The sequence below is a fragment of the Cryptomeria japonica genome, chromosome 3 (genome assembly GCF_030272615.1).
Source record: "Cryptomeria japonica chromosome 3, Sugi_1.0, whole genome shotgun sequence".
Lineage (NCBI taxonomy): Eukaryota > Viridiplantae > Streptophyta > Pinopsida > Cupressales > Cupressaceae > Cryptomeria > Cryptomeria japonica.
The window spans coordinates 250085377-250157465 of record NC_081407.1 but is presented as its reverse complement, the minus strand read 5'-3'; the positions used below and the strand labels follow the sequence as shown (position 1 = coordinate 250157465).

Here is a 72089-nt window from a genome sequence, read left to right as displayed (position 1 = left end):
GTGAATTCAACAAATATTGTGAAGAGAATGGCATCAAGAGGCAATTGTTTGCCCCCCGGACTCCATAGCAGAATGGCATAGCAGAGAGGAACAACCGGACTATGATTGAAGCAACTAGAACTATGTTGATCCGAGGGAAGGTTGCCCACACCTTTTGGAGTGAAGCAGTGAGCACTGCAGTCTACACAATGAACCGAGTACTCATCAAAAAGGGTAAGGATAAAACACCTTATGAGTATTGGATCGGTAAGACACCAGTGGTAAGCTACTTTAGAGTGTTTGGTAGCAAATGTTATATCAAGAGGAGTGAACATCAGAGCAAGTTTGATGCTAAATGTGATGAGGGAATATTCCTAGGATATTCCACAAAGAGAAAAGCTCTCAAATGTTTCAACAATAGGACTCAGAGAATTGTTGAAAGCATCAATGTTAGAGTTGATGAAACCTCTAAGAAATCTGAGGAAACAGGCAGTGAGCAAGTAGGAGATGAACTGGTTGTAACCTTCTGGGAACCGGTTGCAAGACAGCCTAGCACTAGTAACAGTGTTCCTACATCGGTAGATGTTGATGCTGATGAAGATGAGGATGAAGAAGAAAAGCAAGAGGAAACAACTAAGATCATTCCTAGGTATGTAAAGATGAATCATGATCCAAAGCAGATCATAGGAGACAAGGATGCAAGAATTCTTACAAGAAGAAAGATCAGAGAAAACTCTTGCATGATCTCTGAATTTGAGCCTAAAACATTCAAAGAGGTGCATAAAGATGAAGACTAGATCAAGGCAATGGAAGAGTAACTTGACCAGATAGAAAAGAATGGTACATGGTATTTGGTACCCAGACTGGAGCATAAAAATGTCATTGGCACCAAATGGGTTTTCAAAAATAAGCTGAATGAAGATGGCTCAGTGGTTAGAAACAAAGCCAGACTGGTGTGTAAAGGATATGCCCAAGAAGAAGGAGAAGACTATGGAGAAACCTTTGCTCCTATAGCCAGATTGGAAGGAGTTCGTATGCTTCTTGCATATGCAGCATTCAAGGGATTCAAAGTATATCAAATGGATGTAAAATCTGCATTCCTGAATGGAATGCTAGAAGAGGAGGTGTATATAGAGCAACCATATGGGTTTGCCCTATCAGAAGGCAGTGACATGGTGTGTAGGCTACATAAGGCCTTGTATGGACTAAAGCAGGCACCTAGAGCATGGTATGAGCGCTTGCACTCCCATCTTGTGAAGATTGGATTTGAGAGAACAAGTGGAGATAGCAATATCTATCTGAAGTCAAAAGGAGATTAGATTCTAATCTATGAGGTATTTGTTGATGACATAATCTTTGGAGGAGATGACAAGATGAGTCATGATTTTGCAGATGAGATGAAAAAGGAGTTTGAGATGTCACTTATAGGGGAGATTAAGTTCTTCATTGGACTACAGATTCAACAAATGAAAGATGGAATCTTTATCACTCAGTCCAAGTATGTCAAAGAAGTATTGAAGACTTTTGGCATGGAAGACAGCAAACAGGTTGGTACACTGATGGTGACCGGTTGTAAACTATCAAAGGAGGATGACTCAGTGTTGGTAAATGAGAAAGAATACCGATCAATGATTGGTAAATTGCACTATGTAGTACATAGCAAGCTGGACATTGCACATGCAGTGGGCATTACTGCACGGGTTCCAGAAAAGCCCAAGAGAATCCCACTTGGTAGCAGTCAAGCGGATTCTGAGATATCTGAAGGGAACTATTGACTATGGATTATGGTATCCATACAGTAATGATTTCAACCTGAAAGTGTTCATAGATGTTGACTGGGCTAGTAATGTGGACGACCGGAAGCGCACAACCGGTGGTGCATTCTTTCTTGGTGGCAGACTAGTCTCATGGATGAGTAAGAAGCAGAGTTGTATCTCTCAGTCTACAGCAGAAGCGGAGTATGTTGCAGTATTTATGAACTCCACCCAGATAATCTGGATGAAGCATGTATTAAATGGCTTCAAAGTTCCTATATCTGAACCGGTAAGTATATTTTGTGACAACACAAGTGCGATTAACATCTCCAAGAATCTGGTTTTACATTCTAGAACTAAGCACTTTGAGCTTAAGTATCATTTCTTGAGGGAAAAGGTTCATACAAAGAGATTGTATTGGAACATGTTTCCAATAAGGAGCAGTTAGAAGACATATTCACCAAGCCTCTACCGAAGGCTACCTTTACCTATTTGAGAGGTGAATTAGGGGTGTTTCCCCTTCAAGATGTGAACTAAAGGTGTGTGCTCTACATCAGTCAGGCTTACATTGATATATCTTTTTCAGGATTGGTGTGTTGAAGGATGCTACTCCTTAGGGGGAGCAGCATAGTGGGACATAGTTGTTTGTGCCTCCACTTTGGCATTATTGTCAAAGGGGGAGAAGATATTTGCAGTATTGGGGAGAAGATGTGAAGCTGAAGCAGAAAGATATCTTTGTATATTGTCATCAATGCCAAAGGGGGAGATTGTTGGCATATGTGCAGAGCATGATGACATGATGATATTGTATGTTGTCATTAATGTCAATATGCTGACAAGTGAACTGGTATATTAAGTAAGCAACTTGCAAAAGAATCGGTATGATGTAGTGAATTGGTATATGTGAAAAAGTGAAGCGGTATGTCTATCCAAGTGAACCGGTATGTTGGAATGTGAACCGGTATACGGAATTTTTTGTATCAAGGTCTCATATGGTATGACTACCGATCGGTAGTCTTAGCTTCAGGGTTTCTGGTTGAAGTGTTCCAAGCCTATGTGATTCAACTGATGACATCATGTGATGAGTTAGCATTGTAATGAAAAATAGATTGTGTTGCCACATCAGCCTTGTGCGCGTGAAGGATCTTGCATGAAGGAGATTGATCCTATCTACCTCGGGAATGTGTGTAGTCTCTGTAAACGATGGAAAACGTGTGATGGGTTATCAGCCTCCAAGAAGCGGTGAAGAACGAACGATGGAGAATGTCTTGAGATCTATTCAATACTGTTGTAATCAATGCAACATGTTCAACGGTTAGGATTGAACTGACTAAATTGCTTAACCTAAATGTTTAGGGTTTAGTGTTTATGCTACCGACCTATCTGTTCCCTATAAGGTCGATGTAGTTTTTCATGTTGAGGTTGTTGGCAAATGTTGTGGTATCTAAGTGCAGAGATACGTGATTCTTGCCAAACCAGATAAGAGAAGAGATACATGCAGAGTGTGATTGCAGAAGGAAGGAACTAAAGCGGATCTGCATTGGCATTGAAGTGTTGTTACCAGATCATTGTAATACCTGTTGACCTCTGACCACTTCAACAGTTGGAAAATCCCTTAATAGGGTAGCTTTAACCGGCTTGTTGTAAATCCTTTAACAGGGTGACTCAAAATCTTTGAGTTCTTGAAATCCTCTAACAAGGTAACCTTTAACAGGGTTTAACCCTTAACCAGGTATTTTAGCCATCCCTTAACCGGGTGATCCCTAGCAAGATCGGTTCCTAACAGAACCTATTGTAAAAGTCTCTAACCAGACTAGGCTCCTAACAGAGCAGACTTCAAAAGGGTTCAAAGAACAGCTTGTGGGTATTCATTCCCACCGTGGTTTTTCCCAGTTGGGTTTTCACATGAAAAAATATGTGTGTTATGTGTGATGCTTTGTTATTTTCTGTCAAGCGGTAAAGCATGTTGAACCAATAAGTCTTTACATTTCTGTCGATGTATCACTAGTGTATGCATATGGGTGAAGTGGAAATAAGATGTTAGATTGTGTGGAAAGTTAAGAGCTACCGGTCTATGTCTTTCACATTCTTACTGTGTTTAACCAGGAGTAATTTGGTTTAGACTGGTGTTATTGCTTGCCAGTCAAGTGCAGAGTTTTCCGTCAAATCGGTTTAAGGAAAAGTGATTTTTGCCTGTACTGATTCACGCCCCCCCCCCCCCTTCTCAATATCGGTTTGGCACTAACTGTTCATCATTTATTCATCAACAATGTCTTCAAACAGGAATGTAATCTTAGGCCTCTTGGGCATAGAACCAAATTGAAATAAGCTTATTCCAGAACCTAATTTCACTGCAACAACTCTTTTCTATACACAGTTGCTCCTACTTTGTACCTATGAAAAAGTAATAAGCCTATCAAATCTACTTGAATTTGTGCTTTAACTCAACCTCAATCCATCTATAGTATCTATAAGAACATTTAAATCATTAAATAGACTCATACAACCCATCAACACTCTCAAAATCATTACAAAATAATATAAAGAGGGATTTGAATAATTTTGGGCATTACTAGTTATTTTAGAACATGTTATGAAACTATTGCTTTATATAATGATGAAACCATTGCTTTTGTATCAAACTACATCAACAATTTCACACTTGCAGTGGTGATTTCAAAACAGTTCCCCAATAAAATTGGTAGTCACAAAGGCTTGGAATATTTCATTTTTTCCCAAATTAGGATCATCCAGGTTATGATTGTAAGCATTCAGCATGAAGCATTGACCACCTTTTGATTAAGAGGTGCTTTGTGGCCCCTCAATAGTAAATAAGTTTTGTCTCATATATGTGGGCTACCAAACATAATTATAGATACATCTAAAATCACCTAATAAAGAAATTATAGTTTATATATATATATATATATATATATATATATATATATATATATATATATATATATATATATATATATATATATATATATATATATATATTCTAGATTTATTTTGAATGGTCAAATCAATATCTAGAATACAATCAATTTGTTTACCTATGTTAAAGACTATATGCACGGTAATTTTTCATACCCTTTTTGCATGGTACTTGGATTCCTAGACTATAATTGGAGAAATAATTTATGATTTACATTCTCCTAAAATATTGATATTAGTTATGATATGCATTCATGATGGAGATGGAGCACTACGATGGCGGTTATATTTGACTTCAAATTCATTTAAGACATATTCCCAATTCTATATTCTAGAAGAATGAGAGGAGAATCTTGTCATAATAGATGGGACCCACATGAGTTAGTGTACTCCAAAATGGTGTATACTTGAGGATATGAGAAATTGAAGTTATGAGTAAAATATGCCTTTGTAATTATATTTTCTATTTGAGGATCTATTGGTTGAGCCCATGTGATGTCAATGTGAAGTCATTGATCATGTTAGCAATTCTTGGAAGATAATTTCTAATATATGAGTGTGGGCGTTTTGCATGGTTCCATGTTCATATTATCTATTATTTTGGTTAAACTATTTGTGTTTACCTCTCTCTTTTCATATATATTGGAGGTGTGAGATAGCAATTTGACATCATATTTTATAGGTACATATACATGTTAACAAATTGTAGAGTGAAACACGTTGATATTGTATCTTGTTTATTGAAGATTAATACATGTCATTTTTCTCTAGTGGATTTTTCTCTTGAAAGGTTCTTTCCATATAAATTTGGTGTTACATATTGGTACTTCATAGTTTTTAATTTTATTTATTTGTTGATTTATGCTTCCATACATATTTTTTTATGGTAATCATGTTTTAAAGAATTAAATATCATATTTTCATGCACTTTGGAAAGTCTTTATTGGTTTCTCAAATAGCTTCTAGTCATGTTTATTTGTATGACTATTACAATTGCAATGGGCATAATGTTTTATAGGCCTTTTTTGTAGCAATTACCTTCCTTATCTTGTTCATAGAGCTCACATTTTATCCTTAGAAAGGATGGAAGGCGCTACTTCAAGGTAGTGAGCATGTGTGGACACTTCATCTATTTCAACTAGCTTAGAGAGTAATAAGGGTTTCCAAAGATGGCTATGAAGGTCTCTAATGTATTTCATCAACACATTCTCTTCTTGCATGTGTTTCTCCATTTGGCAGTTATTCTTTGAATGTTATGTCATATTTTAAATTAACTTAATTTTGAGGACAAAATGCATACTTGTGGGCTAAGAAAAAATTGCTAAAGAAATAAAATTTGATTAAAAATTGATTATTTAAACCCAAATTAATTATTGTTTCTCATTATTAATAAAAGGGGCCAACTAATCAATGAAATATTATATTTATGTATTTTTCCCATAGAGGTTGTAAGAATTCATAGAAATGGAATAATATAACTCCTAAATTGTTTGGTCAAAATCTTCTTCTATGATAGTTTCTTCAGCAGGGTTATGAAAAAATGTATGATAGCTCATAAATGAGGAGTTACAATTGGCAATTTTGGAAAGAAAGGAAAATTTCAATGAGCTATAAATTTGTGAGGAATTACATAAATTTAATCTGAGAAGATAAAGTAGTTCTAGAATCGAGCTAAAATAATTCTTGAATCACCCTTCCCATAGAATTGTAGGGCAACAGTAGATTTGAGAAAATAGTTCTAGAATCAAGATAGAGTAACAATTATATTTGGGGAACATACACACTACTGCCTGAGATGTTTGCTCTGTTGATCGAGATGTCTATCTTGTCACCCGAGACTCCCACCCAGTAGAATTTGAATGTTCCCCTTCCCGTTGCGCCCTCCTTTGTTGCGTCGGTGGATGGTGTCTCCCCCCCCCCTCCCCTCGCGCTTCATTTTGTTGTGGGGGTCGATGATGGTGCCCTACTTGTGGGTGTTGGTGTTGTGGCTGCTTCGTTCGATGACACTGTCGTTGCATCTGTTGATGATGGTAGTCCTATTAGGGCTTATGCGAGTGCTAAGGTCCCTCCTAGACCTTCTTTTTTTGTTGGTGGGCAAAGCTTCGCTCACATGGCCAAATCCGTTGCTCATCCTCCCAAGGGGAATCGTCTTATTCCTTATGCCAAGACCTCCCCTGTGGTGGTTTGTAGCCAAGATGTGGTGGAAAATGTTGTGGGTTGGTGTGCAGATTTGTTGGGTTCTGGCAATGGCAATCTCTCCCTAACCTCCATCGTGGGTGAGTGATTCTTGGAAGCCTTTGGTTGTTGGTAGCATTGAGCTTTACCCTTGTGCTAAAGTTTTTTTCATTGCTTCTTTTGTGTGTTCTCATGATTGTGACTTGGTGTTGGGCAAATTGTGAGCTAGAGGAGTTAACTCTCTCTCAGTCAAACATAGATAGCTTCTTTTAACCCTCTTACCAAACCACTCAATGTGCATCCGGTATGGGTTCACATTCCTAATCTTCCCCTTCATTTCAGGGAGCATTCTTATTACAAGGCCACTGGTAACTCTATAGCCAATTCTTGAAGGTTGATGATTCAACATTTGTCATGGTTCATTCTACCTTTGCTTCCATTTTAATTGATATTGACATCTCTATGCCTCTCCCTAGGGATGCGATTCTTATGGTTGGTGATAGGCCATGGACTCAATTGTTGGATTATGAGGGCATCCCCTTTTGCTATCAAAGACACTTCTCAATGGGCCACTTAGCTTCGGATTGTTCTCTCTCACGCCACTGAGATGTTGCTACTTGGTGGAAAGACACTACTGTTGATAATTTAACTATCAAAGCTTCTAATTCTAATGATTTTGATGACTCCTCCTCCTAGGATAAGGTTGTGTCTCTTACTGTTGTTGAGGCCTTTGTTAGCCCTGTCGTTGCTACTGGTGTGGCCGCTTTTGGCCCTGAGGCTTCTACACCTATTGCTCGTGTCTTGCAGCATCGATCTGCTCTTGGTGAGTCTACTCCTGATGTTGTTCTATAGAAACAATATGCTCCTGTTGCGGACATAAAATATGTGGGGATCCCCCCACTTGATCCTTCTTATGACATTCCTAATAAAATTATTGCCTAGATTGTTGTTTGTCACGGGTGGAAAGATTTAAGTCTTACCCCTCCCCAAACTCCTCTGAGTCAAGTTTTAGGTGTTTCTCCCCACTCCCGAGTCGGGTCTTTGGGTTGTTATTCGTTTGGCATGCCTTTAATAGTGGTCTTCTGACTTGTTGTTAAAGGCCTGTCTGACCTAAGTTTGTTATGGGTTAGCACCCTTGTTTTGTTGCCTTTTATTTTGTCGCCTACAAGTTGTTTGTATATAGGGCCAGCACCCTTGTTTTGTTGATTATTTTAAACAAAGACAATTATATTTGGGGACGACTAGGCCCCTACTATTCTATGGCGATCAAGGCTAGATGAACCCCTTACGAAGTTATGGCACTTTTGTGGGTTGAAAACTAGTCGTTCTGGTTTTTATAGTTATTGTTGGGTGGGCCCATACATCCCTTATAATAGTAGGGCAATTCAACTAGAATTCTCAGAACTAAGATCCTCACAAGACAATTAAATATCCAACCCCCTATGCATGGTGCAAATTCTAGTGGATGGGAACTATAGAGTTGTTGGGCCCCTACCATTCTAAGGTAGTCAGTAGATAAACTCTTATTCTAGCAGGTTATTCTAGTGGGTTGATTAATTAGTGTGTAGTTGGGATTCGTCGTTTCTTCGTGGTCATAACAATTAGGGAGTAGTTTTTCAGTCAATTGATTGGTAGGTGTGTGGTTCTAAATAAAGACATATCATGTGCAATCGGATTGTATGATAGTTGTAGCATGTTGAGACCCTCACCATTTTTCGGGGGCAAGCAATCCACCATACCCCATAGAGTTGTAGGGGGGGCCTCTACTCAATAGTTACTAGCCCTCCATTATGACATATTCTATAACATTTTTTTATGATAATTATAAGTGAGTGTAAGGGCAGGTCCACATGCGGTTGCTTAGCTTATTTTTGCTAGCAGCCACTATTCAATATTTGTAGGAGAAATTTATGTAGCTAGTGGCCCCGTGGATATTTAATTTTGTTGCTTATCTTTTAAGCAATTATCTTAAATTTAAGGTTTAGATGAAATCATTAATAATAATTTCTACTGTAAATTTAAGAGAAAAGATTGGAGGCAAATAAAATGGAGGGAAAGAAATTTATGGAGCCACATATCATTTTTTTCGATAATCAGTTGTTGCTTATTGCTAGCCCCCCTTTTTTTCAAAGCTTATTTTTAATTTCTAAGCAGTAGCTACTCCACTAAAATAGGGAGAGATTCCAATTTATCCTTTTTCCATAAATAAAAATTTTCGAGGAAACACACCAACTGCTTAAATTTAAGCACATAATGCACTTAAGCAACTGAATGGGAACATGGAGTAAGAAAAGAATCTTTGAATAGCTAAATATAGTCAAGTGTAAGAGGAGGTTATGGGCCTATTTTAAGAAAGTATATTTTGAAATATTTCAAATTTATTTATTTTTTATCGGTAATGTCTTTTTTTATACTGAAGTTTCTAACCAGTGAGGGTCACAATTGGGGGACCCCCTCCCCGTGGTTACAATATTATATGAGGTATTAACACCTCCTAACTATTATTTTTTCCTGCAACCACCTAAGCACCTCCTTATCCCTTCATGGCCCTTATCTCTTCATCTTGCTCCTTATACCTCCCACTCCTTATCTCTCCACACGATCACCAAACCTCCTTTGTTGTGAGCAACCTTATCGCTCCACCAACCACGGCCCCTTATCTCTCCATCTGTGCAACTTGGAACAATGACCCCTTATCAATCTATCTTCGCAGCCTTCGTACACCATTCAACTGCATGATCAACGTTGGATAGCAAGGTAAGCGCCAACATGGGTCCCTTCATTTAACCTCGCACTGGGAGGAGAAACCTGTAGAGAGTTGAACACATGACCCCGCATCAACATGGTTCGCAACATTGTCATTGCGTTGTGGGATTAGCGCCTAAATAATATTTATTTTGACCTAATGGGTCATTGAGATTAGTTCCCATAACTTCTTTATAAGTTAGAAACCTTATCTATTGATATTTTTTTGTCAATCTATGAATTTTTTTTCATCAACTTGTATTTAACTAAAAATTTTAAGGATGAAAGTCATTGGAAAGTGCATGCAAAACCTAGTTGCAAAGTAGCACACAAAACTTAGTTCTAACAAAAACATCACAAAAATACTTGAAAATACACAAAACCTACTTGTAACATTAGATGATTACTTGAAAATACTTTGGAAATACTAGTCTTAATAGAAGATATTTAAAGAAAAAAGTATAAAAATTAGAACCAGAGCCACAAGTTACTAAGGATCAAAATCAATGAGCTTGAATAGAGAAAGTTGGCCTATAAATGGATGAAAGAATTAAACAAAATTTATGACAAGCTATAGATGGTTAAGGTAAAAATATTATTATTGAAAGAATATTTAAGTGATTTATAAAGAATCCTCACATCAAGGAAGGGTTTGTCTTAGTGAATTTATTGAGAAAATAGAATTATGTGTTAAATATAATGATTCTATTAGATCTCAAAGTAACAAGTCCACAATATTATAGCTATCTCACCTTCAAGGTTGGGGGATTATCTTCAATAAGGTTAAAGGGATTTCATTAACAAATTAAGAATGTTTAAAGGCCTACAACAAGAGTGGTTGATATCTCCTACTCTTTGGGCTCAACCTAAACCTAAGGCAGTGTTTCCGAAGGTCTCCTTGATAGGTTTGTAAATAATTTATATATTCCAAGAGAGTAATAAGTAGTAGTTATACCTAACTATACACTTGACCCCAATTTCTTTTTCTAGATCTCATGTAACTAGTTGTATGTGACCTATATATAGATGATAACACACCTTGCACATGCACCTAAAAAAATCTTTAGTTTAATCCCTAAAAGTAGTTTTAGTTATCATATTACATAATAGCAAGGTACACACATGCATGTTTAATATCTCTGATGATTTCATTGTTTAAGCTTTGCTTAAAATTTATCCCTGGTTTAAAAAATTGAATATTGAATCAACATGCAAAAACCTAATCTAAACTTATATCTAATTAGAATGGACGTGATAAATGATGTATTGATTTATACATTATCAATTAGGACTGGTGCCTACTTGATTGAGCAATAGAGTCATGAACAACAAAAAGAAAGGAGATAAAACTTGTAAAATATTAACAGAAATTGGATTGCATTCATATATTGTCATAGATTTATATTGCATGTAACAAATTATATATTTAATTATCCATAATTATAATTACAAATACACAAATAAAATTAAGGAATGATAAATAATAATATTTTTAATGTATTAGATGTTGTCACACATACATTAAACCCTAGCTCATTCATACAAACAAAGGTGGCAAGAGTAAATGCATAATTATGTTTACAATATTTCTTTGAATCTTGGAAAATAGTCATGAGAGAGACATAAATTATAAGAATGTGCATTGCAAAACCCTTCCTACACTATTTCAAATCATTTCTTAATTTACAATTCAAATGTTCAAAGTTTTGTGCCCTAGAATACAAAATTTATCGTACCCAGAAATTGGTTTGATGACCAACCCTTTGTATGAATAGCCAAATGGTTTATATTGATGTATTTTTTGTGCTTAAATTACACAAGGAAGATTTAGATTGATAAAATATTTGATGGCGTGTGAAAACCCATCATTATTTGGTTGCAATTGTTAATTACATGGCATTATATTCTAAAATATTGATAACAAGGTGAAATAAAAACTGCAATAACAACTTATGAATGTGTTTGCCAATATGAAAATTAGATTATCAAATGAGATTATGTGTGAACCAACAAACAACTAGGCACCAAATTTATGTGGAGAAACCCTTAAGAGAAAAAAACTCTACACAAAAAAGAGGGAAAGTATGTTATAACTAGATTCAATCAGGAGATATTCAATAACACACTTCATTGCTATTCTCTAATCAATCCAAAATTATTCTATTACCTACAAAATACTCATCATAAAACTACTTTCTCATTCCTCCAATTTATAGAAAATTATGAGAAGAAAACCCACAATGGTATAACCCAAAACAAGGACAAAAAAAACACTTGCAAAAACCCATGCCTAAGATAATGGATAGCCAACAAATGAAGTATCAAAATAATAATATTTGCAAGGCTCCAACATGGGTGCCTATCCCATAGCTAATCAATTATTTAGCTTCTTGGATGCTTTGTAAGTCCTTGATGACTCTTATAATCATGATACAATAACCTTTCATCTTCCAACCTGGGGCACCAACTCATGGTTGTTCTTTCATATTCCCAAATTGGGTACCTAATAATAACCTTATCCCATTGTGCTTTGTAACAACCACTAGCATGTGTTCACCTCTTTTAGATGCAATTACAATTCATATAAAAAATACACATTAAATGTCTTTACTCTTATGTCCCTTGGAAAATTTTCCAGGAAATGTGGAGGCACATGAGAATGGCATAGGAATGCAAAGATAATGTAACCTATCCTAGCACAAAACACATTAAAATAATTGATAAAAGTGTTAAAATATACATCACTGTCACGAAGTAACTTCACTCAAACCTATAAATGTCTACTACATTAATGATGCCTCTAGATTTGTAGTGAAAATTAAACATCGGCTTGATTTTTACTTGCTAGTTCTATAATTGGGACAACAATGTTGTTCAGTTGTAGCTGCTTTTAATATTTGTTTGGATGTATACTCTCTTGATTTTATAATTGCTCATGTTCTACACCCTTGAAGTTGATCACTGTATTTCTTTATTTCCCCTTTCCTCAGTTCCTTTTTTTGAACTATTTTTATTTTCTCTCTGTTGTAATTAAAGTTTTTTTAATATAAAAAGCAAACTTAAAACTAGGTACTTAAAAAATACAAAAAATGGCTTTTTGTAATACTTAAACAAGGAGACAATTAATTCTTTATTGAAGAATGACTAGAGTTGTATTATTTATAAACATGTGTTCAAGTTTTCTTTCATCTTAATGAAAATAAATTTTAAGACAAAATTTTCAATACAAATTGAAAGTTGAAATGTTTCACTTTAAGAAAAAACTTATGTCAAGTTTGATTTTGTATTTTTTATTTTTTTATTTATATCATAATGTTTGGGCTTTTTATTCTATGTCCAAGTATAAGTGCTTTTCAAATTATAACTTCTAATTTATTTCATATTAGTATAGTTATGTCTTTTTAGCATTGTTTTTAATAATTAAAGCAACAAAACTAGGGTTGTGACCCTTTACAACAGCCTACGGGTCGTAAGAAAGACTAAGGGAACAAGTCCCAAACAACAACGTCAGACAGGCAAATAGAGGAGCCTGCGAAACCAAAAACAAAACAAACCTGTATCAAGAAATAGAAACACCCAAGCCTTGATTAGGAGAGGTTTGGGAAAGGGGGGATGACTTCCCCTTCCGCCTGCGGCAAACCACCATCCAAGCAATACAATCATTAAGATCATCAAGCGGGAGTTCATACAAAAGGGGGTCCACGAAAATATAAGCAGTAGAAACAATAACAAGCTGCTAAGGAGCCACTGAGGGTTGGACAGGTACCACGTCAAGGGCATCTCTGGTAGCTTTTGAAGGTTGTTGTGAAACTGCAACAAGTTGTGAAGGAGTCACAAAACAAGGTTGCAAAGTTTCCCAAGCAAAAGGAGCGACAACAATAGCATTAGGATCAGCAATAATAGACACTGCATCTCGGGACTCCTCACCTGAGCCATCTGAAATCTCCTCAGAAGCATAGATAGTCAAATGATCTAATGTAGCGTCCTTCCACCAGGTCGCAACACCCTTGCATCACGAAATAGAGAAATTTGAAGCCAAATGTCCTGTAGAGAAGCACTTTTGGCAATGAAAATGGCAAAGCAATTGCGTCCAGGGCCTATCCCCAACCATAAGAACCACATCACCCAGGAGAGATGAAGCAACATCAATGTCTACCAAGATGCGGGCGAAGTTGGAGTGGCCCATAGAGGAAGTATACTCATCCACCATCAAGAAGCGACCAATAGAGTTGTCAATTGCCTCATAGCAAGACTGTTCCCAAAAATGAAGGGGTAGATTCTAGAGATGGATCCACATAGGATACACATTAAGAGGTTCAGTAAGAAGGTTGAAGGCAGTAGTCTAGGGCTTAATAGAGAGAGGGTGGACACCCTAAGCCCACAACATACGCAAAATCAAGTCTCGATCAGTCGAAGAGGTGAAGGATGCAATAAAAAAGTCTTTAGCACAAGGAAATAACTCAATATTGTAACCAAAGGCTTCCTGGAGTCACTCACCCAACGATGGAGGTCCGATAAGGAGGGCCAAAGCCCAGAAAATCTGCACACTAGGGCACAACATTGGTTACCAATGTTGTCCACAACATCGGTTACCAATGTTGTCCACAACATCGGTTACCAATGTTGTCCACAACATCGGTTACCAATGTTGTCCACAACATCGGTTACCAATGTTGTCCACAACATCCTGCCCACAAACAACCACAGGGAATGACTTGGCACAGGGGAGAGGACGAACTCCCTTGGAGGATTGTGTAACAGATCTTGCCACACGAGCAAAGCTACGTTTACCAACAGATGGGGGCTTGGACAGGGCAGCATCCAAAGTAATCTTGCCAGATAGGACAACCACACCATGGGCCAAAGAAGAAGTCGTAGAACCCATGGGAGGAAGGCAATTGGAGAGAGTAATAGCTGAAGCAGCACCAGGAGAGGCAACCAAGGGGGTCTCTCCAACCGAGAGAGAAGAACCCACCACTGCCCCCAAAGCAGAGGTTGTTGAAGTAGGGGGAACCATAGAAGTGTCCAGCGGGATAGGAGCCAAGCCACCCAAGTGGACAGAAGTTGAAGGAGGCGAGCTAGACCTGGAGGAAGAGAGGGTATTCAAACCAGAAGAAGTGGGAGAGCCTTTGGAGAGCATCATCAACTCTTAACAATATTTTTAGCATTGTTATTGTTAATTTTATTTATGGTTTAAAATTGTATGAAAATGAAAAGTTGAATTTGGTTGTTACTACATTATGACAAAGAGTTGAGATCTAAGCTCTTAAACTAAATTAATTATCAAAGAATCAATTAAATAGAATCTAAACTTTCAAGAGCCTCAAACATTATAGCACCCATAATTTAGTCCCCCTAATGTGATTCACCTTAGTGGCATAATTTTGTCCACTATAATATTTGCCTAGTCTACATTTATGTCAAGTAAATAGCTTGGCACTAAAGAGCACCATTGAGAGTATATTATGTATAAAGGGGAAAATGAATCTTCACTGTCAATAGTTAGGCCCCTAAATTTGTTGACAATAGTGGAAAATAGATAAAAGGGGCCAATGATGTTTTGAATAGTTGATGTTCGATGCTAGCTAATTCCAATACAAATTGAATATAGTGCTAACAATTATTGAGATATAGACATGTTCAAAATTATTGAATTATTGTGTTTAATGGCAACTAAAATTGATAAGTTGAACCTAATGTTAATTAAGACCTGCAAAATAACTCCTATGAGAAGTGCTCTTGAGCAATTATTTAATCCTAAAAACATCCTAAAATGATGTCATACACAACCCTAGACACAATTTCAAACTTTTTGAAAACCATGTTAATGAGAAATGATAGTGTCTTAAGATTTTTAACCTCAAAAAATGAGAAAAAAAAAATGAATATAAGGGCAAGTTTGCACCCATAATCCCATCCAAAGATTAGAAACATTGTTATCTAGTCCAAATGGTCAAAACTCTAAAAATTATATTGTTATTGGTCGGAGCTAAATGATTTTGCATAACATAATAAAGCTTGTGTTTCAGTGTGGGTTAAGGGTCAATGTGTGTTTTAAAAGAGCCAAAATATGTGTTAGAATCATACTTTAGACACAACCAGTTAAAGTGGCTTAAAATATAGAAGTGAAAAAGTGAATTGTGTATTTTATCCTCTACCTTTTCCCTCCTCTTTTATGTGCATACAAAAAGAAGTCAACAAGCATACCAAAGTAGAAATAGAATAAATAACTATAAAAATGATATTTTTAAATCCTAAAATATAATCAATTGAAATAGGTGTTTTGAACTACACAAAATAAAAATAGAATTAGTAGATAAGATGACCCCACTTGAATTGAGTGCACTACAAGGGACTACTCACAAGTCGGATATTTAAAAATGAAAATTGTGATTGAAACTCTATATATGTTTATTATTGACATTAAGGGATAAAGTTAGTGGGGAATAACTAGATAAATTAAAGATAGTATAAGATGAGATAGGGGAAAAGGAGAGAAGGAGAAACAAAAGAATTTGTGACAAGAAATGGTAAAATAATAAAAAATTCAAAAAAATATGAAGGAAAAGTGAGGCTAAGAATAATGGTAGAGTTTACAAATGGGAGTCAATTGGTAGATAATTGAGAAAGATGACAACTAGATAGAGAAACAATCAAGATGAAGAAGGGGAAGGTAGTGAGTTAAGGAAAACCGGAAGTATATAAGTTAACATGAGGAAGGAGGCTTATGAAGAGATAGGAAAACATGAGGGAAGTAGTCCTAAGAGGCCAAATCTAGATCACAATAATATTGGAATCAACTTGAGTCCTTGATAATTTTAAGAATGTTCAAGATCACTCATAATAAAATGTTTATAATTCTTTATGAAATTAATAATTAAATAAATTCTTACTAATTTAACAAAATAAATTAGTGATGTCCTACAACCCCCTTGTGGCCCTCTTTCAACCTTTTGTTGTCTCCAGTGTTGTTGACCCTGCGGGGGCCCTTCCGGTGGATCTTAGCATTGTCTGGTCTGTGGTTGCTCGTAGGCGCAAGGGGAAATCTTCTCCCCTGCCCCATACCCCCCCTCATGGGGGTTTGGGTGGCCCGTCCCCCCCTTGAGTGGGATTTGCTCCCTGGTTGGCTATGTTCCTATGTTTATTCCTTTCCGCCTTTGGGTTGCGGTTCTCTTCCAACATCATCTCTCTTGATATTGTTTTTTGTTAAGGGTCAGCGCCCTTGTTAACACTGCTTTTTAATCAAAAACAAAATAAATTCTATAGAAATATTAACAATAATACTTTCAATAAAATTTTGCCCGCATTCTTGTGGACATTGTCATCTTGCTTCGGATTGCTCTATTTCTCGCCACAAAGGTGTTTCTACCTAGTGGAAGAATGCTACTACTAATCACTTAACAGTCAATGCTTTTAACTCTACATCTATTGGCTCCTCTCATGAGGATGATGTCGATGTTGTGCCCCTCATGGCTATTGATGCTCCTGTTGCTCCTTTTGTGGCCTCATCTCCTAAGGTCCCCACTTTTGTTTCTCCTATTCTGCAACCACGTTCTTCTGTTGTTGGATCTGTTTTTGTTGTTGTTATTTCATCACAGCCTGTTGCTATTGTACAACAACTTCCTGCTATTTTGTCACAACACTTTGTTCATACCATTGTTTGTAACTTTGTGAGGTCCCTTCTACTTGATCTCTCTTTTAATGGACCTATTGACAGCTTCACCTAGACTATGGTGGCTCACGGGCGAAAGGGGAGTCTTCTCCCCTACATTGGGGTTTGGGTGTCCCCCCCCCCTCTTGAGTGGGGTCTTTTTTATTCTCCAGTCGGATAGGATTCCTTGCATGTCTGATTGTGTTTGTTTCTAACTGCCTTTTGGTTGTTCTTTTTGCCAACATCATTTCTCTTGATGTTGCTTGTTTTTTGTTGATAGTTTTTTACTGTGTTAAGGGTCAGTGCCCTAGTTCACGTTGCTTTACTAATCAAAAACACTTTTGATAAAATAAATAAATTTATATTATAAGGGGTAAAAGGTAAGTTAAAAAGGGCTCAAACCCTTTTACAAAAATTAAAAAAAAAACAATAATGCAATCCATCAAGTCAAACTAGCACAAGAGTTCATTAGCACCAAGGGTAACAACCAACAATAGAGATGCTAGACAAACAACTTAAGGATTGGGAGAATAAAACACAATATTGAGACTAAAAACTAAAGGGAAAACTAAATAGCCCTAAAAAAACATACATAATTCTTCATCAACTACTTAAGGTCATAAAGTTATAGATTACCTTATCCTTCAATTGCAACATTTGTTAAATTCACGAAACAATTCTCCCTTATATTTGTTCTCCCTTTTTCAATTGCATCCTTGAATCAATAGATTTCATAGAAATACATGAAGTTCTCCTACAAGAATGATCTTAATTGCTTTGCATTTGTATGCAAAGAGGACAACCTTCACTCATAATGGAGCAACAAGAGAGGAGCAACTTTTTTCCTCATCTACACTATAGCTTAAAACCCAATTTTCTTATCTCCCTACCTAAAGATGGAGGATAGATTAAAGGCTAAACTTTACTGAAGGATCTTCTATCACAAGGTCTACGCTAACCTATCTTCCACATCAACCACCTTCCTTGCTAACCATACCCAAGCTCTCAAATATTGAATCCCCCTACCATGGATGTATTGAAAATGACAAGGATTAATGCTCAACTCGTCTTCTCCAATATCAAGCATATCAATGCCCTAAACATTATGCTTCGCCAAGCTATTTCTCAACTCCATATCAAATTGGTCAAAGGCAATTAACCCTTCCTTACCCTTAGATAAACTTAGTTCATTTTTCCTTTTCTTTCTCCAATCTTCATTCTTCTTGTTGAACGTGAATTTTGGCAAGGTGACCAAATTTGTGGCATTTTAAGCAAACAACAAAGCAATCCTTATACTCAATCTTTTGCACCCATCTGTCATATTTTGAGGATAAGATGATAAAGAAATGGAGATTTTTGTCAACCTCAAAATTCACATAGAATATAGCATGATTCAAAACGCTTTCTACATTTAAAAATTACATCAAAAGTGATGAGCTGTCCAAAAGATGTGGCAATTCCAGATATCCTTCCTCCCCCAACAAAGGAGTCCTCATACTCTATCTTTTCTGCCCATACACAATATTTTGAGAAAAAGATAATAAAGAAATGAAGATCCTTGTCGACCTTAACATTCACATAAAATATAGCATAAGTCAAAAACATTTTCTACATTTGGTGATTACATCAAAATCTATGAGCTGCCCAAAAGATTTAGCAATTCCAAACATCCCTTTCTCCTACTACTCGAACTGCAACCTACAAGCCTAACCCAAACAATGACCCACAAGCCTAACCCAAACAATGACCCACAAGCCTAATTTGCTCCTCATATACGAAACCAAGCTTCCATTAAAAAAGATGTTACTAAAAATTATGTAATCCTTAAATTTATAAGAATTAATCTAAAATATTTTTAAAAATTTAACAAATTAAAATGAACTACTTAAACCAATTGATGTTGCAAAATTCAATTTCAAATCATGTTGTTATTCATGTAGTATATCATAATTCAAGCACATAAGAAATCTTTTGGTCGATGCATTTTAGATTTTGTTCAATATAAATTTTCATCCGTACATTTTGAATCTTATTCGATACAAATTTTAGTAATCTCCATGATCCAAGCCCACTTCAATCTTTGGATCGGAAGTCAACGTACAAAGCTTCAATAAAAGCTAATTCCTCTCACTCCCTTTTTCTGCATACAATTTCAAGGAAGATGTAACTTCCCAGACCGTTATAAGACGTCCTTGTTTCCCAAATCTCACCACACCACAGTTTCATGCATTCTCTTGTTATCCTGATATGTGAACTGTATAGAAAAGTAAAAAACTGGTGAATACGAGTTTTACTGAATGTTATTATCGTTGCCTGTCATCTCATGCTTAAGAGGTGTAAATGCAGTGCCATGTCATGAGATACTGCCTATAAGTGTGACTTAATCATGAATATCGATAATCTTATGGCATGTTATCATTGCTATTGCCTTTGATCTTAAGCTTAAGATATGCATGACATTTTTATTGTTTTTGACATTTCACAGACTTTGGAGTTGTTTACGTGCCTAACAATTTTTTTCATTGAAAAAAAGAATATTATAGAAAGCAGTCCCCCTCAAAATTTTGGCGTTGTTAGGTTTCGTCATAATCTGATCATAAAAAGTCTATCGTTAGGCAGTGCCTAACAATAGTCTTTTTATATAAATATCACTTATTTATGGTCTAACGATAGGCACTATGCTGGTTGTGAGTAGTTGATTCTGTGTCACGTTTAAAAAAGCATATAACACGTTTGGCAAGTTCTCTAAAAAATTTAACGTGAAACGAATACGACCTTCAATCAATGCTATTTAAGCAATCTACAAGGACAGCCTTCATTTATGCAACCACTTTCATTTTTTAATATCATAAACAAAATTATTGTCAATCCACTCACAATCACCATTATATCTTTTCTGGATCTGTAGCTTTCTGGGACAACCACCTAGGTTGGTCTATATTCCCCAGTTTCATACTCTTTGACCTAAGTTTACAATCTGAAGATAGTTAAAAAACTGGGTTTAGCTAAAACACCTCAAGGCTAACAAACTCATAACTTATGATTTGTTTGATTTCAATTTTACATGTAGACTGTTTTATGACTTTGTGGCCACTATGGCAAAAATCATGCTAATAATATTATATGAGGTAATCCATATTCACGATAATCACATGGGAATTAAAGTTTTGAATCAAGAATTTTTATTTTCCTTCAGAGGATGTTAATGATGGGAATGGCTATCTAGTCCTTAGAATGCACCAAATATCTATTTTAATGTATTTACAATGTATAAAGGATAATGTTATCTTGGTGCATTCTAGGGACTAGATAGCTGTTTCCTGTTAATGATTCTAGGGGTTGGATAGCCATTTCCTGTTAATGATTCTAGGGGCTGCATAGCCCTTAGAATTCACCAAACATCTATTATAATGTATAAAGGATAATGATATATTGGTGCATTCTAGGGGCTGGATAGCCGTTTCCTGTTAATGTTAAACATGCTTTTTTAGACATGTAAACATGCTCAGCTAATTTGGGAAACAGTTCCATTTGTTCCTGCTTTATTTAACAGAAATTTAAGTTGGAAATCAGCAGTGTTAGGACTGCATTGCTCTCAGAATGTAATATCAAAACCCCATCATCAATCCATTTTGTTATATATTTGGATGCTAAGATGTAAATCTGTTTCCTCTAATCCATTCCCTCCTACAAAGTAATTATGCATGGTTTATTTTACAGCAGTCCTCTTTAGCTATAGCCTTGAAAGAGAAGATCAGCTTCAATGTCGAGCTCAAGACACATATGTATCAAGTTCAGTCCCAACTGGGAGCAGCTGCTAAAGATCACAATCAATCCTTACTCAAGGCTACGAAGATCATTGCAGAAGACCTTGTGCTTGATTCTCTTGGAGAAAGATGACAACTTTCTTATTGTAATTTGCAAGTAGCTGTAGTCAAACTTATTATGTCCTTTCAAGGTGCTGCATCTCATTGCAATTCTTTCTTTATTAATATAAATGCATTTTTCCAATACAAAAAAAAAAGATATCATAGAGTTTCAAGTTCCAGTACGTTTTCTGATGAGTCCAAATTTCTTATCCAGATCTTAGCAACAGTACTTTATTTTGGTTACCAACTGTATCATCACTCTCCACGTTATTTATGTCAAATATAGAAAACTCTCCTGAAAGTGGTCCATATTGCTTACGTTGACAATTAAAATTGGAAAGCCAATATTTTTAACATTTGCAACTCAGGTGACCTGAGTGGCATGAATTGCAGCTGAATTTAACTGGTGCCGTATATTCCAGCTTATGTGGCCTATATTGTCGTGGATTCTAAGTGCCAAATATATAGACAATCCAGTAATATATGTAGTTTATTCAAAATGTTTTTTCAAATTGTTATAGGTGCTTTTCAAATATTTATGGCCATTGGTAATTGCTTAAGTAAAGCTAGACTATCGTTTTTTGAGGTTATTTCCACACTTTCTACTTTCGCCAATTTCCCATTAACCAACTGGGCCTTGAACATAGGACCTCCCATGTCTGTGCTGAGGTGCTAATGCTATACCACTGAGTGTAACCAGGGCTTTTTGGTAGGCTCCTTATTACAATTTGGTTGTAGTTCATTTCTCCAACACTTTCAAGACATTGTTCTGGAATCAACCTTTCTTATCCACTCTCCTCTACCAGCAGTAATTTCCCATAATTCCAAGTTAATTTCATAAGATACTTAAGGATGAAATTAAATCAGAATTGTGTCCTGTGTGATTAGGTCTTCCATGAACTTAAATTATGAAATTAAAAAAATAAAGCACCTTAAATGGCATACATTTGCATCGCTCTGCAAGTAACATGGAAAACAGGAACTTCATCCACTAATTTGCTACCCTCCAACTTGTGCAAATTGAGTTCCAATGGAAAAATTATCTACCTCAACTTGACCAAATCAAATACTAATGAAAACAAATGTTGTGATAACTACAAATCTTGACTAGGTTGCTTATGATTGCGTGTTTTCCTTCTTGTGAATATACTGCAGTGCAAGAACAATGCTTTCACAATCATAATCCATAATTTTCATCCAGTTCTCAAAATCTCCAATTTCCTGAAAGAGATTTCACAAAATAGAACCACAGTTAATATGTAGAACTTCACAAACACAGCCTACTTCTACATGCTCTCTGTCTCACAAACAGACAACACAATTTCAGAGAAAATATTATTAATTGATTCTCAAGTCACATCTCATATACAAAACCGAGTGATCTTCATACCAACCAAATATTTTGAGTTTCAAAAAGACTGTTCGTGTGTACCTACAATTACTATGCACAAATCTGCACAAAGAGTCCATCGAGTTTTCCATCTTGTTGATGGGTAAATGGTACCAATGCTAAAGAGAAGACGTTGTTGACAATAACAGCTTAAGATTCATATCATACCAGTGATTTTTATTTAGTACCATTTAGTTAAATTCACTAGACTCCCTTCAACTCCTACCATTTAGTAAAATTTTCAATGAACAGTTAAAAGGAAAGAAGCAAATATAACCTTCAAAGCTGAATCCAACGCACGAACTGCTGTAAGCCATTGATTCGTTTGCTTGGTATACCGCTGCACTGTTGATGCCAATGCACGAGTTTCAAATTCAATTCGTTTCTCATTGATGAAGGATTCTTGAACCTCACTATTCACACTATCTACAAGCAACTCTGAAACACGAGCTGCAGTTGTTACAGCATCCTTCTTCATCTTTTCTATGTCAACAAGTAAAATAAATAAGCAATAATTCCAATTCTAACATATACGATATAATTCAATGGTTACCTAGTGATTATAATTAATAATCTAGGAAATCATTACGGTGGAAAAACTTGTGATTTTAAGTTCTTCACGAGATTTATTTGTTCAATGACATAAATAAGTTACAGCTCAGCTTAAACCAATGATTTTCATGGTGCAAGGAGATCATTGAAATATCAAGTATAAAGGAACTATAGATTTCTTCAATGAATGTATGCCTCGAGCATTTAATTTATTCTGAGCAAGATGAGATAAAGACCCACACTATAACTAGGGTGTCCATGCTATGAGTAATCCAACTCCACTTGAAAACCCTTTTGGAACCAGCTACCTTACCCCATAGTATCTGACTAATGCTTTGCATTTCATTCTGAAGACAATAAACATAGACAAATGCTTTGAATTTCATTAAAAAATAGATGACAGCAGCCTAACCCATTGGAAAACAATCTCAATCTGTATTTTTTATAGAAAATTATTTAAAGTTTTAAGAAGCGTGCAGAGAAACATCTCCCAGATCAGCTGAGAGCATCAAAGACGCCAAATCAAAATTTAGGAGGGAATTCCCTTGAATGCAATTTAAGAAAAACAGTATAAGGCAAAAATAGAGTGATCTTACACAATCAAGAAGCCAGCACCGTGCAGATATAAGACCCCAATCTTTATCCAGGCATTTGAACGTTCATGTTGCAAATTTTTTATACCATCCCCCACTTCCTCAGGATAAGATAATTATCAAAAAGACACCAAATTTGCAATTATGCTCTCTTAACAAATATGACCAGAAGTCTAGGAGGAATTCTCCATGAATGCAATGTCCGAAACAGTGTAAGACAATAACACAGTAAAGAAGTCTGCAGTCCATGGAAGCATTAATCGTTTGGGGAATTAATCGGCAAACTAAAAGTATAAGATTTTTTGAAAAAATCGGGGAAAAGTCGGGGAAAAGTCATATTTATTTTTATTTAATTATGAATTTTATGTTTAACTTTTTTAAATCTTTATCAAAGAAACGAGATTCAGACTCGGCATGGACTCGGCAAGGCTGACCCGACTCGGCAGAACTCGGCAAAAAAACCAATTTCTAGTGATTTTTGCCTAGAGTGAGTCAGGTCAGCCTTGCCAAGTCCAAGCCACCCAGGTCTCGCCGAGTTTTGGCGAGTCATGGCGAGTCACAAAACTCTGATCTTTATATATATGTCAAAAGATTAGCAATAATTACATTGAGAAACATGTAGTATAAAACTCAAAATTTCATCCCATTATCATATATAAAAATCCAAACACAATCATCAAGTATTTTAAAAAATAAAACTATTTAAAAATTCTTTAATTTTTTATTTACACGAGAATTATTGTATAATTTTAATTTTATTTAAAAATTATTTTAAGTTATTCTAATTTATGAAGTAAAATTAATTATATTGTAAAAAAAATTTAAAAATAAATATTATACTACTTTGTTATTAAATTATTTTTATTATTTTATTATCAAACTATTTTTTTAATTCATTGATATAAAATTTATTTATTAATTAAAATGAAATTTGCCTTACATAAATTATTTTTTTTTAAATTTAAATTTGTTTGTATATAGTAAGTAAATTACAATTATTTAAAATAATCTAATAACAAATTAAATTTAAATAAATTTAGTAAATTCAAAATTTTAATTTTAATTTACAAATTTGTTAATTTAAAAATAATACAATACCATATTTAGTTATATTAATTTTAATATTATAAGTTAAATTTGTTAAATATTATAGATTGATAATTTGAAAACTAAATTAAGCAATTCTAAAATATTAAATATTGATATTTAAAATAAAATAATATTAATATATTATTTTTTTTCAAAGAGTTTACTATATAAAATTAAGATAGTATTTAATTTTTATCAATGTCTTATTAAAATTTAAAATACATATTTAAAATTTTATACAAGATATTAAAAAGCTAAATTAAAAAACTAAATACAAGAAAAGCTAAATTTTAAAAAAAAAAACTAAATACATGAAAAGCTAAATTAAAAACGGTAAAAACTAAATTTTTGTGCACAGAGTTTCGTGAAGAGTCGGGACATGCAGCATGGATCACTTAATTTTTTGCAGGTCAAGGCCGTCATGCATACTACCGATACCCTAGTGAAAAAAATTTCGTGCCAATCAGTCCTCGACTGCCCTAGCAACGCATTTATAAATATCTCGCATGTTTATTTTCGATTCATGGGCGCTTAGGGTTTTTACAAGCTTCTTTTGCTGTTCACGCATTTACCGGGATTAATCGGTGCGAATTTTTTCACGATTGCATGCATTTAATATCGTAGAATGCATTGACTTTTTATCCAATTTTTTGGGGAAAAATCAGCAACTTTGGCAATCAACGATTAATCGCAACTGATCGTGATTTTTTGCAGAGTTTTGCTTCTTTGGTCTGCACCATGCAGATATAAAAACCCCAACTTTATACAAGTACTTGAACGTGTCATGTTGCAAATTGTTTTCCATCCCCCAATTCCTTAGAGTGAGCTACTTATCAAGAAGAAAACATCAAAATTACAATTATGCTCTTTTCACACAATATTAATTTTACTTTGATTGTCTAGACAAATAAGACCATAAAGATTTGATTTATGGTCAAAGTCCTTGTGTTTAGAAGGTGTTCCATGATCATCTATCCTCAGGTTTCTAAGTTGTCTTTCTAGAAAATTTATCCCTGAGAGGCAGACATTGCAATTCAAATGGAAGCTTCCAATTTACAACTTTGAACCTATACCACTTTACTACATAATTGAGATTCAATCTACAGCTTCAATAGTTTATTAGAATATGAAAACCATCAATTAATGAGCTAGCAAAACCTATAGGGGCGGATATTGAAAGTATAAGTGATCTAACGTGTAATGTCCACAGAGACATCTCTGCTCTGCAGAGTTATGCCAGGATGGAGGGTGGCGCATTTTGTCCTTTGTCCTACCACACACAAGATGTCCCCATTCTCGGGAATGCCCCAAAAATCCTAAGGATCCAGTGAGTTTGGGTGAGATTATATGGTCATAAAAGAACAACTAGCAGCAGTCTTGGAAACATAGTTTTAGAATACTTGTAATAGCCACACTTTGTTGCTACTAATTTTTTTTTCATTTTTTCTTTTTTTTGTCATTCTCATTACACCTTAAACACAATTCTAATTAACCATGCAGCTTTATTCATTAACACTTAATCTACCAAGGTGAACACATAATTGTATATAGTAGTATGATGACAAGTGTATCCAGATCAAATGTTAGTACAAAGTCTACATTAAGACGTACACAAAAACACATAGCAACCAACTCATACATGCATCACATATAGATGGTATCCAGCTAGCAATAGGAAGTAGATGTGACCCTACAATTTGCATCTTCCCTAAGTTCCACGACGTTTTAGGGATGGGGGACGCAGGGGACACGTTTCTGAGACATCCCCTTGAGGTCCATTTTTAGGGGATGGCAGGGGAGAGCAATATACAAATATTATATATATATATGGAAGGTGGCGCATTTCATCCTTTGTCCTACCACACACAAGATATCCCCATGGTAGGGAATGCCCGAAAAATCCTAAGGATCTAGTGAGTTTGGGTGAGATTATATGGTCATAAAAGAACAACTAGCAGCAGTCTTGGAAACATAGTTTTAGAATACTTGTAATAGCCACACTTTGTTACTACTAATTTTTTTTTCATTTTTTCATTTTTTTGGTCACTCATTACACCTTAAACACAATTCTAATTAACCAAGCAGCTTTATTCATTAACACTTAATCTACCAAGGTGAGCACATAACTGTATATAGTAGTATGATGACAAGTGTATCCAGATCAAATGTTAGTACAAAGTCTACATTAAGACGTACACAAAAACAAATAGCAACCAACTCATACATGCATCACATATGCATGGCATCCAGCTAGCAATAGGAAGTAGATGTGACCCTCCAATTTGCATCTTCCCTATGTTCCACGATGTTTTGGGGATGGGGGACGCAGGGGACACGTTTCCAAGACCTCCCCTTGAGGGCCATTTTTAGGGGACGGCAGGGGACAGCAATATATATATAGTGCTTCTTATTGATTTGTCAGCAAATTGTGTTTTCTCTCCAATGCTTGAGGATGTCCTCAATCTCTTGCAATGCTTAAGGCTATATTATGAACCTACCACCATGTTTTTGCTGCACTATACTATTTTCATTCTGAGCTAAAGATATAAAACCTCTAATAGAGAGATACAATAACCTTCTTGACTTCCAATAGATCGTACAACTCTATTGTAGGAAGAAATCCTCATTAATTTGTGCAAATCAAATTGTATTCAAGCAGAAATGAATTTGCAGCAGTTAGAAGTGGGCACCACCTCCTTGCTAGCACGTAGGTTCAGTAAGGAAAGGTTAAGGGAGTTTTCTGAGCATTGAAAAGTGCTCTTCAACTGAGTTTAACACTGCTGTTCACAAACAAAGAGTGCTGGAGCAGACTTGGAGCAGGTAGTGACATATTCTATCATTCCAAGAAATTGCCTAAGTCCATATTATGCCTTGTTTGGGTGCTGGAAACAATTCTGAGCAGTCCTTTTCAGTGTATGGAGGTTATATCCAGTCTGCAAATTAAATGTTAAGTCTGATTTTGAAAACAGTGTTCATTGATTTCTGATCTGTAATGTTTGACAATGTTCTATGAAGTTCGAAATGAAATCTAGTTGTAATCAGCACTCGTTATTCTATGTTATGCTGCCAAGTTTCATGTTATATGATTGTTACTTATCTTGATTACAATCTGAGACTGAAAGTAAACGAACAACAAACTACTTCATTGGAAAAAAACACAGTTCAAAAAAAAATAAGTGTGGACTTTGCATAGTTAATGGCCTCCACCCAGTTGTATGATACAAGAGATCAAGAGTGAATCGTACAATTAGGCCATTTCATTCAAAGGTTTGTTCCTATATTCTATCACACTGTTCCACTAAGGGCTATATGAACCTATATGATTATATTAATCTCCTATAAAGTACAAAACTACTCAAAATGATGGTTAACATACTCACCAAACCATTTTCATTGCATAGAACCCCAATGGTTTTCTCTATTTGTTTCTCCATAAGTCATTTGAAGTCTTGGAAAAGAAAGTAGATCCACTTATGTCTGGAAAATCATCAACGAAGATCAGGATGTATTTGGCCCTACTAAAAGAACGATGGTGAAATGGACTAGATAAGTCATTGTGAATCAGCTTTAAAATATGAGTGACCCTCCATGCTTTGCCCACGATGTAGCTCTAGCAAACCCCTGTTAAAAAGCAAACAGAAGGTAGCCTTGTAGCCATGCCCTACTAGCTAAACTACTACGAAGTAGCAATAGTTAAAACGTCCAAGCCACCAATGCCACAACTTACCTTATTGGAATGAGTGGAAAGTGTGGTCAAAGAAGAATCGAGAATAATATAAGAAGCATATGATCAAGAGAGGTGACCTACTCTCTCAACTGCCACTATAAAATTATAGTGCATCTCTTGAATAACCATTTTATTAGGAGTGACCTTAACTTGTTTACCTAAACCAATGTAAGAGATCTAGTAAACTGAAAAAGATTGGTTACAAGTGAGGGAACACAAGGAACATCCTAAAATGTCCTATCATCTACACCAATAGACCCTATCCCACATACCTTAACTAGAGATTCATCACCCATCAATATGTGAAATGTGGAACAAGGCTCTAAAGATGTGAAGCCATCTTGTGAAAGAACAATGTGGTGCAAAGCACTAGAGTCATATATCCAAGTGGAAGGTGGAGCTATGATTGCCACAGGGAACTTGCCCTTTTCTTTCTCCTTATTGTCATCCTTTGTTTTAGAAGACCCCTCGTTTGATTAACTTTGTTTGACTAAATCAAGAACACTAATATTATTCTCAAGGATATGTGTCAAGTGATCAATCTCTTTCTTAAAAAATTTGTGCTCAATGCCACTTGGGCTTCAACAATATAAACTAACCTTCCCTATCTTAGTGTTGTCACCTTTTGAAAAATAGGTTAGAAGTAATGGATGATTTCTAACCTTTTTCCTCCTTCTTGTCCTTGTTTTTCTATGTATTTTCCCTATTATTAGAAATATTTTCTTCTTTTTTGTCCTGCTTTGCAACAAAGGCGTATGACTTAGAGGATTTCAAAGTACCCATTTGAATGAGTTTATCTTGCTCCTTCATAAGTGCAATAACAAAATCATTAATAGATGGCATAGTTGGTGCATCCCCAATGGCAAATGTAGTGGCATGGAATGTAGAAGCAAAAATTGAGTAATCTAGGCCAAGTCCATGAGAGAACACCAAGAATCAGCTAAATGTCTTCTTTCTCAATCCCACATTATTTCAACTATAATCTCAAAGGATTTGAACTCCAAGAAAAAGTTATATATAGTACCATAGTTGCTATGGCTCAAATTGATGAGCTCACTCTGCAACTAATGACCTCTCAAAGCATCCTATTGCCCATACAAGCTACACAAAGTTCACTAGGTGAAATATATCCCTATGGTTTTAACCAAATTCAGTTCACTAGTTTAGGATTAAGTCTCTCAACATAATCAAATTTGCAAACAACAACAAACTATAATGATGAAACAGTGGACTAAAATCAGATAATGCACAATTATAAGAAAATAAGCAGCACATAAGCTGATTGTAATTCTCCAATATAATTCCATATTTGGATTTAAGATTGACTGTAATAGTGTACAGCAATGGAAAAGCTAGAATAGCTAGTTTGATTTGATGTACTTACCAATCACAAACCTTGCAATGGTGTTGTTACAAACTTACAACAATCCTTGTACAGACAATCTGTCAATGGCAACCTAGTAACCAAGAGGCTGTGGCTAGGGTTTGATGATGACTTCTTGTTCCTTGTATGAATCCTGACTCTTCCCAGATCTGGCCTGAAGCTCAATGGATTTGGTGCTCACTAGTTTTCACCTTGGATCAGCAACAATTTCCACGAAGTGGCCTCAAATGGTAGCAATCTAAGGTCAAAACCTAGAATAGGGCATGGGAAAGCTATATGTTGCAACTATTTGCTCACTCCCTCTTGGTCTAAGTGCTACTTGTTGTGACCTTTTTCACACATCGCCCCATTGCAAATCTGGACCCTCCTTTTTTCCTGCTTTCTAGGGTTTTTGTTAGTGCCTGGTGGCCTTTCGCTTCAGTTCTGCTCGGTTCTGTCAAGTTTTGAACGATTTGAGTCCTAAAGATTGAAAGTCAATTTATGCAAGCCAAGTGATAACAGAGTCCAGACATCATCAAAGTGCCTAGAAAAGACAAAGGACGAAGAACGCAATTGATTGGAACGAATTTGGACAACTTTCTATTTTTAGAAAGTTTGCTTTTTCCTATTTTTTAGGAAGTTTCGTTTTTGGCATTTTTGGCCCAATCCTCGATATGGCTATTTTTAGAAAGTTTTTCCTATTTTTTAGGGATGCCTGCTTTTTGCTTTTTCGGAGTTGGGACCTAGGGTTTGCACTGATACCACTGACCTGCTTCGATCGCGGTCAAGAATTTCCAAGTTTTGACCTAAAGAGCTAAGTTCCTACATTTTAGGGGTCAGGATGCTTCAGATTGTTTCCCTGAGTATGGATTTCAAATTTCAAGTTAATCTGGTTAAAATTAAAGAGATTGTGAAATTTTTAAGTTTTCCAAATATTTTCTAAGTCGAGCTAATGATTGATGGTGAGTGTTATGGCAGGTGATGAAAAGTCTGCCTTGTGAAGAGAGCATGATGATGGAGGTAGTCTTAAAGTCCGTCCAGTGGAAAGAGCATGAGAAACTCCGCCCTATGTGGAGATGTCTTCAAAGTCCACCATCCTTGGTGAAGGCTCAAAAGTCCGCCCTCCATGAAGTGGCCAAGATCTCTCAAAAGTCCGCCCTCTTGAGGGCTTCCAAAACTCCGCCCTATGCAAGAGTCATGAAAAGCCCGCCTTGGAGGTAGAAGAAAAGTCCCGCCCTCTTGGTGAAGCCTCCAAACTTCGCCCAAGGTGTTGATAAGATGAAGCCTTCAAAGTTCGCCCTCTTGGTGAAGCCTCCAAACTCCGCCCAAGGTGTTGATAAGTGAAGCCTTCAAAGTCCACCCTCTGGGTGAAGCCTCCAAACTCTACCCAAGGTGTTGATAAGATGAAGCCTTTGAAGTACGCCCTCTTGGTGAAGCCTCCAAACTCCGCCCAAGGTGTTGATAAGATAAAGCCTTCAAAATCCGCCCTCTTGGTGAAGCCTCCAAAATCCGCCCTACTTGGTATCTCTTAAGACTCCGCCCTACTTGGTGATCTCTCAAAAGTCCACCCTCTTGAGGTCTTCCAAAAGTCCGCGCATGATGCCAAGTCTCCAAAGTCCGCCTTGGAGGTAGATGAAAAGTCCACCCTCCTTGGTGAAGTCTCCAAAGTCCGCCCTATGGAGAGAGGTTAAAGTCTGCCCAAGATGATGAGTGTTTTGCCTTGAGCTCTCCAAAGTCCGCCTTAGGATGAATAGAATAGTTCCTTGCCTTGTGTCATGAAGTTCAAAGTCCACCTTAGGATGAACATATGCAATTTAAGGAGTGGTTTGAAGTCTGCCTTCTTGAAGATTGTTCCAAGTTTTGATCCACCTATGCCTAAAAGTCTGCCCTTGTATTGATTGCAAGGTTTTGAGTGCACAAAATCTAACCCCTCCAAAGTCCACCTTGAGGGAGATCTGGTTAAAAGGCAAGGTGCACATGTTTCATGAAGCCCGCTTTGTGGGGTGAAGGCAAATTTCAAGTGTAAGAAGAACTTCGCCTTGAAGATGTTAAGGGTAGCAAGAGGTAAGTCTAAGGCAAGCAAAAGTCCGCCTTGGAAGGTATGAAAGATGATTTCAAAGTAAAGAAAGTCCGCTCTACTTGGAAGTTGAAAGATGATGCCTATGTCTAGAAAGTTCGCCCAACCTTGCAACAAGTTAGAAATATGACCAACAAGGTCCGCCTTGAGAAAGATGTGGTTAGGTTAAAACATGAAGTGCACATAAACATAAGGAAAGTTCCCACTCTGAAAAAGGTCCGGCTTTGCCTTGCAACACAATGAGAAACAAACTTCATGAAGTTCGCCTAAGTCAAAGATGAAGTCAAAGGAATATTCATTGGTGATGTCATCCAAATCTTCATGAAATTTGAACTAAGTTCCAAATTAGAGAGTTTTAAAAAGGGATATTTAAAGATCAAGTTCGAATCAGAACTAAAAATTGAATTGGAAACGGATTTTGAGAAGAGTTCGAACTAACAATGAAATTAGAAAGTTTTCAAAACAAAAGGTATGGCAAGTATAGTTCGAATTTAAGCCCATAATCAAACTAGAAACTCAAATCCATGAAGGAATTCGAACTTGAACCGTAATTAGAAAGTTTGTCAAGGTTAAGATCTGCAGATTTGGATTGAATTTAAACTCAAAATTAATTTAGAAACTTGCAAGAGTAAAGAGGTTCGAACTAAAGGAGATGATTGTACAAATTCATTTAAAATTAGAAACTTCCTCCATGAGCAAGATCGAATTGAAGTCAAGAATGGAAGTGCATTTGCATGTTTCTAACTTTGAATTTAAGTTTAAATAAAAATAAACAATCTCTTCTCTCATTATTGCACAACAAGAGTTCGAATTTTATGAAGAGTGAGAACATTTTCAAGCAAGCTTCTTGCAGTTCTGAGGGTTTTATTGCAGATTGGAGGTATTGCAGGGTGATCTCTTGCAGATTGAGCGAACTTTTGAAGGAGTTTTAATTTTTCGACCTCATTCTTATCAAGTATCTGCAGATTTTGGAGTCCAATCAACTAGTAGAAGGCAGAACTTTCAAGTTTTCTGAGTTTTGTTCCTTCTATATTCTCATTTCTATCAAAGGTGAAGTTGATTGGTGGGCAGACTTGTCAATTTTCTCAATTTTCCTGAGTGTATTGGGGATGTCTTTATCGGGTTTATCCAAAATTTTGATAAGAGGATCATTTTGGATTGAACGTTCTTTCTTTCAAGCATGACCTTCTAAGTGTTCACAGCTTGTTTCAAAGCTAGAAGTATTGAGAAATTGGAAGACCAAAGCATTCTGCCATCTAACCTTCGAAACTTTGCACTAAAAGATAGATTTCTAACTTATTTTCCTTTGGTTTTACAGGTCGCAAAAGGAAATAGAAGCAGGATCATCATAGAGATCGCAGCTAGAGTTTCAAGCCAAACGGAGAATTGAGGACAAGTTCATGGGCAAGGTTCATCCGAGCATGAAGATAGCCAAAATTTGGCTAAGTATGGGAAACGCTTCACAAAGAAAATTCCAATTTCCTCAATTATGATGAAGGCATGGAGAATTCTTCTCCAAATTTCAGGGTATCAAGAAGGAGGGCATGATCACAGCGAATGTCAGAACAGCTTGATCCTATCATTTCATATTTGCAAGGGATTATCTAGAGCTTTCACCCTCCTCTCGCGCAACATAAATTGGAGCCACAAAGAAGCAAGCATAGAGTTGTCAACAAGAAATTATTCTAAGAAATTCAACAATTTTCCTTCCGAACTTCATGGGCCTACCAATCATTCCTCCTGAACCAGGCAAAGAACCTTGTCCAGTACTTCAGCCAGACTTGGATTTCAGCGATGAACAAGAAAACATCATCACAGAGTTATACAGCTTAGCCTGGAGTATAAAAAGAAATTATCCTAATTGGTGTCGAATGCGCTTTATCCTTGAAGAGGAGGAAGAGATTGCTGGCTGCATTGACGCACAGATTCACGGAAGAGAGAAACATCCATTGCCGCCCCAAGGAGTTGATCCAGCTCCCGTACCTGCTCCCGCACCGCATCAACAAGATTAGGAGTGACTCACGCTGCAGTGGCGCCTCGTCATCTTTCGACCAATCAGATTGCTCCGAGTCAACGTGCCTAGATTCAATGAACCTGATTTATCCGAAAAGGAAATTAGACACATACTTTAGTGAGAATGGCAACTGTGCCACTTGTCATGTTCTCATTCATTCAAACTGATAGAGTTTTGAGGAACCCTAATTAGGGTTTATAACTTTCAATTTGGCCCTTGATCATTGTTTGATCTCGATCGTTCATTATTTTTCTAAAAAACTATATAAGGCTACCTCCTCTCATTTGGAGAGTGTGAGGTTTTTGATGTATTGTTGCGTAAAGGTCATTTTCAAATAATATATTGCATGTGCGCTTTCTCTTAAGGCTTTGTAATCTCTATTGTTTGAATGATTACCATGGTTTCAATTTCCTCAACACTTTAGTTAAAGTTAATTTAGATTTGCTTTCATGTTGTTAAGATTGAATGAAGGATTTGATAAGTGTTAAGTGACGATGTATCTCTGCTCATACTTTTGGTGAATGGATGATTTCCTTTTCACTGTGCAAAGTTAGTCTGAGCCTATCCTCTGTGCATGCCAATATTTTGATCATAAGCACAACCCGTTGAAGATTGCATTCGCTCCTTAGTGTGGCGAAGCAAAGCGTGGTTTCCTGAGAATAGCCATTTAATACTGTCTCCGGAATTCGTAGGATTAGATCAGCTTTCTGAAACCCTATCCCTTTTTCCCTTTTTGAAAGTCTAAATCCCGGAAAATCAAAAAAAAAAAAAAAGAGAGCCTAAAATTGATAAATCTATCTAAGTCCAAAAGCTTGAAAGACACTTGTTAATGTAAGTCCCCCTTGAGATTTTCAGCATACACTACCCAAGTAGCTATCCCACTAAAGTCACTTGTTCGCACATATAGACCTTGGAATCAGCGGTGATTTTTCAGGAGAGGATAGAATATCTTTGGGTATCTTATTCTAATGTTTGGTAGATGATAAAACAAACACCAACACTACTCTAGCCTTGTGCCACCCTTCTTTAGGCTGCCTAAGAACTGCAATGGTCTGCAGAAATGTCACAATTTGCTCCAACTGGCACCTAGAAAAGTCTTCACACAGTTGTGGATTGCTGAAGGACAGGTGTTGGGCTTAACCTGATTCGAGAATCATCACCAATCTCTCTCAACAGCCTTGGAATTCACCACCAATAGCACTCCTCTAATCTACAACTGACCATCCAATGCTGACTTGTAAACCTGGTAGCACTTAAGTTAAACTATGGTTTTCTGATCATGAAACAGCAAAATAATGAGAAGAGCAACCAAGATTCCAATTCAGGATTTTCATACTGACATAGGTAGGCAGCTAGAGTTTGTGTCCCAGCTGACCTACTTGAGAAAAAACTTCAAAATCATGCCAAATCTCCAAATGATACACTCAACCAGTAAGACACATTTATACATGTTTCAAATTTGGCGCTAGGGGCCCAAACTAGGTTGTCCAACAATAAGAAAAAAAAATTACTTAATGTATGGTTCGGCCCAAACTAGGCACCCAAAATAAATTTCAAATATTTATTGTATTTATTTATTTATGCATGTATTATTTAGATATTAATATGGATGTTTAGAAACACCTTTTTATTCATGGCTAGCCAAGACAGCTAATGAGGGAACATGACATTAGGTCTACTCAAGGACTCAATGTGAAATAGTACGTCAAGAGATACAGATAAAAATTAAAAACCATAGACCTCGTTTGATTTGTTACTCCACTTAATTTTCTCTACATCTAGAGTTGGCTCTACCTCTATACTAATAGTGATTCTAAATATTTCTTTGCTTCTCATCCTGATTAGTATTTTAGATTTCCATGCAAAGTAATTATATAGTGTAAGAAAAGGAATTGGCAACTAATCCATCAAGAAAAAAGAAAAGGTGATTGTGCAAAAAAGACACAAGTGCACCCACTATTACTAATTGTAGTAATGACCACACCAAACAAATATAAAGTTTGGCACTTTATTTTAGTACATTTATAATGCAATTTGTTTTACAATGACCAAAAAAGAACAAATATTTTAGAAGTACAAAATGCTTGCAGAATGTGAACACAAAACTACATAGAAGTGTAGAGCTCAAACAAAGATTAACTTTCAAAAAAGGGAGCTCGTTTGTAATAGTAATGAGCATTTTAAGTTCCAAAAAGCACAAGTAAATAACAAAATATCATATAAAAATGAAATACTAGAAAATTGAGAATCAAATTTAGAGACTAGTTGTGCAAGAACATATCTAGTAAAAAAATAGCTTAAATAAATAAATTGCACTTGAAAAGCCATCTAGAGAAGAAGATATAAGCCTCTGAAGTCAAGGTGCAAAATTGAAAACTCTAGTGGAGAGGGATATCCTTCAAGCCAAGAGTATGTTGATGTCAACACTATACAATGCTGCCCAATATGACCAATCAACAAGAGATGATCAAACAGCACAAGCCAAGTAGGCAAGATAACCAAAGTCCATGTGACAGTCTATGGGGCTTGAACCTAAAGACTCCCACAATATAAGATGTCCTTAGTCAAAAATTCTTCACGAGTTTGGACTAGACTAGCAAGGTGACCTAGGTGGACATAACAAACAAAAAAGCCTATGCAAATAGAGAAAACGAGGCAAATAGGGCAACCCTACAACAAATAAGATGAGCAAGGCAGCCTACAAAGAACAAGATGGACAAGGCACCTTATAGTGGACAAAGTCAATAGGCACAAAGAAGTCCATTGAATTGAACAAGAAAATGACCAAAGGGATCAAATAGGTGCAAGGAGCCAGCATGGGTCAAAGGAAGAGAGATTTGGACAAGGCCAACAACAAATTGGACAATACATGCCACTTTGAACTAGGTCTAGGCAAACTACACAAAGGGTCAAGTTGGGACCAATTAGATAGCAATTAAGCTAGTTGAGGTTGATTGGCTGAGCCAAATTGGATAGGACATTTGAGCCAAACCAGATTTAGGCCACATTGTGTGGATTGACCAAACTAATCAAGCAAGGAGCTAATCTTGAACAATGCAAGGTAGAAAAACTCAAATGTCCCCTAAACAAAGTGCTCCAAAATGCCCAAGTTTATATCTACACTTAGGTTTTCTATGACATCAAACTCAATGGTGCAGTCAGATTCAAACTAGGATACCTCAAAAAACATGTCGCGTACTTAACTCAATCAAACAAACACAAACAAAAACCCAAATGAAGATTAGCTTCTTGGAATCCAATTCAAGTGAAATGAAAGCCTAGACCAACATTCAAAAGCCTTTTGAAAACAATGGCACAAAAAGTTGCACAATATGCCAAAAATTAACTCACACCCAAAACAGAAAATATTTATCTCTCAAGCTAGAAACTACATGACCTCTCCTAGATTCAATGGGCTCTTATACCATGTTAGAATTTGCAACAAAAAAAAAACCCAAATCATGTGCAAGAATAATTATATAGACCCAATTAGACAAATGATCTAAAAATCAAAATAGGAAAAAACTGTGTTGCAAGAATAAGAGAACATGCAAAATACTCATGAAACAAGAATGGCTCTAACAAGCAACAATGCACGATAAAAATCTGACAATAACATGATAAAACATGCACATCAGCGAATACACAAAAAGAGAGAAGGCAAATACAACTAATGGAGAAGTGTTGATCGATATTTGACACACATTTCAACTAAGATGATATAATAATTATCTCATCTCTCCTAAAAGGAATGAAATCCCAAAAAGGAAAATGACTACCTCAAGGTCTCAACAGTCAGGTCATAACTTGTTGAATACCTCAATAGTTCAATTTGTTTTGATGTTTGAACAAGAGGCCAACAAATATGCTCTTACTAGAATCCTAAATATGGATTAGATCCAAAATATATTGAAATTTATACAACTCCCAGAAATTAGTGTTTCTTGGTATGTTATCTAAAAATACTTATAGCCACAAATAATATCTAATCCTCCAATATTCAATGACTTTAGAAGCTTTTCCTAAACTAAATCTACACTAACCACTGATATAAAAAATTACCAAATATAGGGCAACAAAGAAATAGTGTTTTAGAATGTCCTAATTTTGAACTTTTGTTGCAAATGCCATGTATTATGAGTAGACAGATCATAAATAAATTAATTCCTATTTAACCAAAAAACTCACAGTATCACAAAAATAATGCAATCTTCAAAGGAAGTTTTCAAACCATGAAATTAATCTTCATCAATCACCCAATTATTAGTGCATATCAATTGTTACTTTTCCACAATATGAACAAGAAAAGTGTGCTTACACAACCACACAAGACAACTTACAATTAGCAAATCATTAGTGTTATGAATAAAAGACTGATCAAATACTCATTCATCCATGCATAAACAATAGAACATTCATTAAATGCTTGGAAAACACAAAGTAAACTCTACATAAAATCTTTATTCAAAAGTTCATGATACAGTCACAGATGGAGAGACCAGAGAAAGATATGTACAACCATGTAATTTAGAGTTGACGCGATATAATTAATGCAGAAAAGCAAAACAATCTCTCATTGATTCAATATCATAGAATTAGGCTCACTAGCCCACTACATGCAAATTACAAATACAAATTGGTTCACAAGCCATCACAAGCTTATTACTAGCTTACGTGCTAAGATATGACAACTGAACAATTATCACTCTACTACTATCACTAGCTGACTTGCTAACTACTGTACTCCCAAGATTAATTCTTCATTAGCTGCTCTCTAACTGAATTCTAGAGGTGAATATATATCAGTTCCAAGCTTTAGGAATAACCTGTGTCGTCTACAAGAAATGCCAAATCTCAATGTCCAATGTAATGTGTAGCTCAACCAAAATCCGTTGACAAAGAATTGGGTGTTGAAGAAACTTGATGCAATTCCAACTGAAAGTCCCTCTGGTCTCGTGTTTGCCTAAGATATGTTGGGTTGAATGCCGCAAGGCAAAGAAGGATTTTGTGAACCTTAATTGATGAATCGAATGTTGTTTGTTATGAAATGACGTCCTGACAACAATAACTTTCTATACTCTAATCTGAAACTCTTGAGATCTATATATGACGTATGTGATCCATTGTAGAGTGATGATTCTCTGTCATAAGTTGTTATGTGTTGAAATGCAATAAGCTATACTTGGATGTTCCTATATCAAACACCTAGGGTTGTTTGAAAAGTGAGTCCCACACTATGTTGCTTCCAAAGGATAACCAAGGTGTTCCATCTCAGCTCCATGTAATCCATCATAAGTCTTCTACTGGTCTTCCTTTCCACCTAACCAATTATTATTCATACCCAGTTCTACTGTGCAAAATTTTCTCTATCTGCTCCTGTGGTTGTTGAAGTAGTTGTTCTTCCAAAGAAACTTTTGTAGTGTTATCACTTGTCTAGCTTGCATGATACTAATGGTGATTTGCGATGTTAAATACAAGCGATAACCAAGTGCTTCTAATACTCAACCTCATAAGCATTCCCTAAATCAAACTTCTTCATTTTCAGCTTGTTATATGTGCCTACTAGGAACATTTCTTTACTAAGATATTCCAAAACTTAAACCCCAACAACAAATTATTCGTCTCTTCTTTTCATCACCCTATTCCTTGTAATTATTGTTCATCATCTCCCAAGTGCTCCCTTACCTAATTGTGTATATTTCCATGTACCCTGCAATTTCTTCTACCTCTACATTCCTTTTGGTTTTGTTGTTGATGTCTCTAAGTTTTGTTACTCCTCTAAGTTGCAATCCTAACACAATTTTAAATGGTGTATTCCCTATACTTTTGTTCACTAAGTTGTTGTATGCAAACTCTACTTGCCATAGAATTATATCCTAATTTCTTGGCCTATCTCCCACTAGGCATTGCAACAAATTACCTAGACTCCTATTCATTACTTCTATATGTCCATCAATTTGTGGGTGAAATGTTGAACTAAATTTTAAGCCGATCTTCAACTTCCATAATGTTTGTCAAAACTATCATGTGACCTTTGTGTCCCTATCTGAGACTATGCTCCAAGGTAATCCATGAAATCTCACAATCTTCTTGAAAAATAAGTTAACAACACGTCTAGCATCGTGGGTCTTCTTACAAGGAATGAAATGTGCTATCTTAGAATATCTATCTACTACCACAAATATAGAGTCATGTCCTCTTTGTGTTTCAGGCAGTCCTAGTACAAAATTGATATTGATATCCTCCCAAGGTCTCTCCACTACAGTCTAAGGTTGATACAATCCAAAATTTTGACTACTCCCCTTAGCATCTTGAAAGTTCCACATTCTCGAACAAACTTTCTTACATCCTTATGTATTTGAGGCCGAAAATAATGTTTACTTACCAAGGCCATTGTCTTATCAATGCCAAAATGTCCTACTAATTTGCCACAACGTTTCTCTTTAATCATTTTCTCCCTCATTGAGCTCCTAGGAATGCACAATTGACTTCCTTTGAATAGCATGCCATCGCGCATGAAATAATTCAAACACTTACCCTGCCTATTGCAATCGGTTCACTACTTTCTTTCAAGGCTTCTACAAAGTCTAGGTCATCTTCATAAATGTGTTTGGGTTCTTTCAAAACCCATTACCGCTATCTTCATTTATGTCAACAAGTTCATCCTTCTACTCTCAATGCATCTACAAACTTGTTAGATTTGTCGCTTCTATGGCTCAACACAAATGTAACTCTGCACGAACTCTACCGATCACATGTCTCCAATTCAACTTTCCTTAACTACTCAAATATTATAGGACTTATGTTTTATGTAACACAAACTCCTTTGACAAAAGGTAATGTCTCCACTTCTTCAAAGCTTGAATTATGGCATATAACTCCTGGTCATAGACTATCACTTCCTTGCATCATTCAACTTTTCACTAAAATAGGCAATTGGTCTTCCTTCTTGCCTTGACACTACTCCTATCATTCCACAAGCATCACAATCAACTTGAAATACTCTGTCAAAATTAGGTGATACTAACACTAGTTGCTTTGTTACCTTTTGCTTTAGTAGTTCAAAACTCTTGTGTGCTCCTAACATCCACTATAACTCCTTCCAATCTCTTCTCATTGTTTCTATCAATGGTGTGCAAACAGCATTGAAATTCTTGATTTTCCTATAGAAACTAGCCAATCCATGAAAATATCCTACCATTTTAATGTCTAATGATGTAGGCCATACAACAATTGCTCTTACTTTCTTTAGATCCATCTTTAATCCTTCCATAGAAATGACAAAACCCAAATATACTAAATTTGTCCGCATGAAACTACATCTACTTATATTTATCAAGTTATCAACAACTTCTCTTCCCCTAGTTCCTACAATAGTTGCCTAATGTGTTGCAAATGTTCATTGGTCCTACTGAAAATCAAAATGCCTTTCAAGTAAGCGATAACAAACTTGCCCAAAAATTTATTCAATACCTTGTCCATCACTCTCATGAATGTACTTGGTGCGTTAACCCAAAAGGCATGACTAGCCAATGGCCACTCACTAAGGCCGTCATTTGTCTTGAATGCAATTGACCCTCTATGATCCTAATCTAATGATAACCACTTTTCAGGTCAATCTTTGTGAAGTACTTTGAACCACTCAAACAATCCATGATGTCATCCATCCTTAGTAATGGAAATTGATACTTGCTAGTGATCTTGTTGATAGCTTTTCAGTCCATGCACGTCCTCCATTCTCCATCTTTCTTTGATGCTAAAACTACAGGTACCACACATAAAATTAAGCTTTCCTGAATAAATCCTTAACAACTCCTATACTTGTCAGTTTAGCTCTACATTTTTACTGGATTCACCTATGTGCTGCTTTGTTTTGCAAATTGGCTCCTAGTATCAGATCCATATGATGACTAATGCTTTGGACTAGTGGCGGTCATTCTTCCACATTCTTTGACACAATATCTGTTAGAAGCTTTTGCATTTGTCATTGATGTCAAGTTTAATTAGATGCATTAATGTCTATCAAATTTGAAAAAATTCCAAAACCCTAGTTTGGTGATGATGACATTTGCAGCAATTCTGAAACCCTAGTGTGGATTTTACCAGATGCATATATCTATTTATCTCCAATGGTAGCATTACAATCTTCAGACAGCGAGGCAATGATAGTTTGTTGAAACTGCAGACGTCAATGCTATGTTTATGTTAATATAATGAAGAACAGTATATTGTTATGCATTCTTGATTTCAGAATATTAAAATTTGTATCACACAGAGTATTAATACAGTGATAAGATTACCATTATTGTCTTCTGCATTCTTGAAGTGTTCCAATCAAATAAGAAGACAGAAATGAATTGGACTTATTTTGTTGGAAAGGCTGAACTATATCTCTGTGAAGTTCACAGACTAAATAATGAATGTCATTTTGCAAAACATGTTTAAGTTCGCTTGAAGGTTGATTGGTTTCAAAACTGGTTAAGAATGGTTGAAGATTAGTTGTTCCGATTATCACTGCCTCATCACTCGTATGGATCAGCAACAACAAAGTTCTAAAAAACATATTGTTTACATTGGTAACTGCTTCATCACCTGTATGGATCGTTACACCTGTGTGGATCAGTTATGGTTTGGTTACTAACTGCCTGTGTGAAGTATTTATGCTCACGCCTCTATACAAACTACTCATGTTGTCTATTTAAAGGATTAAAAAATTGTGTTGCAGGGTGAATGCTTTTTCTAAGAAGGCTGGAGGAATTATGAACAGAAGCTTGTACTGGAAAAATGCCGAGTGTATGCAATTGGTATTGGAAGAGTAAGAAGTACTGTAAGTATACAATTAAATTGTAATGAAAATTTACAACAGTGCTGTGAATATGCAATAGTTGAAATGTTTCAAAGTGCAAATGAGATCAGTTTTTTCCGAGTTTGTGTGAACAGGACTTCTGAAGGTTGCGGACAATACACAATTTGTATAAGTTTTGATAGCAGATTGTTAATCTTGTTGAAACACAATGTTCTGATTACAATACTTATCTCTGATTGCTGTCCAATCAGCAAGTTGTCAAGGTGATGTAGAGTGATGCCTTAGCTGTAGATGACCAAGACATCCATCAGCATAAGATAACTTCAACAGGTTGAAGCAGCATATAACTAAATGTTCTTGCAGTTCACCAAGGAGCAGATTCGCCAAGTGTAGGAGGGCAGATCGCATTTAGGAGCAGAGCAGATCGCATTGTATGAGATATGAAATTGCTTTTTCTTCATTTTGATGGACCCACATATATATCTTCCTCTGGATGTAAAACCTCTAAAGTCGGCTTAGCATAAATAAAATTTATTTATTACTTTAGCACGTTTCATAAAGCCACATCAAGTGGCGTGAGGATAGGGTCTGCCCTATTTGAAGTTAGCGTGTGAGAGAGGGCCCAGCCCTAGAGGTGGCATGTGAAGGAAAAGGGCCCAGCCCTAAAGAGTGGCATGAGGGAAAAGGGCCCAGCCCTAAAGAGCGGATTCCAATGTTGCCTTAGGCAATTGGAATCCACTCTTCTCCCTAATTACAACTAACACTCCCTCTTAATTAGGAAGAAGAGAATATAATCAGAATATCGCTATCTTCCATCTTGCACAAAAGCAAAGAATGGATTACATAATCAGAACATAGTAGACTTCCATCTTGCACACAAGCAAAGAATGGAATTACATAATCAGAGGTCTTCCATCTTGCACACAAGCAAAGATTGTAATTACATACCAAAAGATCTTTTCATCTTGCACACAAGCAAAGACTGAAGCCACCTTACATTGCCCGTAGAGGGTGGTGAGGATCTTTTCTACCATCTTACATTGCCCACAGAGGATGGTAACAATTATTCTTCTCCCTGAGAAGACTACCACCTTACATTGCCCACAGAGGGTGGTTGATGCAACACAATGCCTTACTGGGGATGAGACTCCCTCTCAACCAAGGTCTCATTTTTTGAAATCCCAAGCCTATCTCTGAAGTACACAAACTTCACCTTGGATAGGGGCTTGGTGAGGATATCTGCAACCTGATCATCAGTATTGACATACTTCAGCTAAATAGCACCTCTTTGCACCATATCTCGAATGAAGTGATAATGAGTTTCCACATGTTTTGACTTGTCATGAAACACTGGATTGACAGACATCTTGATACAACTCTAATTATCACAATGTATAACTGTAGGTACCCAAGGTTGTCCAAACAACCTAGCAAGAAGCTTACGAAGCCACATTGCTTCTCTAGAAGCAACACTTACTGCAATATACTCGACTTCAGCAGTACTTAGTGCAACAGAGGATTGTTTTCTGCAAGCCCAAGAGATCACTACCGATCCTAAGGCTGAAACAAATGCCAGAAGTGTTTTTCCTATCTTTGACACTTCCAGCCCAATTTGCATCTGAATAACCTTCCAAGGTTATTGAAGTGTTAAGTGGATACTTCAGTCCATAACCAACTATGTCTCGCAAGTATCTTAGGATGTGCTTGGCTGCAACAAGATGAACATGTTTGGGCATGCTCATGAACTGGCTGAGAGCATTCACTGCATAGCATATGTCTGGTCTAGTGTTAACTAGATACATCAATGATCCAATCAACTGCCTGTACTCCGATGGATCTGCAAAATCAGAGTTAGCTACAGAAACACTTAACTTATTTAAGTTAGATTCCATAGGAGTAGACATAGGTTTACAATCCATCATTCTAAATCTTTTCAAAATATCAATAGTATACTTTCCTAGACTTAAAAAAAATTCGTTAGATCTTTGCCATACTTCTAGACCTAGAAAATAATACATTAGACCTAAGTCCTTCATTTCAAATTCTGAAGCTAATTCTTTCTTACATCTAATGATAAGTTCATCTTTACCAGTAAGAAATAAATCATCCACATATAGAACTACAATTAGCATTTCATCATTAGATATCTTAAAGTAGATGTTAGAGTCAGCATCATTTTTACAAAATCTTAAACTTAGCAAATACTTATCAATTCTTTCATACCAAGAACGAGGGGCCTGTTTGAGGCCACATAGAGCTTTCTTCAATCTGCACACATGAGTTTCTCTATCTTGAATCTCATAACCCTCGGGTTGTTCAATGTAGACTTCTTCCTCAATGACACCATTAAGGAAGGCAGTCTTAACATCCATTTGATGTAGCTTCCAAACTCTAGCTGCAGCAATAGCTATTATAGATCTAATAGAGGTATATCTAGCAACAAGAGCAAATGTTTCTTCATAGTCTATGCCTTCCTTTTGAAAAAACCAACGAGCTACAAATCTAGCCTTATATTTTTCAATACTACCATCAGCATTATGTTTAATTTTGAATAACAATTTAGAGGAAACAACAAATATACCTTTGGGTCTAGGCACAACGTCCTAGACATCATTCTTGATGATTGACTAATACTCTTCATCCATAGCAAGCTTCCAGGCATGATAGTTCAAGGCTTCTTCAACATTGCATGGCTCAAACTCAATAAGATTGCACATCTATGCAACGTAGTTGGAGAATACTTGAGGTCTCTTGGTTTCTCGGAAAGTGCCACTGGGAGCTGCAAATTTTTCAGCTTCTTGAAGGGTGTTTCTTACCCAAAGTGGCCTCTTTTTGCTAACAACAATGTCACTAGGTATATCAGCGGGATTCATAGGCTCCTGTGGATCATTATGTTCTTGAGGTGGAGGTTCAACAGACTCCCTCTGAATCTCAGGGTTAGTATCAACATTCATATCTTGATTGTCATTAACTTCATCAATAACAAGAGAACCTTTTGATTTCTTAAAGGCAATATCTTCTTCAAAAGTAACATCCCTACTTACCTCGACATACCTTTGACCTGGAATATAGATACTGAAGGCCTTGGAGGATTCATTGTATCCAACTAGCATGCCTTTCTTCCCGGAGGGCTCCAACTTGGTTCGTTTTTCCTTGGGCACATGAACATAAACAAGACTTCCAAAAATTCTTAAGTGACTAATGTCAGGTTTGAATCCTGTGAAGGCTTCTTCAGGAGTCATATTCTTTAGAACACAATGAGGACATCTATTCTGAATATATACTATTGTTCTAGAAGCCTCAGCCCATAGAAAGGTCTGCAAATCTTGATCATGAATCCTAGCCTTTGCAGCCTCAACAACTGTTCTATTCTTCCTTTCAGCAACTCCATTTTGCTGAGGATTGTATGGAACACAGAACTCCCTCTTAATTCATGTCTCAATACAAAAATCATGAAAGCTACCAGAGGTATACTCACCTCCATTGTCAGATCTTAAACATTTAATTCTTTTACGAGAGGTGTTTTCTGCCAATGCCTTAAACTCTTTAAATCTACTTAAGACTTCATTAGATTCTTTAGATTTCAAGAAGTAGATCCAAGTTTTCCTAGAGAAATCATCTATGAAGATTACATAATAAAGAAATCCACTAGGAGATGCTATAGAGATAGGACCACATAAATCAGAGTGAACAAGTTCTAGTTTATCTTTAGCGCTACTTTCACTTTTATGAAAAGGGCTTTTAACATTTTTACCTATAGCACAACATTTGCATGTATCATCATGAATTTGACTAAGTTTAGGCATACCTTTGACTAACTTTCCAAGGGAGGGAAGCACTTGATAGTGTAAGTGTCCAAGTCTTCTATGCCATAGCTCACAGGATTCGGAGCCTCATTAATGAAGGCTTGAACAAGGTTAGTAAAGAGCTTATATAAACTATCATATCTATTACCAATTACACGAGCAGATTTAAAACTAAATTTCTTAGACCAAGCAAGTACTTTTCCCTCAGAAAATGCAATTTGATAACCTTTATCTTCTAGAGTAGAAATGGAAATTAAGTTTCTTTTAATTCCAGGAACAAATAAGCTATCACTAAGGTGAAATGAAATACCAGAGTCTAAATTTAAAGTAGTGCCAGAATCTCTTACCGAATATCGAGTATCGTCACCAATTACCACATATAGACTGGTATCTTTTTCTACTAAGTCTAAAAGGTGATTGCGGTAACCTGTGATGTGTCTGGAAGCACCACTGTCAATCAGCCATGTGTTACTGTCTGTGGGTATGTTGCTTGACAAAGCAGAGATGAATAAGAAGTCATCATTTTGTTTTGAGACTTCATTTAGGTTGGCTTCTCTTTGCGTAGAATCATTCTGACATTCTTTAGCATAATGACCAAATTTGTCACATCTGAAACATCGAACACAAGAGATATCTCTTGGCTTCTTCCAAGAATGTTGAGAACTAGGTGGTTTGAAATCTCTATTTCTCTTGGGATAATACTTCTTCCAATTTCGACCTTTCTTGCATTGGGCTGCAAGCATGTGTTGATCATCTACTTGAGGACTTTTGAGTTGCCCCCTTGTGATAAGACGTGACTCTTCTTGAATGCAATCATTCTTAAGGTGATCAAGGGTAGGTAACTCAGTTCTACCACTTATGGTTTGAATAAAGGACTCCCATGAGTGTGGCAAACCATTTAGGGCAATCATAACAAGATCCTTGTCTTCCATGTTATGTCCAATTGAACCTAGCTGATTCTTTAACTCTGAAATCCTCATAAAATAAGACATAACAAAATCTTCTTTTGACATTTTGATATTAAGTAATTGTTGTCTTAAAGTAATTGCCCTACTGAGATTGTTAATTTCATAGGTACCTTGTAGATGACTGAATATTTCTCTTGCAGTAGTGAATGAGGCAATGGAGGTGACTAGGTGGTCTTTAATTGAATCAATAAGGAGTTTTCTGGCCTTGGCAGCATCCCTTTTGAATTGCTTTAGCTCAGCTGCATCCGTAGGTTCAGTTAGCTCTTTCGCTTCTATGAAGTGAAGATCTTCTTCCTCTAGAGCAACCATGATTCGAACCTTCCATGTAGCAAAGTTGAGATTTCCATCAAGCCCATCTTCAACTTTCAACCCCATTGACTTGACCTGTGAATGAGACAACAATCTGGAAATAAAAGAGTACTAAATTCTGAAATCTGAAAGTTGATCTAGCCTATAGCTTTGATACCATGTTGAATTTAGTCTTTTAGATTAATACAATACTCAGAAAATAGAGATTTATCTTAATTTCCAGATTAATATTAATTGTTGTTAGTGTTTAGGAATTTCCAGAATTAAGCAAAAGTAGAGAAATGAACAGAATAAACACACAACACACAAATACCCTGGGAAAACCTCCTAGGAGGAAAAACCCAGCAAGAAAGATCCTCAAATCTGATTATGCTTTAACACAATGTTCTAATTACAATACTTATCTCTGATTGTTGTCCAATCAGCAAGTTGTCAAGGTGATGTAGAGTGATGCCCTAGTTGTAGATGACCAAGACATCCATCAGCAGAAGATAACTTCAACAGGCTAAAGTAGCATATAACTAAATGTTCTTGCAGTTCACCAAGGAGCAGATTCGCCAAGTGTAGGAGGGCAGATCGCATTTAGGAGCAGAGCAGATCGCATTGTATGAGATATGAAATTGCTTTTTCTTCATTTTGATGCACCCACATATATATCTTCCTCTAGATGTAAAACCTTTAAAGTCGGCTTAGCATAAATAGAGTTTATTTATTACTTTAGCATGTTTCATAAAGCCACATCAAGTGGCGTGAGGATAGGGTCTGCCCTATTTGAAGTTGGCGTGTGAGAGAGGGCCCAGTCCTAGAGGTGGCGTGTGAAGGAAAAGGGCCCAGCCCTAAAGAGGGGCGTGAGGGAAAAGGGCCCAGCCCTAAAGAGCGGATTCCAATGTTGCCTTAGGCAATTGGAATCCACTCTTCTCCGTGATTACAACTAACAAGTATAAAGGAAAGCTACCTTTTAAATACTTCAATTGTGTGAAGATTGGGCACTTTGTTGTTAAGTGTCCTTATGGTAGAAATGACAAAGATGATGAAGAAGACTTCAAGAAGAAAAACAAAAATCAGTTTCATTAGAAGCAAAGAAATTCTTCAAAGAACAAGAAAAGTTTGCATATCAAAGAAGAAAGATATCACAAATTCAAAAGACAACGATGAGTATGAGTCTGATGCTGACAAATGTGAGACCTTATTCATGGCTGTTGGATCAATTACTGAAGATCAAAGTAATGATGTTTCATATGATGATGAAAGAGAGATTGGTCTTGAAGGTGAATTGTTATGTGCCTTAGATGAAATCAGAAGATTGAAGAAGAACAACAACAAGCAAAAGACTTCTACATTGGAAGAAAATGAAGCACTGAAGAAAGAACTTGAAGATTGTAATCAAATAATTATCACTCTAAAAGCTAAAGGTGAAGAGGCCAAGAAAAGAGAAGAGGTAATAAATTCTGAACTTCTGTCGAAATCTGAAGAGTATTTAAGTAAAGTAGTGGCTTTACGAAATGATTTTGAACAATTCAAAAGTCAAACTGAAAGAAGATTAAAATTTGTCAAGAGTTCTAATATGTTGGATGAAATGTTAGCTTGTCAAAGAGTAGACAAAAACAAATCTAGTTTGGATTTTGACGAAGGTCAAAGCTCTGGCACAAGTAATTCTTTCAATAAGAAGGATAATGATGATGGCTTTGTTGAAGTCCAAAGACAGAAAAGGTACCCACAATGGTTTCCTCCTACAAGAAGAGTGGTAATGAACAAGTTTTATCCCTATTTTTATGGTTATTGTAACTTCTGCAATTATTTTGGTCATAGAGCAATTGATCGTAGAGTTATATCAAGAAGGAGAACTTTGTTAGTAGAAATTCTTTTGATTCTTTAAAAGATTTCAGTGTGATCTGTTATAAATGTCAAAATATTGGTCACGTTGCAAGACAGTGTAATATGAGTTTTGCAAACTAGAGAAGGAATGGAAAAAAAAATCTGAATGATCCTGATAATTTGAATTATAAATGGTTGCAAATTGAGTAAACATGATGAATCCCTTGATGAATATCAGCCATAGTATAGGTTCCTGATAGGCAGTTTATTGTATCTCCCTGCATCAAGACCAGATATCATGCAAGAAGTCTATATAGTTGCTAGATTTCAATATGCTCCTAAAGTTTCTCATGTTAATGTTGTAAAAAGAATCTTTAGATATCTGAAAGGCACTGTGAAATATGGTTTATGGTATCAAGGACTAATGACTTCACTTTGATAGCTTATACTAATGCAGATTGGACAGGATGTATAGATGGCAGATGCAACACTAGTGGTGGTGCATTTTTTGGGGGAAATAAATTGGTTTCTTGGTTAAGCAAGAATCAGGAATCCATATCATTATCCACTGTTGAGGCCAAATATGTTGCTGCAGTTTCGTGTTGTACACAGGTTTTATGGATGAAACAGACAATCAAGGATATTAAGGTGGCCTGTGGTAAGCCTACTTCAATACTTTGTGACGATACTAGTTCATAGCAATAGAAACTCTTGCCATTCCTCCCTTAAAAATCATGCCCTACACATGTCCTTCATTCACTGCATTTTGGTCTACCGCTCTGGAATCTACCTACTTTACATTTCTATCTATGTTCAAATCTCTTGTTCAACTTTTCTCAACTTCTACAGCAAACTAATATGATTCTTCAACTGTTGTAATCCTCACCAGGCTCAAATCTTCTTGAGTGCTTGTTCTCAATGCATTAATATACCAAGCAACTTTCTCCTTGCTAGCTTCACTATCTCCAATTCTAATAATCATCTTATGGAATTCTTCCATGCACTCCTTCACTGACTTTCCTTTGCCTTAGGTGTTCAATCTCCTCAGTAGATCAAGCTCATAACCAGCAAGTATGAATTGATTCTTCAATTTTGTCACCATCCTATCCCATTTTATGATCCTTTCCTTTCCTCTCCTATTTTGAACTAATTGAACTTCCTTCCACCAAAGAGCAGCATATCCTTTCAACTTGGTTTTTGCAAAGCTCACTCTTTCCAAATCTTCAATTTCTTCATACTCAAAGTACTCTTCCATATCATTTATCCAATTAATTGATTCCTCAAGACTCAAATCATTCGCATATCAGAAATCTCAATTTTGGGTCTCTTACCTATTAGAATATTAAAATAATGTTAATTTTAGTATGAATGCTCAATAGTGTATATTCTATTTTAGTAAGATCTTCTACGATCTTCTCAGCAATTTCTTATTAGAAACTTGCTATTCTTGTAAATACTCTTGTATTAGTTATGAGCGTCTTGCTCATTCTGTAAATCAATCAATTCTTTGAAATCCATTGCGTATCTTGCACTATTTTATGGTATTAGGGCCTGAATAAAGAATTTGTGAATTCTTTTCCGAGATTTTTCGGGCCTCTTAGTTTTGCTGCAGATTTTCGAAAAAAATTTAAAAGTCCGTTTTGGACTGTGTTTATGCCGTGTAATGGGATTCTTCCTGTTTGCGTTTGTCTAGAGAGGGTTTTCGGCATTTTTCGGCGCGGTACAGACCCGCCATTTTTTCTGCAACCTGCAACTTGGTCAAACCAGCATTTTTTGACTTTCGGCTAGGGTTTTGACCCTCCAAATTCAGTCGAAAAAAATTTATAAGCACATATTCGTGGTGGGTTTTTCGAGATCTCAACTAGGTCATCGTTAGAATTTTTTGAGTGCCTCAATTTTTGCGCCTCGATTTTCGTGCCAGCGTATCCAAATTCCGACAGCAGATTCCTTTTGGGTTTTTCACAAGGATGTCTAGGTTGTCTTCGGATTTTTTTGGGTCAACCGAAAATTTTTTCTTGAAATTCGTGTCAGTTGTACTTCATTTTTTGAAGTCTGTACCTGCATCTGCCTCTGTTTCTGCAGTGGGATTCAAAAATTTTGAATTATGTGCCACCGCCTCTTCTCAGTTTTTTTCGTTTTCAATGCATTGGGAAATGTGCAAATGGCTTCTCTAACCAACCTGATGTTAGAAGGCAGTCAACACTTTAATGGCAATAATTACAACATCTGGAAACAGCGTATGTTGACCATTTTCGAATATAGGCGTCTTGACCAGCTTGTTTTGGGAAAAGAGCTTAGTCCTGCTACACCTAGTGCAGATCAAGATAAGTTTGATGAACGCAATCGGGAGGCAATTATGCTTCTCAAACTCTCTGTGACTGATGATCAGTTACCGCAGATTCCTTCTGGCAAGACAGCTTCTGACATCTGGAAGCATCTAAAGGAATTGCGTGAGACATCCGATAAGAGCCGAGCATTCTTTCTAAAGAATCAGTTGTTCTCCATCATGATGGACGAATGCATGTCCTTACAAGAACACCTCACAAGGATCAAGGACATTCGAGATCAGCTCGAAGCTATTGGTTGGACTATGGAGGAAGAAGACATGGTAGTAATCACTCTGAAAAGTCTTCCGAAATCGTATGAACACTTCATTGAGACCCTCAATATTACTTCAACTAATGTTGACCTGAAGTTTTCAAAATTGTGCACCAAACTTCTGCAGCAGGATCGCTGGAAACAACAGTTTGGTAGTAGTACTACGTCAGCCTCCTCGGAAAATGCCTTTACAGCCAAATCCTTTCACAAGGATAAAGGCAAATTTCAGTCCTCTCAGCCTTTTCAGCAGAAAGGCTCTTCTCAGACACAGGATGATGCTAAGAAGAAGAATGTGCAGTGCAATTACTATCACAAGTATGGCCACATGAAGAAAGATTGTCGTCAGAGGCTCGCTTCTGAACAAAAGAAGCAGGGAGGGTCACACCAAAAGGCGCATGTTGCTGAACATTCCGAGCAGAAGGAATCTACCTTTTATGCCTTTATGGCTAAGAGGTCTTCGGATCATGCCAGGTCTTCTGCTTGGTACATCGACTCTGGTGTGTCACGTCACTTTTCTCATCGGCGTGACTGGTTTACAGACTTCTCATCTTTCAGTGATTCCGTTGTATTCGGCGGAGGTGAGGAGTATACAATTGTTGGCAGAGGCACTGTTCAGATACAGTCTGGTGGCAGGAATCTCATCTTCTTGAATGTGTACTATGTTCCTGGTATGGAACTTAATCTGCTCTCTGTCAGTCAGATTATGAGGAATTCTCCTCAACTAGATGTGGTGTTTAGTGCTCACAAGTGTTCCATCATTGATCGGGAGACTCGTCTTACTGTTGTTGTTGGTCTAGAGGATCATGGCCTATACAGGCTTCTTGACACTGGTGATTCTCCTGAAGTGGCTCTGGTAGCTCGTGTTTCTCCTCTCAGCACTTTGTGGCATCAAAGATATGGACATCTCAACATTCAATATCTCTCTCAGCTATCTCGGGAGGGACTTGTTTCAGGGTTACCTGATATTCAAACTCAGCATCTTGGAGTATGTGTCGCCTGTCAAGCTGGCAAACAACATCAGACTTCATTCACACATGGAGAGTCTTGGCACGCATCTAAGGTACTTCAATTACTTCATGCTGATATTTGTGGTTCTATGAATACATCTTTTGTTACTGGTCGCAAATACTTTTTGCTTATTGTAGATGATTTTAGTAGAAAGATGTGGGTGTACTTTCTTAAACACAAATCAGATGTATTTAGTATCTTTCAAAAGTTTAAGTCCTTAGTTGAAAAAGAGTCTAGATGTAGCATCGTTACTCTTAGGACAGATAACGGGGGGAATTTTGTTCTTCTGCATTCTCCAACTTCTGTGATACCCATGGCATCAAACACTAGTTGACTACACCCTACACTCCTCAGCAAAACAGTGTTGTCGAGCATCGCAATCGTACGGTTGTTGAGATGGCTCGCTCAATGTTACAACACAGGAGTGTTCCGAATAAGTATTGGGCTGAAGCAGTGTTTACTGTTGTCTACCTCCTTAACCGTTCCCCTACTCGGACTGTTAAGGGGAAGACTCCAGAAGAGGTTTGGTCTGGTCGGAAGCCTAAGATCAGCCACCTGAAGGTTTTTGGCTCTATTGCCTATGTTTGGATTCCAGATGCTAAGCGCTCCAAGTTGGATTCCAAAAGTCAAAAACTCATGATGACAGGATACAGTGATCACCATAAGGCCTACAGACTGATAGATATAGACACTGAACGTCTTATCTTCAGTCGTGATGTTGTATTTGATGAAGACAGAGGATTCTTTCAGTCCCCTTCTTCTGAGCAGTGTTCTGAGGATCAGCCTCACAATGTTCTTCTTCCATTAGGTTCGCCTGATGGGCAGGATGATGCAGAATCCATTTTCGATGATGCACTACCTGAGTTCCCTCCGGAGAATAATCCTCCTCCTGCTGCTCCTGTTCCTGATCCTGAGCCTCTTCCAGCTCCTCCAGATGTTAGCACTTCTACTCTTCGGCCTAAATGGTGGGCCAAGACCATTGGTGATCTCAGGGATACTGAGCTCATTGAGGGTAGAACCTCCCGTAATTAAAGCAAACAGGAGCATACAGTCAATTTTGCTCTCATGGCTAACATACACAGTGTTTTTGAGCCTCAGACATATTCAGAGGCTAAAGGTATACCTGAGTGGGAACAGGCTATGGAAGCTGAGTTCCAGAGTCTTCAAAAGAATCACACTTGGGCTCTTTCTGATCTTCCTTCAGGGAAGAAGCCCATTAGCTGCAAATGGGTGTACAAAGTAAAATACAAAGTTGATGGAACCCTAGACAAGTATAAGGCTCGTCTTGTTGCTCGTGGGTTCTCACAGAAAGAAGGCATTGACTACGAGGAGACTTTTGCTCCTACAGCCAAAATGAGTACCATACAACTCGTTCTTGCCTTGGAAGCCCAGTTCAGTTGGAAAGTCCATCAAATGGATGTCAAGAGTGCTTTTCTGAATGGTGACTTACAGGAAGAAGTCTACATGACGCAACCCCTAGGATTCAAGGTTGCTGGTCAAGAACAGAAGGTCCGTAGACTAGTCAAAGCACTCTATGGTTTGAAACAAGCTCCTCGGGCTTGGTACATGAAAATTGATAAGTACCTGACAGATCATGGTTTTCAGTGGAGTCCATCTGATGCAAACCTGTATATCAAGCATACTAGTAATGATGTTCTGTTTGTGTTGTCTATGTGGATGACTTAATCATTACTGGTAGTTCAGCACATTTGATCACTGGGATCAAACAGGATTTGTGCCGCACCTTTGATATGACAGATTTGGGACTTCTACATTACTGCTTAGGAGTTGAAGTCTGGTAGACTGAGAACAGTATCTTTCTCTCTCAGTCCAAGTATGCCAGAAGTCTTGTGGACAGGTTCAAAATGCAAGATTGCAAACCTGCCTCTACTCCTATGGAACCCGGGCTCAAACTTTCAGCTCAATCATCTTCACTAGTTGTGGATGAATCTTTGTTCAAGCAACTAGTGGGCAGCCTCATCTATCTTACTGCCACTAGACCTGACATCAGTTTTGCAGTGAGCTACATTTCACGCTTTATGACAGCTCCCAAGGCTGATCATTGGATAGCAGCAAAGCGTGTGTTGCGCTATGTGAGTGGCACTCCTGATTATGGACTTCTGTACACTCGGAGTTCTGATCCTACACTCAGTGGTTACACAGATTCTGACTGGGCAGGTTCGGTTGATGACCGTAAATCTACAGCAGGGTATGTGTTTAGTTTAGGATCTGGTGTTGTCACATGGACTAGTAAGAAGCAGCAGGCAGTGGCTCTCTCCTCGACAGAAACAGAGTATCGAGGAGCAGTTAAGGCATCTTGTGAGGCGGTTTGGCTTCGATGAATGCTTGCGGATATGCATGTCTCCCAGGCAGGTCCAACTCCCTTGTTCTGTGATAATCAAGGAGTGCTCAAACTCGCCAAGAATCCAGTCTTCCATGAAAGAACCAAGCATGTGGAAACTCATTGTCACTATATTCAACAACTGGTTGAAGACAGATCTATCCAGTTGCTGTATGTTCCTCCCTCGGAGCAGCCAGCAGACATCTTCACCAAGCCCCTTGGTCCTGATAAATTTGTAAAATTCAGGGGGTCTATAGGTGTAGTTAATAGATTGAGCATTAAGGGAGGGTATTAGAATATTAAAATAATGTTAATTTTAGTATTAATGCTCTGAGCCAGGTGCGGGGCCCCCTACTATTCTATGGGGCATTTCGAGAATCACCAGTAGCTGATCCACCAGGGGAACTCTTACCTTCTAGACGATAAGGTAAGCAACAGAGACAGATCGAGTTGACTCAGCAGCAGGAATTGATGAAGTATCGGTTGAATCGAAACTCGTATATTCTATTTTAGTAAGATCTTCTACGATCTTCTCAGCAGTTTCTTATTAGAAACTTGTTATTCTTGTAAATACTCTTGTATTATTTATGAGCGTCTTGCTCATTCTGTAAATCAATCAATTCTTTGAAATCCATTGCATGTCTCGCACTGTTTTATTACCAATCTTGGAAATAGCTTTCAACATTTTGATCTGATATGATTCTTCCTCTTATAGGTTTTTGTCATCCTGATCTACAATTTGGGTTCCAAATTCATCGTTGTCACTTTCATCCTCATGGCTAGGGTTTAGACCTCTTTTCCTATCTTCTTCTACAACACCCAATCAGATCTTTAGTGTCCTCGTCATGTCTAACATTTCTTCCTGTAGCGTCCTAAAATTGCGACACTTGCAATTTCGACCGCATTTGGGTCTTCACGATGGCGACGCAACACTAAACCTGAATGGAGACCCCGAAACTTGCTCATGACACCAAAAACTGCATTTTTCCAGCACCCTGGCCTGATCCGCCTTGCACCCTGCTGTCCCGGGAGGTGGGACCAGAGCGCCCAGCGCCCTGGTCCCCCAGGACCATGGCGCCCAGTGCCCTAGTCCCTGGCCCTATTTTGGGCCCGGTCTCCTATGGGACTTCGGGCCTTGTTGTTTGCAAATTGGAAAATAACATTTCCTAGTCGGCCTAAGGTCGGGAAAATCAGTCTTTTAACCCTAATTGGCAAGTATATAAACTACTTTTCCTCTCTCATTTGGGAGGGAGGATGAAAAAAGGTGAAAACGATATTCAAACATTCAAGCATTCAAGCATTCCTTCAAGCAATTGATCATTCTAAGTCTCCATTCAAGGCTAAGTGTTGCATTCAAGACAAGGATTCAACCATTGAAGAGGAGATCACTTACAACACATTACATGCTACAACATACAACATACAACAAACAACAACATCTATACCTTCGCATATAAGGATACAAACATCCTTACAACAAGGTACTAGTACTTGTTTTACATTACATTTACAGCATTTCTCATTTCTTGGTTAATTCCAAAACCGAGGTTTGACCTAAGGGCAAACCCCTAATCCCTAACCCCCCAATCGTCTTCGCTTTTCTGTGTGTAGGTTGCAGGTACGCGGCTGAAATTGAAGATCTGGAATCCTTGTGCAAAGACGAACAGATCCCCCTTCGTTTCGCGGATTTTTTGGAGGACCGTGTGCACGCCGAGCGCCATCGTCCCGTCAACTTTTGCTCAAATTTGCAGGACAGCGTCGTCTTGACATTTTACTGCTAATTCCAGGTCCGCAGCTTCATCCTATATCCCTAACTCAGTTTATAAGCGAATCTTTCTCACTTTCTATGCATTCCTAGTTCAATCTTTCCATCTACATTCTTTACAAAAGAGGGTATCCTTGCTATCACAACCCTTGAAACTCATATAGAATCCAATCTTGCATTGCGTGGGATTGGATCTTGTGGGTTTCAACCCCTCTTTTTAATGTAAAGTCCCTCCTAAGTGAAAACCATCAACCCTAGTGACTCTCCCTTCTCCCTCCTCGGAGTTGGGGAGGGGAGAACGACTAGGGTTTGATTTTTCCGCTTTACACTTCCATTCTTCTAGCAACATTTGTCATACAAGGAATTCTATTTGGTGGCATCTTTCCACAAATCTGGTGCAACTACCTTAAGTCAGCAGTCTACCTACAAGGTTGCAACTGCCTTACAGTCAACCCTTTGTTGAAGCACTTGCAGGTTGCCTCAAGTTGGCAATCTATTCACCTTTGGATCTCTCTACAATACACTCCCAACAGATCAAAACTTTCTCTAATACCACCAACCGCAATCACAAATGGAGAGTCTAGAGAAAGGACTATCTGACCACGTAGCTTAGAGTTGACACAACACAATTAATACATAATAACAAAAAGAATTCTTATCGATTCAATATCACATAGTGATAACAATTCTCTCATTGACCTACTACATGCGGATTACAGATACAGATTGGCTCACAAGCCACCACAAGCTTATTACTAGCTTATATGCTAAGATGCAACAATAGTACTATCACTCTACTATCATCACTAGCTAATTTGCTAACTACTATCCTCCTAAGATCAATTCTTCATTAGCTGCTCACTAAATGAATTCCAAAGGTAATTATATATCAGCTCCAATCTTTGAGAATGATCCACATCAACTACAAGGGATTCCAAATCTTGATGCCAATGCAACACATAAGTTGGCCAAAATCTGTTGATGAAGCATTGGTTGTTGAAGAAACCTAATGTGGTTCCAGCTGAAAGTCTCTCTAGTCCCATACTACCTTAAGATATGCTGGGTTGAATGCTACAAAGCATTTAAGACTTACACAAACCTCACCTAACGACTCTAAGTGTTAACTGTTGTGATCTTCTAACAATGAAAAATTTCTAATCTGATCCAAAACTCTTGAGAATGTTGATTCTCTGCCACGAGCTGAAAGAAAATTATGTGGTGAAATGTAGTAAGTTGTATTGGTATGCTCCTACATCAATGCAACCAGCATCAATAGTTTCCAATCCCTTTGCAATGAGAACAAACTGCCTTTTACAGCAAAAAGCATCAAAACCTAATATAAAATCAGTCAGCCTAGTTCATTATACAATCAATGGTATTTTACACATGTTAAAAGTTTTGGGTAGGATAATTTAATCCTTTGACCCATGACAACCTCAAGATCCTACACAAGAAATAATATACAAGTTTCAAGGAAAGTTGACTTTTAGTGGTTCCTCATTCATAAGATAGAATTAAAATTTACTGCAAGTCCCTCGACATCAATTCTTGGACTTGAAAAGTCAAATTTGAATTTAAAATGAACTGCAGCTTAAATCATCCGTGTCGTCGTCAAATACATCTTCTACTATCAACCTGTCCTTCTCAACTTCCCTTTTTGTATACTCCATTAGCATTCTGAAAGTTGAATTAAGTAGATCCTAATTAGGTTTCTTCAAGACAAAATACTTGAAATGCTTTGTCTCATATACCTTCAAAGATGAACTCTATTTTACTTTTCTTTTCCTCCCATTATTTTCAAATGCCCTTGAGGCTGCTTTGATTTTCATTAGAGGGCGCATTAAGTCTACACTGAAGTTATAAGGGGAAGCTTCCAATCCAATTATCCAGACTTTCTTCAATTTGTTTTCCATGTCCTCAACAATCAATTCACCTTCCAAGTAGAGAATATGTCCCAACAACAATTCTAGCACTTCTTGAATATCACATTCTACGTCAAAAATGTCCTTCAAATCATTTAGTGCATTGATGGCCTTCCCTACAACATCATCTCTAAACTAAATAGGATCCAACTACAGGAAAGGTTGATCTACCAATCTATCATCCAATATTTTCTCTTTTATTAACACTTTGGGATCCATGGAACACAATGGCTTTGCCATTGGTAGGTTATATCCATTAGTGACCATTTTCTCTTGACATTCATCCATAAGATTTTGTACCTTCTTCTTCAACCCTTGGAATTGTATCCTAGAGGTGATTGCTTCTTCTATTACTTTGCATCTGTGATCATAAAGAATGATTATCCAATACTCCATGGTTTTAATTACACAATTCATCTTTGCCAAGGTTAAGGCTTCCCTTTGTGGAATTATGAAAAGAGGAGTTATGGGTCGATCTATTGCTTGCAACAAAGCAGCTAGTTGCTTGATGTAAGTGTTCAGCTTTGCAATTTGCTCTGTCTTGGTCTTTTGGTTTTTCTTCATTCTAGGGACCACAGTGGGCACAATTGTTTGAACTTCTTGAATTTCTTACTCTCTGGTGGGCTGGCTCAAGTTGACAGTAGTTATTTGGTAAACTTCAACTCTCAATTCTATCTATCCTTGTCCACTAGAAGAGTAGCTATTTCAGCTATCCAAGCTCCTGAAGATGTGATAGCTGATAAAGTTCTTGTCTTCCTTTTAGCCCTTGGAGCTTCTATCATTGCCATGACACTAGATAAATTCTTAAAGGCTGATTTGACAATAGGTTGTCTACTTTGGATATTTACATCTAACCATACTGGAACCAGTGAGAAATATCCACCACTTGTTGTGAAGGAGAAACTGAGGCTTGTTGTTGCTGTTGTTGTAAAGGGACATCCTATTGGCCTGGTTGTAGCTGTTTTAATTACAGCTCCATCTTATCTAGGAGTGCATCTCCTTCAGCAAGCTCTTGCTCAGTCATAGTTCGTATGTTTGCTCAATAGGAGCTGCTTCCTGAGTCTCTTTGTACTACTTCTGACCATGTAAGCGGAGCTGTTTAATCACTTTGATCGTTAATTGTTTGTTCTTCACATGTTTGATCAACTTGGAGACTTTCCTCCTCACTTAATTCTACTTCTTCCACTTGTCTTTTCTGTTATGAGCTTTGAGGATCAATGGTTTTAACTTTCAACCTGCTGAAGTACCTCTGGTTGCACCTCTTCCTCCTCTGCAGCTGATCGAGATAACAAATAACTACATTATGGCATTTATAAAGCAAACCTTTCAACTTTGTTGTAAATATGTCAGAACTATGATGACTTTTTATGTAGATATTTTACTCATAACTGCATACACCTGCAGGGACTCCAAGCGCTTTGTTTTTTTAATAATACACTAGAGTATTTATGGTATATTATTGTATTTTTTAATTATCTACCCATGAATCTTCCTTTTTTTTCCATATTTGAGATCCACCGTACTGAAGGTTTCATACAGAATCTGCTACATTGGTTAGAGCTAAGGATGACAATAAGAGCTAGGTCTAGGATTAAATCTAAGAGATGGGCTAGGGTTAAATATAAGAGAAGGGTAAGGGTTATATGAATGAGAATTACATATTAAAATTAACATTACAATTAAAGCAAAGAACCAGGGCTAGATTTACAACGAAAACGTAGGGTTACAGTTAAAGACAAGCCCAGGATTGGATCAGCATAATTAAACAATATTTCAGAATTCGGATTCTTGAGTACAGTGATTTTTTAGCTATCATTCCGAAAATGACAAATCATTACTTAAACGATAACCAACAAGGAAAAAGAAAAAGCTATAAATTCAATGTTATAAAAAGGATGAAAAAATAATATGTACCTATTTGATCTCGGCGCTGTGCATTAGACTTCGAATAGTCATTCATCATTTCGACTAGTGCTAACTCCAAGCTCGCCATTTTTCTGTTTTATTTCCCTTAACCGGGTTCGAATCTCCGAAGTATACTGGGCGCAAAACAGTAATTATGGAATGTGAAATTCTTTTGGTCCGTCGCGTAATGTTCGAGATTTGTCTGAAGAGATACTACGCTCTTAAAAAAATTGAATATTTATAAGTTTTTGGCTCTGCACAGATGAGATCCATTGTCCGTGCACCTTATTATTATCGAGATGTTATGCCTTCATTATTTTATTTTTTTAAAACTAATGGAGATATTTTTTTTAAATATTAAAAAGCAAAATAATAATTATATGTAGAAGCCGACAAATTGCTGCCAATTAATCCTAATAAATATTACAGTAGTTCAAAAGGTTCAAGAAAAGGACTGAAATAAGAATAGCTTCAAATGAGCATAAATCTATTATAAAAGAGGATAATCAAATTAACAATTGAAATTTGATCTTATTTACATGATGGTTGATATATTTATGTTCTTTGGGATGCCCTTCATTTAAGAACACAAAAAAATAATTTGGAAAATAATATCAAAGTAAAATTCTCACATATATTTCCTAATGAATATTATGGTTTGAAAAAATAGCCAAGCATCTATTTTTTCATATGTTAAGTAAAATAATCTATCTCGTAGGATTAGCAATAATGTTATTTTGAAGGCCTAAGTGTAATTCCCCGCCAAGGAATCCCTTGAGGACATGCCAAGAAAGCGTGGAATAAGATATTTTAAAATAATTAAGATAAACATTAACCAAAACACCAACCAACCAAAGAAAAGCTTGGAACACCTTAGGAATGATCCAAGGGCATTCGACCCTTATAAGACCTCACTAGACGATCTCAACCATCTCCTTGATCCTAGGTGTGACAATCAGCATCCTACAAACAAAGGCACATAAATTAATGCAATTAACACCCTAAATTTTCACTAACAATGCAAATGAACCACCTCATAGGTTCCCTAGACTCACTAAGATCCAACGAGCAACTTCCATGTACAAGGTTTGCCTATTTAGGGCTTGGAAAAGCTTTATGTTAAAGGTATGAGGAGACTAGTGCCCGGAGTGGACTAGGGCACCCATTTGGAACACTAGCACCCTAGGATGACACTAGCATGGTGCGCTAGTGTTCTTGGTAGAACCTATTAACAATCTCTCGCACCGGTGTCCCTTTGACATGTAAATCTCCAAGGCAATGAGCAATCCAAAAGTAGGGATTTACCTCCCAAACACCACGAACAAAATGGGTATAGCTAGAGGTGCCAACGAAAACTCGAGAACATAAAAACAGTAAGAGAAGTTAGGGGAAGAAATAAGAAAATGCCTTCCCACAACACTAGACACTTTCAACACACAAAAGGAGAGGCTAGAGAGGTGCATAACCTCATATGGACATAAAAAATGACATAACATGACATAGAAGGACACTAGAAGTTAGGACGATGACATGAGGGATCTATAATACCGTCTAAGATGACTCTAATGCATATAGATTCATTTTAAAACCCAAAACAGAATTCCTGCATTCATTTTAACCATTTTACGACATTCAAAATGGAAAGAAAGGATGCAAGATTTTGTGTGCTCGGTACTAACACCAAAACACACACAAACTACACTAATCATTCTCATTTACATTTCATCATAACTCTTGCTTAAATAAGGTCCGATATACAATAATAAAAATAGCATAGCATAAGACACAAGGTCCTTGAATTATATATTTGCAATAATTGAAATAACTTGATAGCATGTAAGGAAAAGTGAGAAGAGTGAGTCCAATGTCGACTGTAATGCCAAAGCCTCTGGTCCCCAACAGTGATTTACACACCACCCAACCATGTGGAACATATAGGTCCACCCCATCATGCTATGGTGATAATCACATGGCCCAAACACAACAATCAAAGCATACACATGGGGAGGGAGAGAGGATTGCACACACACCAAACACAAAGTATACACAGCATGCAATATCATGGAGAAAACACAAAAATGGAAAGGTTCATACTACATCTCTCAGGTGCTACTCAAGCTAGACTAGGACTTAGATGCTAGAGTGCTAGTTAGGGAGTGTCGTTGTATGAACATGAAGAGATGGCCTCATGCAAAACCTAGTACCCTCCCATATGGATGAGGATACTTGAACATACACAATTTGACGCTCCAATAGTAGACATGTCTTTTGAATTCATCCTTAGTCTTTACAAGTGCTCAAGGAATGCAAGGGGCATCCATTATCTTGATTAGTTTATTACCCGTGTTTCATTAATTATCACTTAATTAAATGACTCCTCACATGTGATTGTATGTGTGCCACTTTGGGTCGGGGACACATTGGGAACCACTCCCTTAACCCACTCTAGCACTTGATCCTAAGCTCATCATGTTCTTCGTGAACATAGGATGAAACCAAAATCAAATAATACAACTCTCACATTTACAACTTTTCACCACATTGGCATAATTTCTCAACCCTAAATAATGACATGAAAGAGAATCTAAATTGATCCAAATTCAAAATACATACAATATACCTAGCATTCAACATTATAATCTATCAAGTTTAACAATAATTATATCACTTTCTCCTTCACCAAAAACCAGGAAAAAAAACAAAACCTCCATTAAAATAGCTCCAAAAATTCTTAAAAATTTAAATTTCAAAAATTTAAAATCAAAGAATACCATTTTGGTCCTTAGATTCCCAACACCCCATTTCTATCATAAAATAAACAGTTTACCCATTCTAGAGAAAATTGGGCAAGGTAATGACATAAAATATAAAATTCTCAAAAATTTCTCATTACAAAAGAAATAATAATCCAAATGAATTGATTTTAACAAATCAAATGTTTATTCTAACAATTCAAATCATTTACAAGCTACTAGGAAACAAAAATAAAGATAAAAGAGGGAGAAATGAGGTTATTAGCTCAAGTTTGATCCAAATTTGAAACTTCAAAATCTCCCAACGCACCAAAGAAGATCTCAAATCCACAGAGCAGCAAAACCCCTCCCAAATCCTACTCTATTGCAACAATTCTCATTCAAATCCCTTCACAAATGACTTCCCAATTCAAATTCCAAATCTCATGCACAAAGAGGGTTTAGTGCACTCCAAAATCTCGAAAATCAACTAAGTATGAAATGAACTAATTTCCCGGGCTATAAAACCTAATTTACATTTTCCTTTTTTTAAATAAAATAAATAAATAATACTTTTTAATCCCTAGTTATGTTTATTTTACCCTAATTATGCAATGCATTTGACAATGAATTTACATAAGCCCTTGTATTGATTTTAACATATCAAATTATCATTTCAAACCATAAAATTCATTTCCACATTAAATTTTATAAAAAATGCAAATTAACACAAAGGTGGACAACATGCAAGAGGAGCCACATCGAGAATGGTAGATGGAGCTATCACAAGTTCCAAACAAGGACCATGCTCTAATGACAAGTTACTTTGTTCGTTACTTGGAGCTAGCATTAATGCTTTTGAAAATTTTGCAAATAAGTCATTGTCAACGTCAACATATTCATATCCATCATTAGAAATATTAGGATCAATATTTTCACCATTAAGAGAATTTTAACCTATTTCTTCATCAAGATTAATAAGAATAGGAGCTCTAATAGGAATAGAACTTGAACCATCATTTTCCTTAAGCATTTTGCGTCTTGGAGAATTAGGTTGAACATCTTGTGTAGGAGAAAATGGAATCATGTCAGCAGTTGGTGTTTTAAGAGAAGAAATGGTTTGGGAAGCAATTTCATGAGCTCTAACACGACGTCTTTGTCGGCATTCTCTCACGCAACAGTTTCGTCTCGTCTTGTCTGAAGGTCGAGGAGGGTTAGGTTCATTAGGTATAGGCTTTGTCTCTTCTTTTAGGGAAGGAAGAGTGGGTTGAGGTCTTTTAGGTTGGACAATGGGAGAGGCCGATCGTTTCTCTATATAAGATGAAGGAGGAGGAACTGCACCATATAAAGGAGGAATAGGAGGTGTTGGAAGGAGACTGTGTCCATCGTGAGGTGGAGGGATAGGGCTAACCTTAGGAGGGATAGTTTGTTGTTTAGGAGGAAGAATTTTTCTACCTTTGGGAGGAAGAGGAGACTCGTCCATAGGAGAAGGAGTAGATTTTTCTTTAGGAAGAATAGTATCTCTTTTCTTGGGTGAAAGGATACTCTTCTCTTTAGGAGAAGGAATAGATGCTTCTTTGGGAAAAAAAATTATTTCTTTCCTTAGGAGGAAGAACAATCTTATCCTCAAGAAGGGGTATATGATCATCAAGAGGAATGCTAAGTGTTGGATTTCTAGGTTGATTCAAGGATAAAATCATTTCATTTTTCTAGTTTTGATATGATATAAAGAGACCAACGCTTCTAGGTTCAAGAGGCTTGAATTGTTCGGACCAAAAATAATTAAGACAAACATCTCCATGCCTCGGTGTAGGTTGAAATAGGCTATGATTAACAGTTGTGATTTTACCATTATGAGGAAATTTCAAACACTTGTGAATAGTAAAAGCGACCGCTTTCATGGAAGAGAGCCAAGGATGTCCCAACTTTACACGAAATTGATCAGATGTAGGAATGATAACAAATTTAACATCTAAGCATTTAGTGCCAACATCAATAGGAAGTGTTATAGAACCAATAGTAGGACAAGGGAAGCCATCAAAAACTTTAATTATCACATTAACCATGCAAGCAAGATCAATAAGGACTCCTCTAGCGAGTATACCTTTGATTTTTGTACTTATGTAGAATGGGCCATCAGGTGCCTTAATGGTCTCACTAGGATCAAATGTTATGCACAAATCCTTAGGAGGTTCTTGTTGATTTACAAGGTTCACCACATTATTAGATTCAAGGGTAAAAGAACAAAGTTGTGTCACACTTTAATAAAGGAAATGACCAATGTCAATTTAGCTTTTTAAATTGAATCAGTAAAAAGAGAAATATATGCTTTGAGTTTTGAAATGATGTAAACTAATAATCTGTATATTTTCTTGTTTATTTTATGTTTGTAATTTTAAAAAAAAATTAAAAAACATTTGAATATACTTTCTTATAAAGTAAACACTATAATTTAGTTGTTGATAAAATGTTGAAATTAAAGTTACACGAGGCGTCACACTTTATATAGTAAATTTTACCTTTTTTCTTCAATTTTTTTTGTGTATATTGATAACTTCAAACTTTAGTGTAAAAGTATATTTTAAACTATTTTTTAAGTTGTAATACCCTAAAAATGGTCACCTAAACCATGGGCCCCTAATCTCGACTACATCACCAAGGTCTTAACCAAAGGTAATTAAATCAATCATGAGCAATTAATTAATTAATTTCTAAATCATCAATGTCACATGGTAAATAGATCATTCTATATTAGTTAAATATTTATTTAATTAATTAATCATTCCAAGTAAATCATTTTAATCAATTGTCCTATTTATTTAATTAAATATCCTAGCATATTTAATTAATAAATCCATTTGCCATTAAATCATTAAAAATGAATTAATTTGCAATAAAAGAATTAAATTTGGAAAAAGAAATCAAAAAGTAATTAAATTGAAAAATCTCAAAAAAACAATTAAATCAATTAAATCAATTAAATAACAAAATTGGATAAAAATATAGAATAAATCAGTTTTTCTGATTTTATCTTAAATTTAGTTCAATTTCCTTTAAAGCTGAGAAAAGCAGCCAATCACATTAATTCACCTAGATTGTGCTTCCTCTTGGAAAATCTCTGTCGCTCATCATTAATCGATCTTGATCGTTGGTCTTTCTCTAGATTTTCTATAAATTCGGACTCTCATCTCTCATTCAAAAAAACCTTAGAGATATATTGTTATTATGTTGTTTTTGCTCTAGGATCATTGAGATTTTGTGCATTGAGAATATTACATCTTAGTTTATTGCATATTAGTTTAATCATGATTGCTTTAATTCATCTAGCCCAATAATTCACTCATCTAGCTTAATCTTGCATCCATTTAGCTCAATTTTGTGCTCATATAGATTAAATCCTTCATTTAGGTGTCGTCTAGTCACTAGTGTTGCATAAAGAAATCTGAGAGCAAGACTAAAACTCACATCTACTAGAAGGCAATAGGTCGCTTTGTAATGGTTTTATTATTCATTGATTATTAATTTACTAACCATGCATCTAATGACTTATTGAAGTGTTGTGTATCCAGATATAGAAATAGGTCAACTTTTCACACACACATATGTATATATATTTTTTCAATAAATTTGAAAAGTTGTATTTACTGAAATATAACCTATCCATTTGACGTCACCTTTTTTATTAATTATTTATCCAAATTAGAAAAGAATTATATCATCTTGATATAGACACTTTTCTCTAGTACATTTATTTTTTTCAAAAATTTTGAATAGATTTTAGTATTTTCCTTTACAAGATAATCAACCTTATAGTTGATGACCTACTTTCAATAAAAATAAAATATAAAATATAAAACTAACTAAAATATTAAAAAATATATATTTTGGAAAATTCACTTCTAGATCTATAAAAGGGTATTTTTACATCTCAAAAAAAAAAATTATAAGAGTAGGAGTTGTTGAAACATTGGGTTTTTCAAAAAAAAATGGTAATTTTAGACCCAAAGTGGCATGAAATATATAATTATTAGACAATTACAATTGGAAAAGTTGTGGCCCATATATAATATAGCTATAATGAATCTCTATAGACCATATGTTTGACTAAAATTAATTTTTAGTTAGAATTACTTAAATTCACTTGTGCTAATAAATTTGCCTGAAACGTGACACATATTTGTGCTTTTACCCTCAAGGCCAACATCATTGGGAGAGAAAGCAAGATGATCAGTCTCAATCACATTAGTGGAATGGGATGGTAAAGGATCAGTGAAAATTTAAAGGTTTTGATTAGGAGGAGTTACGGATTTTTTTCCTTTATCATTCACACCTGCCACGGATATGGTATTGTTATCAATCAATTCTTGAATCTTACTTCTCAATGAAAAACATTTTTCAGTATCATGATCAAATTGATGATGATATTGACTGAAAGATTTAGCATCAAAGTAAGTGGAAGTTGTTTTAGATGGATCAATTGGTTTCATTTGGGGAAGTTTTAACACATTCTTTTGTATTAATTGAGACATAATGCTATGCAAATATTCATTCAAATGAGTAAACTCTTTTTCTCTTTTAAAGAATTCAGACAAAGGAGGCTCACCTGTAGCACCTATGAATGGACTCTTGTTGTTGTTGTTATTGAATTTGATGAATCCTTCGTTTGGTTTGAACTTTGCAAACGGTTGTTAAGCACCATCACCCTTATCACTTGGAACCATGGAAGGAGATGATTATTCCAATTGACTCACAATTAGTTGATAATTGTGAAGTATTGCGCACAACTACAGAAAGGAAGTAAACTCAGTTAAAAGAAGTTTATCTCTAATGTCTTTTTGTAAATTAGCAATGAAAATATTTTGAATGTCTTGATCAGGAACAGGAAAAGAAATCTGAGAATTAAAATGCTTATATCTACAAATAAAATCAATCATTTTTTCTTTAACACCTTGTTTACAATGCATTAAATCAGTCAAAGAAACTTTAGGACCAATGCTATTGTGAAATTGTTGAATAAAATCATTAGCTAGTTATTTAAAAGAAGTAATAGAATAAGGAGGCAAAGAACAATACCATTGCAAATCTATATCCCTTAATGTTCTAGTAAACAATTTTGCTAACAACCTTTGATCATGAGCAAAGTCACTACACAAAGTTTGGAATGTTGTAACATGAGTTAAAAGATCACCTTTTCCATTATAAAGTTCCAATTGAGGGACTTCTATATATTTGGGTGAGATGACACTAACAATGTCATGAGATAATGGGCTCATGACATCAAATATGGGCACATTATACTTGGATTAATTAATAGAAGCTATTTGTTGTTATAAGAAAGATATTGTTTGGGCAAGGCTATTGATTGTAGCTTTGGTAGAAGGATTGGAATTAGACATGTTGGATTGAGAGGGAGGAGTAACATTGTTGAATGAAGGAAGAGGTTGAGAATAAGGAGGCAGAACACTATGATAAGTGTGTAATGGAGAAGATTGGGTAGCACATGGAAGACTCATAGGAGGAATGAAATAATTATTATTGAAGGAGTTGCCCCCTTGACTAACATTTAATTTGATTTCTCTCAGAAGTTAGCCTTGGAGCAATCTCCTTCCGTTTCCCCCCTATTGTTAAAACTCCTAAGAAGAGGGATCAAAAACCAAAATTGGTTAAAATCAAGGAGGAGATTGTGGCTGGTATTCAATCCACTATTGTAGAGAGATTTTCTTTCCAAGTCAAATCAAGGAGGGCATGTTGGTCTCCTTGCGATAAATGAGGATTTTATCTTGGAATGTCAGGGGCTTAAATGCCCCTGACAAAAGGGGAAGGATCAAGAAATTTCTTGATTTTTCAAAAGTGGATATCATCTTATTGCAAGACTCTAAACTTTCTCAAGATTCTTTTGATAACATAATTTCCAAATGGTCCCTTTGGAAAGTTGTTCATGTTCCTTCTTTGGGTGCTTCTGGTGGTCTTATACTTTATGGAATCCTAAATCAGTCAAAGTTGAGATGTTATCTTTTGCTTCTCATTGGTAGTTGTTAAAGGTTGACTGGTTTGAAGTCTCTTTTATTTTGTTTAATATTTATGGTCCGACTTCTCCTTCAGATAAAATCGACTTATGGGATTCCTTATCTGAATTTTTTTTACGATATGATGATTTTTTTATTGTGCTTGGGGGTGATTTTAATGCTCTCCTTTCCTCGAATGAAAAAAGAGGGGGTAATCCTACAACTCAAAAGGTTATTGATGACTTTTCTTCCTTTGTACACAACAATGCATTATTCAATATTTTCCCTTCTAATGGTTCTTTCACTTGGACTAATAGGAGATCTAAATGCCAGATTGCCTCTCGCATTGACAGATTTCTTATTTCCCTAAACCTACGTTTGAGCAACTTTTCCTTTTCTTCTGAGATTCTTACCTCCTCAGATTCTGACCATTTCCCAATTTTGCTCAATTTTGATAAATTGGATCATGTTCCCTCTGTTAGACCTTCTTTTAAGTTTGAGAAAATATGTTCATTCATCCTCATTTTATTTCTTTATTAAAGCAATGGTGGATAAGTGCTCTGTTTTGCAAAGGTACTAAGATGTTTCAATTTTATTCCAAACTGAAATTTGTGAATCTCAAATTATGGCTTGGAATAAATTGGTCTTTAAGAATATTTTTTATGAAAAAGAGGCAGTTGCCAATGATTTTAAGGTTGTTAATGAGGAGATTATTAGACATGGCACTAATTCCTCCACTAATGATTCTCAAAAGAAATTGCAAGCTTACTCGAAGATCCTTTGCTCCCGGGTTGAAATCTATTGACTGCAAAAGTCTCGTGAGGTTTGTCTTAAAGAAGGTGACAGGAATACTGCCTTCTTTCAAGCTACAGCCAAGCTTAAAAGAGTTGCTTCTACAATTTTTAGTATTAAGGATTCTAAGTCTGGATATGTCCTTAATTCAGATCAGCAGATTAGAGAGGAGGGGGTGTCTTTTTTTAAGGAATTGTTATCTCCTTTTTCTTCTTCCTCTATGGATTATCATGTGGATTTTCTTTTAGATTCTATCCCCTCCCTTGTTTCTCATGAGGATAATGACTTTCTTATGAGACATTTTTCTTTAGATGAGCTTCATTCTGTTGTTTTTTCCATGGCCCCTGACAAAGCTCCAGGTCTTGATTGTTAATGCATTAGTAGCTTCTGCAAGATAAGATTTTCCTAATTCGTTAATCTCCTCTATTCTGTTTTGGTTCACTCATCTATACTATTAGATTATCTGATTTATGCTTTCCGAATTGAATATGTTTATCAGACTGTAACCTTGATCTTGATTATGATATTGATATTGGATAAAGATGGATTAGATCGATGACCTGCTTAACATAGTTAAGCGTCGATCTAAATGTTATCGGGCTAGTAACCCGATAGCATATTAATATCGATTCATTTATGAATCGGCATTAATATACTATCGGGGTATTAACCCGATAGCATATAATGCTATTAGTTATTGTTATTGTTTGCTTTGACACCGATTCATTATCGGGTGTGTTTATATCGATCCATTATCATTTGCCTTGACACTAATTCATTATCGGGTGTGTTTATATCGATCTGTTAACATATACAAATGGCACCGATTAGTTATCATAAACACCGAAGTGAATCGGTAGACAGTCACAACCAAGTGACATCTTGGTCGGACATGTCTAAAAGACATGTTCAATCAAGGTGCCACTTGATCATGACTGCTTTGCTATATATACATCATTCAAAAGAAAAGGAATGACATTGAAATCGATACATGTTCATTCTTTAGACCTACAGAAAAGAAAGACAATAATATTATTGTCATAGTAATAATACCAAAATCGTAAATACACTATCTAGCATATAACTTGTTCATTAAATTGGAAATTGCAATAACATTTACATTGATGGGTTTACTATCTTGTTCTTTCAGAAATGTTGGGATTTTATTAGTTTTGACTTATTAATGGCTTTGGAAGAGTCTAGGAGCAGTGGGTATATCCTTTAAAAAATTAACAACACTTATATTGCCCTTATCCCGAAATCTAAGAATCCCCAAACTTTTGCTGAATTTAGATCCATTTCTTTGTGCAACTCTATTTATAAAATCTTCACCAAGGCTATTTATTTAAGACTTAAAATTATCCTTCCTCATATCATCTCTCCTCAACAAGGAGGTTTTGTT

At 36.3% G+C, this 72089-nt stretch overlaps 1 protein-coding gene across 1 annotated transcript; it reads right to left on the bottom strand.

The window, feature by feature from the left end:
• Positions 1-22001: 22001 nt before the first annotated feature.
• LOC131037217 (biogenesis of lysosome-related organelles complex 1 subunit 1) lies at positions 22002-61459 on the bottom strand. The gene is made up of 3 exons (XM_057969285.2): positions 61168-61459; positions 22778-22983; positions 22002-22331 (listed from the first exon to the last, which is right to left on the bottom strand). The coding sequence occupies exons 1-3, from the start codon at positions 61244-61246 to the stop codon at positions 22227-22229; spliced, it is 390 nt and encodes a 129-aa protein (XP_057825268.1). The 5' UTR covers positions 61247-61459; the 3' UTR covers positions 22002-22226.
• Positions 61460-72089: the final 10630 nt, after the last annotated feature.

Bases quoted from the DNA above. Each gene is read 5' to 3' on its own strand.
- LOC131037217 (XM_057969285.2), bottom strand. From the start codon at position 61,246: ATGGCGAGCTTGGAGTTAGCACTAGTCGAAATGATGAATGACTATTCG. The intron at 22,984-61,167 runs GTACATATTATT...TTGTTGACATAG, and splicing joins ACAGCGCCGAGATCAAATAG to AAAAGATGAAGAAGGATGCT. The intron at 22,332-22,777 runs GTTATATTTGCT...AATCTCTTTCAG, and splicing joins CGTTGGATTCAGCTTTGAAG to GAAATTGGAGATTTTGAGAA.